This window comes from Bombina bombina, chromosome 7 (assembly GCF_027579735.1).
Source record: "Bombina bombina isolate aBomBom1 chromosome 7, aBomBom1.pri, whole genome shotgun sequence".
Lineage (NCBI taxonomy): Eukaryota > Metazoa > Chordata > Amphibia > Anura > Bombinatoridae > Bombina > Bombina bombina.
This window is the reverse complement of record NC_069505.1, coordinates 453,937,131-454,004,076: the sequence shown is the minus strand read 5'-3', so window position 1 is coordinate 454,004,076 and position 66,946 is coordinate 453,937,131. Positions and strand designations below refer to the sequence as shown.

Below are 66,946 nucleotides of genomic sequence, written 5' to 3'. Positions count from 1 at the left end.
ACATTATAGGCACCTGAAACACACACACAACTCATTCAGCGCTGACACAGGGACTGGTTCTGTCACTCACTTTATAGGCACCTGAAACACACACACAACTCATACAGCACTGACACAGGGACTGGTTCTGTCACACACTTTATAGGCACCTGAAACACACACACAACTCATTCAGTGCTGACACAGGGACTGGTTCTGTCACACACTTTATAGGCACCTGAAACACACACACAACTCATTCAGCGCTGATACAGGGACTGGTTCTGTCACACACATTATAGGCACCTGAAACACACACACAACTCATTCAGCGCTGACTCAGGGACTGGTTCTGTCACACACTTTATAGGTACCTGAAACACACACAACTCATTCAGCGCTGACACAGGGACTGGTTCTGTCACACACTTTATAGGCACCTGAAACACACCCACAACTCATTCAGCGCTGACACAGGGACTGGTTCTGTCACACACTTTATAGGCACCTGAAACACACACAGCTCATCCTGTGATGACACAGGGACTGGTTCCGTAACAAACTTTATAGGCACCTGAAACACACACACAACTCATTCAGCGCTGACACAGGGACTGGTTCTGTCACACACTTTATAGGCACCTGAAACACACACAACTCATTCAGCGCTGACACAGAGACTGGTTCTGTCACACACTTTATAGGCACCTGAAACACACACACACACACACACACAACTCATTCAGCGATGACACAGGGACTGGTTCTGTCACACACTTTATAGGCACCTGAATCACACAAACAAATCATTCAACGCAGGGACTGGTTCTGTAACACACTTTACAGGCATCTGAAACACACACACAACTCATTCAGCACTGACACAGGGACTGGTTCTGTCACACACTTTATAGGCACCTGAAACACACACACAACTCATTCAGCGCTGACACAGGGACTGGTTCTGTCACACACTTTATAGGCAACTGAAACACACACAACTCATTCAGCACTGACACAGGGACTGGTTCTGTCACACACATTATAGGCACCTGAAACACACACAGCTCATCCTGTGATGACACAGGGACTGGTTCCATAACAAACTTTATAGGCACCTGAAACACACACACAACTCATTCAGCGCTGACACAGGGACTGGTTCTGTCACACACTTTATAGGCACCTGAAACACACACAACTCATTCAGCGCTGACACAGAGACTGGTTCTGTCACACACTTTATAGGCACCTGAAACACACACACAACTCATTCAGCACTGACACAGGGACTGGTTCTGTCACACACTTTATAGGCACCTGAATCACACAAACAAATCATTCAACGCAGGGACTGGTTCTGTAACACACTTTACAGGCATCTGAAACACACACACAACTCATTCAGCACTGACACAGGGACTGGTTCTGTCACACACTTTATAGGCACCTGAATCACACAAACAAATCATTCAACGCAGGGACTGGTTCTGTAACACACTTTACAGGCATCTGAAACACACACACAACTCATTCAGCACTGACACAGGGACTGGTTCTGTCACACACTTTATAGGCACCTGAAACACACACACAACTCATTCAGCGCTGACACAGGGACTGGCTCTGTCACACACTTTATAGGCAACTGAAACACACACAACTCATTCAGCACTGACACAGGGACTGGTTCTGTCACACACATTATAGGCACCTGAAACACACACACAACTCATTAAGCGCTGACACAGGGACTGGTTCTGTCACACACATTATAGGCACTTGAAACACACACAACTCATTCAGCGCTGACACAGGGACTGGTTCTGTCACACACTTTATAGGCACCTGAAACACACACACACAACTCATTCAGCGCTGACACAGGGACTGGTTCTGTCACACACTTTATAGGCACCTGAAACACACACAACTCATTCAGCGCTGACACAGAGACTGGTTCTGTCACACACTTTATAGGCACCTGAAACACACACACACACACAACTCATTCAGCGATGACACAGGGACTGGTTCTGTCACACACTTTATAGGCACTTGAATCACACAAACAAATCATTCAACGCAGGGACTGGTTCTGTAACACACTTTACAGGCATCTGAAACACACACACAACTCATTCAGCACTGACACAGGGACTGGTTCTGTCACACACTTTATAGGCACCTGAAACACACACACAACTCATTCAGCGCTGACACAGGGACTGGTTCTGTCACACACTTTATAGGCAACTGAAACACACACACAACTCATTCAGCACTGACACAGGGACTGGTTCTGTCACACACATTATAGGCACCTGAAACACACACACAACTCATTAAGCGCTGACACAGGGACTGGTTCTGTCACACACATTATAGGCACTTGAAACACACACAACTCATTCAGCGCTGACACAGGGACTGGTTCTGTCACACACTTTATAGGCAACTGAAACACACACAACTTATTCAGCGCTGACACAGGGACTGGTTCTGTCACACACATTATAGGCACCTGAAACACACACAACTCATTCAGCGCTGACACAGAGACTGGTTCTGTCACACATTTTATAGGCACCTGAAACACACACACACACAACTCATTCAGCGATGACACAGGGACTGGTTCTGTCACACACTTTATAGGCACCTGAATCACACAAACAAATCATTCAACGCAGGGACTGGTTCTGTAACACACTTTACAGGCATCTGAAACACACACATAACTTATTCAGCACTGACACAGGGACTGGTTCTATCACACACTTTATAGGCACCTGAAACACACACACAACTCATTCAACGCTGACACAGGGACTGGTTCTGTCACACACTTTATAGGCACCTGAAACACACACACAACTCATTCAGCACTGACACAGGGACTGGTTCTGTCACACACTTTATAGGCAACTGAAACACACACACAACTCATTCAGCACTGACACAGGGACTGGTTCTGTCACACACATTATAGGCACCTGAAACACACACACAACTCACTAAGCGCTGACACAGGGACTGGTTCTGTCACACATATTATAGGCACTTGAAACACACACAACTCATTCAGCGCTGACACAGGGACTGGTTCTGTCACACACTTTATAGGCAAATGAAACACACACAACTCATTCAGCGCTAACACAGGGACTGGTTCTGTCACACACTTTATAGGCACCTGAAACACACACACAACTCATTCAGCGCTGACACAGGGACTGGTTCTGTTACACACTTTATAGGCACCTGAAACACACACAACTCATTCAGCGCTGACACAGGGACTGGTTCTGTCACACACATTATAGGCACCTGAAACACACAACTCATTCAGCGCTGACACAGGGTCTGGTTCTGCCACACACTTTATAGGCACCTGAAACACATACACAACTCATTCAGCGCTGACACAGGGACTGGTTCTGTCACACACTTTATAGGCACCTGAAACACACACACAACTCATTCAGCGCTGACACAGGGACTGGTTCTGTCACACACTTTATAGGCACCTGAAACACACAAACACAACTCATTCAGCGCTGACACAGGGACTGGTTCTGTCACACACATTATAGGCACCTGAAACACAAACACAACTCATTAAGCGCTGACACAGGGACTGGTTCTGTCACACACTTTATAGGCACCTGAAACACACACATAACTCATTCAGCGCTGACACAGGGACTGGTTCTGTCACATACATTATAGGCACCTGAAACACACAACTCATTCAGCGCTGACACAGGGACTGGTTCTGTCACACACTTTATAGGCACCTGAAACACACACAACTCATTCAGCGCTGACACAGGGAATGGTTCTGTCACACACTTTATAGGCACCTGAAACACAAACACACACAGCTCATTCAGCCCTGACACAGGGACTGGTTCTGTCACACACTTTATAGGCACCGGAAACACACACACAACTCATTCAGCACTGACACAGGGACTGGTTCTGTCACACACTTTATAGGCACCTGAAACACACACAACTCATTCAGCGCTGACACAGGGACTGGTTCTGTCACACACTTTATAGGCACCTGAAACACACACACAACTCATTCAGCACTGACACAGGGACTGGTTCTGTCACACACTTTATAGGCACCTGAAACACACACAACTCTTTCAGCGCTGACACAGGGACTGGTTCTGTCACACTAATTATAGGCACCTGAAACACACACACAACTTATTCAGCGCTGACACAGGAACTGTTTCTGTAACACACTTTAAAGGCACCTGAAACACACACACAACTCATTCAGCACTGACACAGGGACTGATTCTGTCACACACTTTATAGGCACCTGAAACACACACACAACTCATTCAGCACTGACACAGGGACTGGTTCTGTCACACACTTTATAGGCACCTGACACACACACAACTCATTCAGCGATGACACAGGGACTGGTTCTGTCACACACTTTATAGGCACCTGAAACACACACAACTCATTCAGCGCTGACACAGGGACTGGTTCTGTCACACACTTTATAGGCACCTGAAACACACACACAACTCATTCAGCGCTGACACAGGGACTGGTTCTGTCACACACTTTATAGGCACCTGAAACACACACACAACTCATTCAGCGCTGACACAGGGACTGGTTCTGTCACACACTTTATAGGCACCTGAAACAAACACAACTCATTCAGCGCTGACACAGGGACTGGTTCTGTCACACACATTATAGGCACCTGAAACACACACACACACACACACAACTCATTCAGCGCTGACACAGGGACTGGTTCTGTCACACACATTATAGGCACCTGAAACACACAACTCATTCAGCGCTGACACAGTGACTGGTTCTGCCACACACTTTATAGGCACCTGAAACACACACACAACTCCTTCAGCACTGACACATGGACTGGTTCTGTCACACACTTTATAGGCACCTGAAACACACACACAACTCATTCAGCGCTGACACAGAGACTGGTTCTGTCACACACTTTATAGGCACCTGGAACACACACACACACAATTCATTCAGCACTGACACAGGGACTGGTTCTGTCACACACTTTATAGGCACCTGAAACACACACACAACTCATTCAGTGATGACACAGGGACTGGTTCTGTCACACACTTTATAGGCACCTGAAACACACACACAACTCATTCAGCGCTGACACAGGGACTGGTTCTGTCACACACTTTATAGGCACCTGAAACACTCACAACTCATTCAGTACTGACACAGGGATTGTTTTTGTCACACACTTTATAGGCACATGAAACACACACACAACTCATTCAGCGCTGACACAGGGACTGGTTCTGTCACACACTTTATAGGCACCTGGAACACACACACAACTCATTCAGCGCTGACACAGGGACTGGTTCTGTCACACACTTTATAGGCACATGAAACACACACACAACTCATTCAGTGCTGACACAGGGACTGGTTCTGTCACACACTTTATAGGCACCTGAAACACACACACAACTCATTCAGCACTGACACAGGGACTGGTTCTGTCACACACATTATAGGCACCTGAAACACACACACACACAACTTTAAGCGCTGACACAGGGACTGGTTCTGTCACACACATTATAGGCACTTGAAACACACACAACTCATTCAGCGTTGACACAGGGACTGGTTCTGTCACACACTTTATAGGCAAATGAAACACACACAACTCATTCAGCGCTGACACAGGGACTGCTTCTGCCACACACTTTATAGGCACCTGAAACACACACACAACTCCTTCAGCACTGACACATGGACTGGTTCTGTCACACACTTTATAGGCACCTGAAACACACACACAACTCATTCAGCGCTGACACAGGGAATGGTTCTGTCACACACTTTATAGGCACCTGAAACACACACACACACACACACAACTCATTCAGCCCTGACACAGGGACTGGTTCTGTCACATACTTTATAGGCACCTGAAACACACACAACTCATTCAGCGCTGACACAGGGACTGGTTCTGTCACACACTTTATAGGCACCTGAAACACACACACAACTCATTCAGCACTGACACAGGGACTGGTTCTGTCACACACTTTATAGGCACCTGAAACACACACAACTCTTTCAGCGCTGACACAGGGACTGGTTCTGTCACACTAATTATAGGCACCTGAAACACACACACAACTTATTCAGCGCTGACACAGGAACTGTTTCTGTAACACACTTTAAAGGCACCTGAAACACACACACAACTCATTCAGCACTGACACAGGGACTGATTCTGTCACACACTTTATAGGCACCTGAAACACACACACAACTCCTTCAGCACTGACACAGGGACTGGTTCTGTCACACACTTTATAGGCACCTGAAACACACACACAACTCATTCAGTGATGACACAGGGACTGGTTCTGTCACACACTTTATAGGCACCTGAAACACACACAACTCATTCAGCGCTGACACAGGGACTGGTTCTGTCACACACTTTATAGGCACCTGAAACACTCACAACTCATTCAGTACTGACACAGGGATTGGTTCTGTCACACACTTTATAGGCACATGAAACACACACACAACTCATTCAGTGCTGACACAGGGACTGGTTCTGTCACACACTTTATAGGCACCTGGAACACACACACAACTCATTCAGTGCTGACACAGGGACTGGTTCTGTCACACACTTTATAGGCACATGAAACACACACACAACTCATTCAGTGCTGACACAGGGACTGGTTCTGTCACACACTTTATAGGCACCTGAAACACACACACAACTCATTCAGCACTGACACAGGGACTGGTTCTGTCACACACATTATAGGCACCTGAAACACACACACACAACTTTAAGCGCTGACACAGGGACTGGTTCTGTCACACACATTATAGGCACTTGAAACACACACAACTCATTCAGCGTTGACACAGGGACTGGTTCTGTCACACACTTTATAGGCAAATGAAACACACACAACTCATTCAGCGCTGACACAGGGACTGGTTCTGTCACACACTTTATAGGCACCTGAAACACACACACAACTCATTCAGCCCTGACACAGGGACTGGTTCTGTCACACACTTTATAGGCACCTGAAACACACACAACTCATTCAGCGCTGACACAGGGACTTGCTCTGTCACACACATTATAGGCACCTGAAACACACAACTCATTCAGCGCTGACACAGGGACTGGTTCTGCCACACAATTTATAGGCACCTGAATCATACACACAACTCATTAAGCTCTGACACAGGGACTGGTTCTGTCATACACCTTATAGGCACCTGAAACACACACAACTCATTCAGCGTTGACACAGGGACTGGTTCTGTCACACACATTATAGGCACCTGAAACACACACAACTCATTCAGCGCTGACACAGGGACTGGTTCTGTCACACACTTTATAGGCACCTGAAACATACACAACTCATTCAGCGCTGACACAGGGACTGGTTCTGTCACACACTTTATAGGCACCTGAAACACACACACAACTCATTCAGCGCTGACACAGAGACTGGTTCTTTCACACACTTTATAGGCACCTGAAACACACACACAACTCATTCAGCGCTGACACAGGGACTGGTTCTGTCACACACATTATAGGCACCTGAAACATACACAACTCATTCAGCGCTGACACAGAGACTGGTTCTGTCACACACTTTATAGGCACCTGGAACACACACACACACACACAATTCATTCAGCACTGACACAGGGACTGGTTCTGTCACACACATTATAGGCACCTGAAACACACACACACAACTCATTCAGCGCTGACACAGGGACTGGTTCTGTCACACACATTATAGGCACTTGAAACACACACAACTCATTCAGCGCTGACACAGGGACTGGTTCTGTCACACACTTTATAGGCAAATGAAACACACACACAACTCCTTCAGCACTGACACAGGGACTGGTTCTGTCACACACTTTATAGGCACCTGAAACACACACAACTCATTCAGCGCTGACACAGGGACTGGTTCTGTCACACACTTTATAGGCACCTGAAACACACACACAACTCATTCAGCGCTGACACAGGGACTGGCTCTGTCACACACTTTATAGGCACCTGAAACACACACACAACTCATTCAGCGCTGACACAGGGACTGGTTCTGTCACACACTTTATAGGCACCTGAAACACACACACAACTCCTTCAGCACTGACACAGGGACTGGTTCTGTCACACACTTTATAGGCACCTGAAACACACACACAACTCATTAAGCGATGACACAGGGACTGGTTCTGTCACACACTTTATAGGCACCTTAAACACACACAACTCATTCAGCGCTGACACAGGGACTGGTTCTGTCACACACTTTATAGGCACCTGAAACACACACACAACTCATTCAGCGCTGACACAGGGACTGGTTCTGTCACACACTTTATAGGCACCTGAAACACACACACAACTCATTCAGCGCTGACACAGGGACTGGTTCTGTCACACACTTTATAGGCACCTGAAACAAACACAACTCATTCAGCGCTGACACAGGGACTGGTTCTGTCACACACATTATAGGCACCTGAAACACACACACACAACTCATTCAGCGCTGACACAGGGACTGGTTCTGTCACACACATTATAGGCACCTGAAACACACAACTCATTCAGCGCTGACACAGGGACTGGTTCTGCCACACACTTTATAGGCACCTAAAACACACAACTCATTCAGCGCTGACACAGGGACTGGTTCTGTCACACACTTTATAGGCACCTGAAACACACACACAACTCATTCAGCGCTGACACAGGGAATGGTTCTGTCACACACTTTATAGGCACCTGAAACACACACACACAGCTCATTCAGCCCTGACACAGGGACTGGTTCTGTCACACACTTTATAGGCACCTGAAACACACACAACTCATTCAGCGCTGACACAGGGACTGGTTCTGTCACACACTTTATAGGCACCTGAAACACACACACAACTCATTCAGCACTGACACAGGGACTGGTTCTGTCACACACTTTATAGGCACCTGAAACACACACAACTCTTTCAGCGCTGACACAGGGACTGGTTCTGTCACACTAATTATAGGCACCTGAAACACACACACAACGTATTCAGCGCTGACACAGGAACTGTTTCTGTAACACACTTTAAAGGCACCTGAAACACACACAACTCATTCAGCACTGACACAGGGACTGATTCTGTCACACACTTTATAGGCACCTGAAACACACACACAACTCCTTCAGCACTGACACAGGGACTGGTTCTGTCACACACTTTATAGGCACCTGAAACACACACACAACTCATTCAGTGATGACACAGGGACTGGTTCTGTCACACACTTTATAGGCACCTGAAACACTCACAACTCATTCAGTACTGACACAGGGATTGGTTCTGTCACACACTTTATAGGCACATGAAACACACACACAACTCATTCAGCGCTGACACAGGGACTGGTTCTGTCACACACTTTATAGGCACCTGAAACACACACACAACTCATTCAGCGCTGACACAGGGACTGGTTCTGTTACACACTTTATAGGCACCTGAAACACACACAACTCATTCAGCGCTGACACAGGGACTGGTTCTGTCACACACATTATAGGCACCTGAAACACACAACTCATTCAGCGCTGACACAGGGTCTGGTTCTGCCACACACTTTATAGGCACCTGAAACACATACACAACTCATTCAGCGCTGACACAGGGACTGGTTCTGTCACACACTTTATAGGCACCTGAAACACACACACAACTCATTCAGCGCTGACACAGGGACTGGTTCTGTCACACACTTTATAGGCACCTGAAACACACAAACACAACTCATTCAGCGCTGACACAGGGACTGGTTCTGTCACACACATTATAGGCACCTGAAACACAAACACAACTCATTAAGCGCTGACACAGGGACTGGTTCTGTCACACACTTTATAGGCACCTGAAACACACACATAACTCATTCAGCGCTGACACAGGGACTGGTTCTGTCACATACATTATAGGCACCTGAAACACACAACTCATTCAGCGCTGACACAGGGACTGGTTCTGTCACACACTTTATAGGCACCTGAAACACACACAACTCATTCAGCGCTGACACAGGGAATGGTTCTGTCACACACTTTATAGGCACCTGAAACACAAACACACACAGCTCATTCAGCCCTGACACAGGGACTGGTTCTGTCACACACTTTATAGGCACCGGAAACACACACACAACTCATTCAGCACTGACACAGGGACTGGTTCTGTCACACACTTTATAGGCACCTGAAACACACACAACTCATTCAGCGCTGACACAGGGACTGGTTCTGTCACACACTTTATAGGCACCTGAAACACACACACAACTCATTCAGCACTGACACAGGGACTGGTTCTGTCACACACTTTATAGGCACCTGAAACACACACAACTCTTTCAGCGCTGACACAGGGACTGGTTCTGTCACACTAATTATAGGCACCTGAAACACACACACAACTTATTCAGCGCTGACACAGGAACTGTTTCTGTAACACACTTTAAAGGCACCTGAAACACACACACAACTCATTCAGCACTGACACAGGGACTGATTCTGTCACACACTTTATAGGCACCTGAAACACACACACAACTCCTTCAGCACTGACACAGGGACTGGTTCTGTCACACACTTTATAGGCACCTGACACACACACAACTCATTCAGCGATGACACAGGGACTGGTTCTGTCACACACTTTATAGGCACCTGAAACACACACAACTCATTCAGCGCTGACACAGGGACTGGTTCTGTCACACACTTTATAGGCACCTGAAACACACACACAACTCATTCAGCGCTGACACAGGGACTGGTTCTGTCACACACTTTATAGGCACCTGAAACACACACACAACTCATTCAGCGCTGACACAGGGACTGGTTCTGTCACACACTTTATAGGCACCTGAAACAAACACAACTCATTCAGCGCTGACACAGGGACTGGTTCTGTCACACACATTATAGGCACCTGAAACACACACACACACACACACAACTCATTCAGCGCTGACACAGGGACTGGTTCTGTCACACACATTATAGGCACCTGAAACACACAACTCATTCAGCGCTGACACAGTGACTGGTTCTGCCACACACTTTATAGGCACCTGAAACACACACACAACTCCTTCAGCACTGACACATGGACTGGTTCTGTCACACACTTTATAGGCACCTGAAACACACACACAACTCATTCAGCGCTGACACAGAGACTGGTTCTGTCACACACTTTATAGGCACCTGGAACACACACACACACAATTCATTCAGCACTGACACAGGGACTGGTTCTGTCACACACTTTATAGGCACCTGAAACACACACACAACTCATTCAGTGATGACACAGGGACTGGTTCTGTCACACACTTTATAGGCACCTGAAACACACACACAACTCATTCAGCGCTGACACAGGGACTGGTTCTGTCACACACTTTATAGGCACCTGAAACACTCACAACTCATTCAGTACTGACACAGGGATTGTTTTTGTCACACACTTTATAGGCACATGAAACACACACACAACTCATTCAGCGCTGACACAGGGACTGGTTCTGTCACACACTTTATAGGCACCTGGAACACACACACAACTCATTCAGCGCTGACACAGGGACTGGTTCTGTCACACACTTTATAGGCACATGAAACACACACACAACTCATTCAGTGCTGACACAGGGACTGGTTCTGTCACACACTTTATAGGCACCTGAAACACACACACAACTCATTCAGCACTGACACAGGGACTGGTTCTGTCACACACATTATAGGCACCTGAAACACACACACACACAACTTTAAGCGCTGACACAGGGACTGGTTCTGTCACACACATTATAGGCACTTGAAACACACACAACTCATTCAGCGTTGACACAGGGACTGGTTCTGTCACACACTTTATAGGCAAATGAAACACACACAACTCATTCAGCGCTGACACAGGGACTGCTTCTGCCACACACTTTATAGGCACCTGAAACACACACACAACTCCTTCAGCACTGACACATGGACTGGTTCTGTCACACACTTTATAGGCACCTGAAACACACACACAACTCATTCAGCGCTGACACAGGGAATGGTTCTGTCACACACTTTATAGGCACCTGAAACACACACACACACACACACAACTCATTCAGCCCTGACACAGGGACTGGTTCTGTCACATACTTTATAGGCACCTGAAACACACACAACTCATTCAGCGCTGACACAGGGACTGGTTCTGTCACACACTTTATAGGCACCTGAAACACACACACAACTCATTCAGCACTGACACAGGGACTGGTTCTGTCACACACTTTATAGGCACCTGAAACACACACAACTCTTTCAGCGCTGACACAGGGACTGGTTCTGTCACACTAATTATAGGCACCTGAAACACACACACAACTTATTCAGCGCTGACACAGGAACTGTTTCTGTAACACACTTTAAAGGCACCTGAAACACACACACAACTCATTCAGCACTGACACAGGGACTGATTCTGTCACACACTTTATAGGCACCTGAAACACACACACAACTCCTTCAGCACTGACACAGGGACTGGTTCTGTCACACACTTTATAGGCACCTGAAACACACACACAACTCATTCAGTGATGACACAGGGACTGGTTCTGTCACACACTTTATAGGCACCTGAAACACACACAACTCATTCAGCGCTGACACAGGGACTGGTTCTGTCACACACTTTATAGGCACCTGAAACACTCACAACTCATTCAGTACTGACACAGGGATTGGTTCTGTCACACACTTTATAGGCACATGAAACACACACACAACTCATTCAGTGCTGACACAGGGACTGGTTCTGTCACACACTTTATAGGCACCTGGAACACACACACAACTCATTCAGTGCTGACACAGGGACTGGTTCTGTCACACACTTTATAGGCACATGAAACACACACACAACTCATTCAGTGCTGACACAGGGACTGGTTCTGTCACACACTTTATAGGCACCTGAAACACACACACAACTCATTCAGCACTGACACAGGGACTGGTTCTGTCACACACATTATAGGCACCTGAAACACACACACACAACTTTAAGCGCTGACACAGGGACTGGTTCTGTCACACACATTATAGGCACTTGAAACACACACAACTCATTCAGCGTTGACACAGGGACTGGTTCTGTCACACACTTTATAGGCAAATGAAACACACACAACTCATTCAGCGCTGACACAGGGACTGCTTCTGTCACACACTTTATAGGCACCTGAAACACACACACAACTCATTCAGCCCTGACACAGGGACTGGTTCTGTCACACACTTTATAGGCACCTGAAACACACACAACTCATTCAGCGCTGACACAGGGACTTGCTCTGTCACACACATTATAGGCACCTGAAACACACAACTCATTCAGCGCTGACACAGGGACTGGTTCTGCCACACAATTTATAGGCACCTGAATCATACACACAACTCATTAAGCTCTGACACAGGGACTGGTTCTGTCATACACCTTATAGGCACCTGAAACACACACAACTCATTCAGCGTTGACACAGGGACTGGTTCTGTCACACACATTATAGGCACCTGAAACACACACAACTCATTCAGCGCTGACACAGGGACTGGTTCTGTCACACACTTTATAGGCACCTGAAACATACACAACTCATTCAGCGCTGACACAGGGACTGGTTCTGTCACACACTTTATAGGCACCTGAAACACACACACAACTCATTCAGCGCTGACACAGAGACTGGTTCTTTCACACACTTTATAGGCACCTGAAACACACACACAACTCATTCAGCGCTGACACAGGGACTGGTTCTGTCACACACATTATAGGCACCTGAAACATACACAACTCATTCAGCGCTGACACAGAGACTGGTTCTGTCACACACTTTATAGGCACCTGGAACACACACACACACACACAATTCATTCAGCACTGACACAGGGACTGGTTCTGTCACACACATTATAGGCACCTGAAACACACACACACAACTCATTCAGCGCTGACACAGGGACTGGTTCTGTCACACACATTATAGGCACTTGAAACACACACAACTCATTCAGCGCTGACACAGGGACTGGTTCTGTCACACACTTTATAGGCAAATGAAACACACACACAACTCCTTCAGCACTGACACAGGGACTGGTTCTGTCACACACTTTATAGGCACCTGAAACACACACAACTCATTCAGCGCTGACACAGGGACTGGTTCTGTCACACACTTTATAGGCACCTGAAACACACACACAACTCATTCAGCGCTGACACAGGGACTGGCTCTGTCACACACTTTATAGGCACCTGAAACACACACACAACTCATTCAGCGCTGACACAGGGACTGGTTCTGTCACACACTTTATAGGCACCTGAAACACACACACAACTCCTTCAGCACTGACACAGGGACTGGTTCTGTCACACACTTTATAGGCACCTGAAACACACACACAACTCATTAAGCGATGACACAGGGACTGGTTCTGTCACACACTTTATAGGCACCTTAAACACACACAACTCATTCAGCGCTGACACAGGGACTGGTTCTGTCACACACTTTATAGGCACCTGAAACACACACACAACTCATTCAGCGCTGACACAGGGACTGGTTCTGTCACACACTTTATAGGCACCTGAAACACACACACAACTCATTCAGCGCTGACACAGGGACTGGTTCTGTCACACACTTTATAGGCACCTGAAACAAACACAACTCATTCAGCGCTGACACAGGGACTGGTTCTGTCACACACATTATAGGCACCTGAAACACACACACACAACTCATTCAGCGCTGACACAGGGACTGGTTCTGTCACACACATTATAGGCACCTGAAACACACAACTCATTCAGCGCTGACACAGGGACTGGTTCTGCCACACACTTTATAGGCACCTAAAACACACAACTCATTCAGCGCTGACACAGGGACTGGTTCTGTCACACACTTTATAGGCACCTGAAACACACACACAACTCATTCAGCGCTGACACAGGGAATGGTTCTGTCACACACTTTATAGGCACCTGAAACACACACACACAGCTCATTCAGCCCTGACACAGGGACTGGTTCTGTCACACACTTTATAGGCACCTGAAACACACACAACTCATTCAGCGCTGACACAGGGACTGGTTCTGTCACACACTTTATAGGCACCTGAAACACACACACAACTCATTCAGCACTGACACAGGGACTGGTTCTGTCACACACTTTATAGGCACCTGAAACACACACAACTCTTTCAGCGCTGACACAGGGACTGGTTCTGTCACACTAATTATAGGCACCTGAAACACACACACAACGTATTCAGCGCTGACACAGGAACTGTTTCTGTAACACACTTTAAAGGCACCTGAAACACACACAACTCATTCAGCACTGACACAGGGACTGATTCTGTCACACACTTTATAGGCACCTGAAACACACACACAACTCCTTCAGCACTGACACAGGGACTGGTTCTGTCACACACTTTATAGGCACCTGAAACACACACACAACTCATTCAGTGATGACACAGGGACTGGTTCTGTCACACACTTTATAGGCACCTGAAACACTCACAACTCATTCAGTACTGACACAGGGATTGGTTCTGTCACACACTTTATAGGCACATGAAACACACACACAACTCATTCAGCGCTGACACAGGGACTGGTTCTGTCACACACTTTATAGGCACCTGGAACACACACACAACTCAATCAGTGCTGACACAGGGACTGGTTCTGTCACACACTTTATAGGCACATGAAACACACACACAACTCATTCAGTGCTGACACAGGGACTGGTTCTGTCACACACTTTATAGGCACCTGAAACACACACACAACTCATTCAGCACTGACACAGGGACTGGTTCTGTCACACACATTATAGGCACCTGAAACACACACACACAACTTTAAGCGCTGACACAGGGACTGGTTCTGTCACACACATTATAGGCACTTGAAACACACACAACTCATTCAGCGTTGACACAGGGACTGGTTCTGTCACACACTTTATAGGCAAATGAAACACACACAACTCATTCAGCGCTGACACAGGGACTGCTTCTGTCACACACTTTATAGGCACCTGAAACACACACACAACTCATTCAGCCCTGACACAGGGACTGGTTCTGTCACACACTTTATAGGCACCTGAAACACACACAACTCATTCAGCGCTGACACAGGGACTGGTTCTGTCACACACATTATAGGCACCTGAAACACACAACTCATTCAGCGCTGACACAGGGACTGGTTCTGCCACACAATTTATAGGCACCTGAAACATACACACAACTCATTCAGCTCTGACACAGGGACTGGTTCTGTCATACACCTTATAGGCACCTGAAACACACACAACTCATTCAGCGTTGACACAGGGACTGGTTCTGTCACACACTTTATAGGCACCTGAAACACACACAGCTCATTCAGCGCTGACACAGGGACTGGTTCTGTCACACACATTATAGGCACCTGAAACACACACAACTCATTCAGCACTGACACAGGGACTGGTTCTGTCACACACTTTATAGGCACCTGAAACATACACAACTCATTCAGCGCTGACACAGGGACTGGTTCTGTCACACACTTTATAGGCACCTGAAACACACACACAACTCATTCAGCGCTGACACAGAGACTGGTTCTGTCACACACTTTATAGGCACCTGAAACACACACACAACTCATTCAGCGCTGACACAGGGACTGGTTCTGTCACACACATTATAGGCACCTGTAACATACACAACTCATTCAGCGCTGACACAGAGACTGGTTCTGTCACACACTTTATAGGCACCTGGAACACACACACACACAATTCATTCAGCACTGACACAGGGACTGGTTCTGTCACACACATTATAGGCACCTGAAACACACACACACAACTCATTAAGCACTGACACAGGGACTGGTTCTGTCACACACATTATAGGCACTTGAAACACACACAACTCATTCAGCGCTGACACAGGGACTGGTTCTGTCACACACTTTATAGGCAAATGAAACACACACAACTCATTCAGCGCTGACACAGGGACTGGTTCTGTCACACACTTTATAAGCACCTGAAACACACACAACTCATTCAGCGCTGACACAGGGACTGGTTCTGTCACACACTTTATAGGCACCTGAAACACACACAACTCATTCAGCGCTGACACAGGGACTGGTTCTGTCACACACTTTAAAGGCACCTGAAACACACACACAACTCATTCAGCGCTGACACAGGGACTGGTTCTGTCACACACTTTATAGGCACCTGAAACACACACAACTCATTCAGCGCTGGCACAGGGACTGGTTCTGTCACACACTTTATAGGCACCTGGAACACACACACAACTCATTCAGTGCTGACACAGGGACTGGTTCTGTCACACACTTTATAGGCACATGAAACACACACACAACTCATTCAGCTTCTGACATAGGGACTGGTTCTGTCACACACTTTATAGGCACTTGGAACACACACACAACTCATTCAGTACTGACACAGGGACTGGTTCTGTCACACACTTTATAGGCACATGAAACACACACACAACTCATTCAGTGCTGACACAGGGACTGGTTCTGTCACACACTTTATTTGCACCTGAAACACACACACAACTCATTCAGCACTGACACAGGGACTGGTTCTGTCACACACATTATAGGCACCTGAAACACACAGACAACTATTAAGCGCTGACACAGGGACTGGTTCTGTCACACACATTATAGGCACCTGAAACACACAACTCATTCAGCGCTGACATAGGGACTGGTTCTGTCACACACTTTATAGGCACCTGAAACACACACACAACTCATTCAGCGCTGACACAGGGACTGGTTCTGTCACACACTTTATAGGCACCTGAAACACACACACAACTCATTCAGCGCTGACACAGGGACTGGTTCTGTCACACACATTATAGGCACCTGAAACACACACACAACTCATTCAGTGCTGACACAGGGACTGGTTCTGTCACACACATTATAGGCACCTGAAACACACAAGTCATTCAGCGCTGACACAGGGACTAGTTCTGTCACACACTTTATAGGCACCTGGAACACACACACAACTCATTCAGCACTGACACAGGGACTTGTTCTGTCACACACTTTATAGGCACCTGAAACACACACACACAGCTCATTCAGCACTGACACAGGGACTGGTTCTGTCACACACTTTAAAGGCACCTGAAACACACACACAACTCATTCAGCGCTGACACAGGGACTGGTTCTGTCACACACTTTATAGGCACCTGAAACACACACAACTCATTCAGCGCTGACACAGGGACTGGTTCTGTCACACACTTTATAGGCACCTGAAACACACACACAACTCATTCAGTGCTGACACAGGGACTGGTTCTGTCACACACTTTATAGGCACCTGAAACACACACACAACTCATTCAGCGCTGACACAGGGACTGGTTCTGTCACACACTTTATAGGCAACTCATTCAGTGCTGACACAGGGACTGGTTCTGTCACACACTTTATAGGCACCTGAAACACACACACAACTCACTCAGCAATGACACAGGGACTGGTTCTGTCACACACTTTATAGGCACCTGAAATACACACAACTCATTCAGTGCTGACATAGGGACTGGTTCTTATAGAAATAAAAACCTAGCAAATAGCAAAAAGAGCTCCCAATTAAATGTTTAATAAAATGGAAATTTATAAATTGAACTCCCTCACCCCCATAGGATTTAATAATAGTAATAATCATGCTTCTCCCAGTACACTGTATACACAAACGTTTTATTGCTTTTTTGCCCTTCAAGAAAAAAACAAACAAAAAACAAACAACATGACCTTTAATTTGATAAGGTAGTAAACCCTATATACAGAACAATCTATTATAATCTTTTTTAATGCATGTAAATAAACAAATAGAGCCGGTCACAGGGACATGCATTTGTTATTATGACATATTCCATCTCATCTCCCCTGTCAGCAGGTACATGATCTGCAGGGTGTGGGTCAGTATTCTCTCTGTCGTCATCTTGTCCCCGGTCATGTGACTCGCTGTCAGCGAGTTAGTCACACGCTGCAAGAGTGAGACATAAATACATCACTGACCCCTCTCACATCACGTGTGTATGTGCAGGTATTATCTATATATGACATATGTACATATTCTTATAGCCATTCTATACAATAGCACTTCCTCTTCTGCACTATGTGTTTATACCATATAAATACCAGTTTATCTTTATTAGCCTAAGCCTGACATCACTACATAAGCTGCCTATTGCTGTGTATGTGCGGTATTATCTATATATGACATATGTACATATGCTTATGGCCATTCTATACAATAGCACTTCCTCTTCTGCACTATGTGTTTATACCATATAAATACCAGTTTATCTTTATTAGCCTAAGCCTGACATCACTACATAAGCTGCCTATTGCTGTGTATGTGCGGTATTATCTATATATGACATATGTACATATGCTTATGGCCATTCTATACAATAACACTTCCTCTTCTGCACTATGTGTTTATACCATATAAATACCAGTTTACCTTTATTAGCCTAAGCCTGACATCACTACATAAGCTGCCTATTGCTGTGTATGTGCGGTATTATCTATATATGAGATATGTACATATGCTTATGGCCATTCTATACAATAGCACTTCCTCTTCTGCATTACGTGTTTATACCATATAAATACCAGTTTATCTTTATTAGCCTAAGCCTGACATCACTACATAAGCTGCCTATTGCTGTGTACGTGCAGGTATTATCTATATATGATATATGTACATATGCTTATGGCCATTCTATACAATAGCACTTCCTCTTCTGCACTATGTGTTTATACCATATAAATACCAGTTTATCTTTATTAGCCTAAGTCTGACATCACTACATAAGCTGCCTATTGCTGTGTATGTGCTGTATTATCTATATATGACATATGTACATATGCTTATGGCCATTCTATACAATAGCACTTCCTCTTCTGCACTATGTGTTTATACCATATAAATACCAGTTTATCTTTATTAGCCTAAGCCTGACATCACTACATAAGCTGCCTATTACTGTGTATGTGCAGGTATTATCTATATATGACATATGTACATATGCTTATGGCCATTCTATACAATAGCACTTCCTCTTCTGCACTATGTGTTTATACCATATAAATACCAGTTTATCTTTATTAGCCTAAGTCTGACATCACTACATAAACTGCCTATTGCTGTGTATGTGCGGTATTATCTATATATGACATATGTACATATGCTTATGGTCATTCTATACAATAGCACTTCCTCTTCTGCACTATGTGTTTATACCATATAAATACCAGTTTATCTTTATTAGCCTAAGTCTGACATCACTACATAAGCTGCCTATTGCTGTGTATGTGCAGGTATTATCTATATATAACATATGTACATATGCTTATGGCCATTCTATACAATAGCACTTCCTCTTCTGCACTATGTGTTTATACCATATAAATACCAGTTTATCTTTATTAGCCTAAGTCTGACATCACTACATAAGCTGCCTATTGCTGTGTATGTGCGGTATTATCTATATATGACATACGTACATATGCTTATGGCCATTCTATACAATAGCACTTCCTCTTCTGCACTATGTGTTTATACCATGTAAATACCAGTTTATCTTTATTAGCCTAAGCCTGACATCACTACATAAGCTGCCTATTGCTGTGTATGGGGATAATGGAACAAATCACTAAAGGCTGCTGGGAAATAACGGTCACCTCAGGTGAATTTCCCAGAACAACTCTACACTTTTGTATTTGCACAAACACCTTAAACACCGGCTCTTTCTTTACCTCTGAGCATCAATCACCTCTTGTTGCTAAGCAACTAATACACAGTCACTGCAGGCGGTTACCGTGGTGACGTTATGGTGCTTTCTCACCTCTCCCGTCAGCAGGTAGAGAATCTCCAGGATGTGATTCAGGATCCGCTCAGGCAGCTTCTTCTTCATCTTGTTCATGGTCAGTGAGACCTGCAGCAGTGGCACATACATGTCACACATTACATACATGTCACACATTACATACGTGCCACACACCACATACGTGTCACACACCACATACGTGTCACACACCACATACATGTCACACATTACATACATGTCACACATTACATACGTGCCACACACCACATACGTGCCACACACCACATACGTGCCACACACCACATACGTGTCACATATTTAGGGTGACCATATTGCCGCTTTAAAAAGGGACACATATGAAAAATATATATGTCAGGGTTCTTATATAAAACATTTCTTTAAACAGTCCTGAAAACAGCCCTGACATATGTATTTTTCATGTGTCCCTTTTTAAAGCGGCAATATGGTCACACTACACATTTTACATACATGTCAGAGATTACACATACATGTCAGACATTACACATACATGTTAGAGATTACATACACGTCAGAGATTACATATATGGGGATAATAGTCATACACACATAAATAAGTTAGGGCTGCAACTAACAATAATTTTCATAAACAATTAATTAGACGATTATTTTTTCAATAATTTGTTCCTGTATTTAAAATAAAATCCGCATACTGAGTGCTACAAAAATAAACTTCAGACTAAAACTTTAACACAACTGTTTGTCCAATGTTTAAACAGCAGAAGACATTTTTATAATTAAGCAAAACAAAACCACACACTATATGAAAAGAGTCAGAACTAGATAGAGGTAGAACTATCATTGTTTATAACATTCTGTTATTCATTCCTTCCAGAAACTTTGCATTAAAATGCAAAAATATCAACATGACCACGTGCTCCTGGCTGAGGCTGGTTCTCTTTTTGCAGCTATTTTGCCTGCAGCAGAGAAGAGGCGCTCAGATGGTGTAAAGGTGCCTGAGATGCATAAGTAGGGTTTTGCCAATATCACCAAGATCCACCAATGCAAAGTGTTTTCCTCCTTGGCAAGGGGCCTCTCAACAAAGTAAGCCTCAACTTCATTCTAACATAAAAATATCTTGAATATTTATATGAAATGGTAAATAACCAGCTTTAAGGTTAGGGAAAAAAGATCTCATCAGCTCTTAAAATAACAAATATATACTTATAGAGGTTAAATCTGGTAAGTCACAATTTCTTAAAAATAAAAAATAAACAATTAAAAAAAAGTCAAAAGCACTAAGGACTATATATCAATAACAGGACAAAGCCTTACACATTTATACATACAGTACATATAATCAGCAATAGCAAGCGATCTGCTAATAATTGTGCACACAGATAACAGTGACATCAATTCAAATAACAAATCTCATCTATCTAGGTCTAAATAACAAGCTGGGCACTATATCAAGCAAAGCATAGTCCAAAATCACCATAATATAAACAATCAAAATGATGACTGCTATTATTTCTGGGTATCACATAAGCCAGGAGTAGTAGTAAACCTATACTGTCCTGAAAAAGTGAGAAGTAAATGTCTGTAGACACCGTTTAGGCTAAGGGCATAACCATAAAACACAATACCATGTGCAGGAGCTCATTGGAGTGAAGCAGCTGGTGTCATGTACAGACCAAGAAAAATTCTACTGTTTGATCTTTTTCAAAATGGCATCCGTGTATAATAGTAAGGACATTAAACGAACTTTCCATCTTCAAAAATGGAGGACGGAACCTGTAATACTTCGCACATCACGCAATTACCATTGGCCAATAGGAGGATTCATTCATCGCATATAAACTACAGAGGAAAAGATGCACACTATCTCACTTCCTTGAAAAAGCTGTACACTTATGGCGAAACGTACGTCAGACCGCCACAGCCACGTCCCCACTGTCAGCCACCAGGACAGGTATTGTGTATCACTTACCCAGCGTTTTTTTGGCATAACATTTCAGCACGCCATCTGCCTCCATCCTGGAAAGGTGTGATTTTGCTCCCACTTAAAGGGACAGTATACACTCATTTTCATATAACTGCATGTAATAGACACTACTATAAAGAATAAGATGCACAGATACTGATATAAAAATCCAGTATAAAACTGTTTAAAAAAACTTAGTTAGAAGCTGCCAGTTTAGCTCTGTTGAAAAGGTAGCTGGAAAGCCCACTGCAAGTGGGAAATAAGACACTCCTCCCTCCCCCTTCTTTTGCATATGAAAAGACCCTTTACACAAACACAAGCAAGCTGGAGAAGGTAGCTGACGGTATTCACATAAAACTTTGGGGCTTGGTTAGGAGTCTGAAAATCAGAGCAATGTTATTTAAAAATAAGCAAAACTATAGATTTTTTTAAAAAACAACAACTTTATGGGCTATATAAATAGGTCATCTACAAAACATTTATGCAAAGAAAAAATGAGTGTATAATGTCCCTTTAAAGCAGAGCTTTCCAAACTTTTCATGTTGGTGACACACTTTTTAGCCCTACATCATTTCATGACACAGTAAATCAGTTGTACTAGCAAAAAGGAGGTTAAACTAACTTGTTTTAAGAGATACGGACACATACATAAATTATATAATAACAAAATGTATTTACAAGTAACAGTATGTAAGTATGTGCAAGAATTAAAAAATAACTACACCAATACCTACTTATTATTTTAATGGGATGTATGAGGTTGATGGGATGAACACAGTTTCTGAATATTTGGTGGAATATTAGATAAATACACTCGCATTTCATCATCAAGCATTTTTAAGCTTCTACTTCCTATCCATATATCAAGAGCAGGAACAGCAATACACTACTGGGAGCTAGCTGCAAAAAGCCCCCACTGACTTCTGCTCAGCGTTTAAGCTGCCGCCCTCGGTGAGTCTGATTGACTACTGCCCGCACTGCAAACACACTGCTGTTGCACTCACTGACTACACATGCAGTCATGAGCCAATTAAGGAGACTACAGTGCAGTCAGGAGCCAATGTGCCGCCAAAGCCGTCAATTGGAATAGTTTCAGTTCCCACTAAGCTGCCGCAATAGGATAAGATGATCTGTGACCCCCTAGGTATCAATCACGTGTCAACCATGTGATATGCGTAGCAAGCAGGCGGAAAGTCAGAACCCCCCCCCCCCCCCAAAAAATTTAATTTAAAAATATTTGTGCTGAAGCAGGGACACACCTACACACTGCTGCCGACACACTAGTGTGTCCAGACACACAGTTTGGAAAGCACTGCTTTAAAGGCTTATGTAGACAGATACCCGAGTGACTTTATGCAAAGGGGATTATTTGTGGCTTTTTATATAGATTTTTAAACTTTTAAAATGTTATCAATTCAAGCAGCGGCCTGCGTTTGGTGTTATACTGTGTACCAGTGACGTGCAGTGATGGGAGGCAGCGCCTCCCCTGTCAAATCATAAAAAAAGTTTTTAAAATGTAATTAAAAAAAAAAAAAAGTTTTCTGGTGTTGTGCATGAACTTAAGACCACGCCCCCCCAAAGGTGCCCCCCCTCCCTCCGATCCTGGCATGAATCCCATCATCCATGTTGCGCAACTAAGGAGACGGAGAGGCAGTGAGCCGTTCAGCTGCCCTCCGTTGATTGTGCAAGATGGATGCTTAATACTGGGATACTAACTCTATGAGGTAGCGCCACCCAGTGGTATCTTTTGCGGCCAATACTAAGCTCCATTTGAGGCGGCTCTTCAAAACGCCTCTATGCTGGAGCTAACAGACAGCCAATCAGCGCTGCCGGGAGTGCCTGACATCACAATCACGTGGTGACCGTATCTCTTGTCTGGGGAGGTGTGCCAAGCGTGGTGGAAGTGAGTCGGACTGGCGGGAACTTGGAAGTGAAGGAGGTAATTCCTAGTGCCGACTCATGTGTGACCAAATGGCCGGGCGGTGTTGCAGGAGAGAGGGTGCCAGACCAGTTGCAATGCGGGGCTGCCGGGTGCCCAGGATAGGACCAAGCTCACACAGCACACTCCCAGCGCCAGCTGTGATCATCACAATACAGCTCAGAGCATCAGCTGAGTGCTAACAAGCTTTGGAGCTAAATTGGTCAGCAATCCGTTATAACAGGGCTGGGGGTGGAGGTTTAACTATAGTTTAACCCATTATCTTCCTGTTTCCCTGTCTTGGATATAGATGGTACAACACATCCAGCTTATCGTGCTAAATAGAGCCACAATGCATCACATTCTCTTACAGACAAGGGGAATTGAGGCTTAGTAAATTAGGTAAAATACATGGAACTGATGGGGATAGTTAAACAAAGCGGGAAGGGGCATAAGAAGACATGCAGTCAAGAGGATGTGGAGTTCTGCTGAGAGAAAAATAAAAATGATGGGACTGGTTACAAATGGTGTGGAAAATGGTGAAATATAACATAAGCTTGCTGAGAGTTAGAGAGGATGCAAAAGAAGAAGTTCTGTGTATTTTACCTAATATACTATGCCTCAATTCCCCTTGTCTGTAAGAGAATGTGATGCATTGTGGCATCAGCCAAAGGATAACCTGGATGTGTTTTACCAACTATATCCAAGACAGGGAAACAGGAAGAGAATGGGTTAAACTATAGTTAAACCTCCACCTCCACCCCCAGCCCTGTTATAACGGATTGCTGACCAATTTAGCTCCAAATCTTGTTAGCACTCAGCTGATGCTCTGAGCTGTATTGTGATCACAGCTGGCACTGGGAGTGTGCTGTGTGAGATAGGTCCTGTCCTGGGCACCCGGCAGCCAAAGGATATGCTGGATGTGTTGTACCAACTCTCTATATAGTTTATCTTTCCCATTACTATATTCCTTACACTGTCCCCTGCACATTTACTAATATTCCTCACGTTTCTTCTGCAGAAGAAACTTTGCTCCCCTGTGTCTCATCCCCTTACTGTTATGCCCCCCATTTACACCACCACCATCTCCATACAACTTTACTTCAATATTCAGGACATTTATCTATTATTTAACTATTTATTTAATTTTACACTTTTCCCACAGTTCTCCAAATACATTGCATTTGTCACTTCACCCCATTGCTAACCATTGCTCTTTTGCACTTTCTTATTGCTTTTCCTTTTATCATGCATCTCTCTCTTGTGTCCTTTGTCACTTTCCTCCATTGCCCCTTCTCAATCTAATCTTCCCATCAGTGACGTGCAGTGCAATGAGGAGTAGACTAAGGTGAAGAAGAGGAGCTGCTGCTCAGCCTGAGCCTGCCAGTGCCCAGCCCCAGTGAGTGCCTATTGCCTAGTACAGTGCCAGCCAGACCACACAACCAGTGCGACTGCCGCACTGACTAACTGCCCTGGATGGCTGGAGGAGGACGCCTCACCTCACACCGGTAAGTTTACTGTCTGGAGCTCACAGCTCATTACATCAAGACAAGTCCTGCTTTAAATGTTAAGTTAAGGCTTAGGTCTTCTACTCAGTAACTCTAGTGATTAAAAATAGGAAGGTCAACTAAAAGGAAGTAATGTAAAATGGCAGTGGGGCTAGAGGGAGCTTTAGAAGCTATTGCTCACTCACTTAGTGTGCTGGTTTTGATAATGAGATCATGGATGATCAATATGATTTTTGCAATGTACTTCAATAATCAAATTTGCTTTAAATTCAAAGAATAAATCTTTGTTTGTTTTAACTGTATATATATTAAATGCCAATAAATACTGTACTCCTTTTGTCTAATGAAACCAATTCAATTACAAAATAGTTACATTTTCCAAAAGATGTTTTATTAGTTTTTCAAAATATTAAGAATAAATTCTTTTTTTATCCTTAATATTTTGAAAAACGAATAAAACATCTCTTTGGGAAAATTTACCTGTTTTGTAATTAAATTTGGTTTCATTAGACAAGAGTATTTATTTATTATGTGGTATTTATTCATATAAATATATTTATCTGGATTTAGAAAAGATAATTAGTTTATAAAAGCTGAATATTGTTAATGAAATCTTTTTCTAAGGTGGATATTTAAATAATTCAGTAATAGCATTTTTCATGGGATAAAAGAAACCATATTATGTGTTAGATATGAACAATGCCTGGGTGAGTACATAGGGTTTTGGTTTTTCATTTTATAGTGGGATTTTACTGGTCCATAGTGTAATCTCTGTAGAACAGGCACCATTAGTGTGCCACTGTACTAAATATTTGTTAAATTATCTTAATGAACATTATAATGCAAAAATGATGCCCTTTCATTCATACAGCACATGGTGTTTTGCATTATTCTTGTGTTTAATCCCTGTAAAGGTTTAGTATATAGTAAGGTCCAGCTTGTTAGCCACAATCATTGCAGCTAACGGCAGTACATGGCCTGCTAGCCAATCAGATGTGTCTGTGGTTAAACTCATAGGTACAGATTACAAACGGAGCATAAAAATATTGTCCACTAGCATCACTCAAGTTAAATGGTGTGTGGCTAAGGCTGATAGATGGGGTCTTATATATTGGGAGGTAGGTTAAACCACTGAGGCTATTAAATGGGAAAGGATACTTGTCAAGGACGGTGTAGCTATAAAGAAAGCATGGCAGATTAGGTGGAAGGGCTGGGCTGGTACATAAAATTCCTAGTGGTAGTTGGTGCACCAGATGCTTGTAGGTGGGGAAGATGAGACATGCCCAGAGACGCCTGTGGAATTTAGATTGAGAGGTGGAAAATCTAAAATAGGGAGGTAAGGCAGATACATTACCTGGGAAGCTGAGGCTGCAGCCTGCTAGGGTAGACATAGGTGTACCTGAAGCAGAGAGATGGGCAGGTTAGGAAGATACATGCCTAGAAGGATGTTTTGCATCTGGGGCGGATAAATGGGGTGTGTGACAGACAGATACATGCATTGGGGGATATGGGGTAGATTTGTGATAGTGAGGGCAGTTAAAGGGACAGTTTTTTTATATTCACACTTTTTGGGGAATAAGATGCTAAGTTCACAGGGTATACGTATACCTGTCTGTGATTGGCTGAGGTCTGTCACATGATACAGGGAGCTGGCAAATGGGAGAAAAAATAAAATTTGGCAGAAAAAAAATCTTTTTAATTATGTAATTCTACTGCATTGAGGCATTCAGTGGTCCTTTAAGCAAGATAGATAGGGAGCTGTGTACTTATTTATTTACGGCTAGATTTAGAGTTTTGTCGGTAACGACCCGTGTAGCTAACGCTGGCTTTTTTCTGGCCGCACCTTTAAAATAACTCTGGTATTGAGAGTCCACAGAATGGCTGCGTTAGGCTCCAAAAAAGGAGCGTAGAGCATATTTAACGCAACTTCAACTCTCGATACCAGAGTTGCTTACGGACGCGGCCAGCCTCAAAAACGTGCTCGTGCACGATTCCCCCATAGGAAACAATGGGGCTGTTTGAGCTGAAAAAAAACCTAACACCTGCAAAAAAGCCGCGTTCAGCTCCTAATAGAGCCCCATTGTTTGCTATGGGGAAACACTTCCTACGTCTGCACCTAACACCCTAACATGTACCCCGAGTCTAAACACCCCTAACCTTACACTTATTAACCCCTAATCTGCCGCCCCGGCTATCGCTGACCCCTGCATATTATTATTAACCCCTAATCTGCCGCTCCGTAAACCGCCGCTACTTACATTATCCCTATGTACTCCTAATCTGCTGCCCCTAACACCGCCGACCCCTATATTATATTTATTAACCCCTAATCTGCCCCCCACAACGTCGCCTCCACCTGCCTACACTTATTAACCCCTAATCTGCCGACCGGACCGCACCGCTATTATAATAAAGTTATTAACCCCTAATCCGCCTCACTAACCCTATAATAAATAGTATTAACCCCTAATCTGCCCTCCCTAACATCGCCGACACCTAACTTCAAACATTAACCCCTAATCTGCCGACTGGAGCTCACCGCTATTCTAATAAATGTATTAACCCCTAAAGCTAAGTCTAACCCTAACACTAACACCCTCCTAAATTAAATATAATTTAAATCTAATGAAATTAATTAACTCTTATTAAATAACTTATTCCTATTTAAAGCTAAATACTTACCTGTAAAATAAACCCTAATATAGCTACAATATAAATTATAATTACATTGTAGCTATTTTAGGATTAATATTTATTTTACAGGCAACTTTGTAATTATTTTAACCAGGTACAATAGCTATTAAATAGTTAAGAACTATTTAATAGTTACCTAGTTAAAATAATAACAAAATTACCTGTAAAATAAATCCTAACCTAAGTTACAATTAAACCTAACACTACACTATCATTAAATTAATTAAATAAAATACCTACAATTATCTACAATTAAACCTAACACTACACTATCAATAAATAAATTAAATACAATTCCTACAAATAAATACAATTAAATAAACTAACTAAAGTACAAAAAATAAAAAAGAACTAAGTTACAAAAAATAAAAAAATATTTACAAACATTAGAAAAAATTACAACAATTTTAAACTAATTACACCTACTCTAAGCCCCCTAATAAAATAACAAAGCCCCCCAAAATAAAAAAATGCCCTACCCTATTCTAAATTACAAAAGTTCAAAGCTCTTTTACCTTACCAGCCCTGAACAGGGCCCTTTGCGGGGCATGCCCCAAAGAATTCAGCTCTTTTGCCTGTAAAAAAAAACACATACAATACCCCCCCCAACATTACAACCCACCACCCACATACCCCTAATCTAACCCAAACCCCCCTTAAATAAACCTAACACTAAGCCCCTGAAGATCTTCCTACCTTATCTTCACCATACCAGGTTCACCAATCCGTCCAGAGTCTTGATCCAAGCCCAAGCGGGGGGCTGAAGAGTGATGTCCATCCTCGGGCTGAAGTCTGGATCCAAGCGGCGGCTGAAGAAATCCATCATCGGGCTGAAGTCGGAAGTCCATCATCGGGATGAAGTCTTCTATCAAGCCGCATCTTCAATCTTCTTTCTTCTGGAGCGGAGCGGAGCGGAGCCATCTTCTTCCAAGCCGACGCGGAACATCCTCTTCAACCGACGACTAGACGACGAATGACGGTTCCTTTAAGGGACGTCATCCAAGATGGCGTCCCTCGAATTCCGATTGGCTGATAGGATTCTATTAGCCAATCGGAATTAAGGTAGGAATATTCTGATTGGCTGATGGAATCAGCCAATCAGAATCAAGTTCAATCCGATTGGCTGATCCGATCAGCCAATCAGATTGAGCTCGCATTCTATTGGCTGATCGGAACAGCCAATAGAATGCGAGCTCAATCTGATTGGCTGATCGGATCAGCCAATCGGATTGAACTTGATTCTGATTGGCTGATTCCATCAGCCAATCAGAATATTCCTACCTTAATTCCGATTGGCTGATAGAATCCTATCAGCCAATTGGAATTCGAGGGACGCCATCTTGGATGACGTCCCTTAAAGGAACCGTCATTCGTCGTCTAGTCGTCGGTTGAAGAGGATGTTCCGCGTCGGCTTGGAAGAAGATGGCTCCGCTCCGCTCCAGAAGAAAGAAGATTGAAGATGCGGCTTGATAGAAGACTTCATCCCGATGATGGACTTCCGACTTCAGCCCGATGATGGATTTCTTCAGCCGCCGCTTGGATCCAGACTTCAGCCCGAGGATGGACATCACTCTTCAGCCCCCCGCTTGGGCTTGGATCAAGACTCTGGATGGATCGGTGAACCTGGTATGGTGAAGATAAGGTAGGAAGATCTTCAGGGGCTTAGTGTTAGGTTTATTTAAGGGGGGTTTGGGTTAGATTAGGGGTATGTGGGTGGTGGGTTGTAATGTTGGGGGGGGGGTATTGTATGTGGTTTTTTTACAGGCAAAAGAGCTGAATTCTTTGGGGCATGCCCCGCAAAGGGCCCTGTTCAGGGCTGGTAAGGTAAAAGAGCTTTGAACTTTTGTAATTTAGAATAGGGTAGGGCATTTTTTTATTTTGGGGGGCTTTGTTATTTTATTAGGGGGCTTAGAGTAGGTGTAATTAGTTTAAAATTGTTGTAAGATTTTTCTTATGTTTGTAAATATTTTTTTATTTTTTGTAACTTAGTTCTTTTTTATTTTTTGTACTTTAGTTAGTTTATTTAATTGTAGATAATTGTAGGTATTGTATTTAATTAATTTATTGATAGTGTAGTGTTAGGTTTAATTGTAGGTAATTGTAGGTATTTTATTTAATTAATTTATTGATAGTGTAGTGTTAGGTTTAATTGTAGGTAATTGTAGGTATTTTATTTAATTAATTTATTGATAGTGTAGTGTTAGGTTTAATTGTAACTTAGGTTAGGGTTTATTTTACAGGTAATTTTGTAATTATTTTAACTAGGTAACTATTAAATAGTTCTTAACTATTTAATAGCTATTGTACCTGGTTAAAATAATTACAAAGTTGCCTGTAAAATAAATATTAATCCTAAAATAGCTACAATGTAATTATAATTTATATTGTAGCTATATTAGGGTTTATTTTACAGGTAAGTATTTAGCTTTAAATAGGAATAAGTTATTTAATAAGAGTTAATTTATTTCGTTAGAATAAAATTATATTTAATTTAGGGGGGTGTTAGGGTTAAGGTTAGAATTAGCTTTAGGGGTTAAAAAAGTTATTAGAATAGCGGTGAGCTCCGGTCGGCAGATTAGGGATTAATTATTGTAGGTAGCTGGCGGCGACGTTGTGGGGGGCAGATTAAAGGTTAATAAATATAATATAGGGGTCGGCGGTGTTAGGGGCAGCAGATTAGGGGTACATAAGGATAACGTAGGTGGCGGTCGGCAGATTAGGGGTTAAAAATATTTAATCGAGTGGCGGCGATGTGGGGGGACCTCAGTTTAGGGGTACATAGGTAGTTTATGGGTGTTAGTGTACTTTAGAGCACAGTAGTTAAGAGCTTTATGAACCGGCGTTAGCCCAGAAAGCTCTTAACTACTGACTTTTTTCTGCGGCTGGAGTTTGGTCGTTAGATTTCTAACGCTCACTTCAGACACGACTCTAAATACCGGAGTTAGGAAGATCCCATTGAAAAGATAGGATACGCAATTGACGTAAGGGGATCTGCGGTATGGAAAAGTCGCGGCTGAAAAGTGAGCGTTAGACCCTTTAATCACTGACTCCAAATACTGGCGGTAGCCTAAAACCAGCGTTAGGAGCCTCTAACGCTGGTTTTCACGGCTACCGCCAAACTCCAAATCTAGGCCTTATTTTGCTTCCAGCCTCCCACCTGTCATTAAGTGCAAACTGTGCTGTGCAACTGCATATTGAAGAGTTTGAGTACCCAAGGAATATCTGACAAATACTTCACAGAAATTCTCAGCCTGAAAAAGCTTTACAGCTTTACAGCCTTTCCGATTGTCCAGCAATCTGCACAATTTGAGAACTTTGTCAGGCTGAGAATTTCTGTGAAGTATTTGTCAGATATTCCCTGGGTACTCAAACACTTCAATATGTAGTTGCACAGCACAGTTTGCACTTAATGACAGGTGGAAGGCTGGAAGCAAAATAAATAAATAAGTACTACTTTATCTCATGTTTTACTATAAAGCGCAGTTAGCTAAGCTTTTATTTCTAGCAAGTGGCATGCTAGATAGTATCTGACATATGCTTTTAATACTATCCATAACCAATAAACATATTGCAGATGAGCTGGTGCTTTAGTGCAATGTATCTTAACCGTGGTCCTCAAGTACCCCCAACAGGCAAGGTTTTTATTATAGCTGAACCAGTGCACAGTTGAAATAATCAGCTGATCAGTAACACTGTGGCTCTCACCCATCAGCTGATTATTTAATCTATGCACTGGTTCAGCTATAATTAAAACCTGCCCTGTTGTTGTGTTTTCTTTCATGTAATTAGCAAGAGTCCATGAGCTAGTGACGTATGGGATATACATTCCTACCAGGAGGGGCAAAGTTTCCCAAACCTTAAAATGCCTATAAATACACCCCTCACCACACCCACAATTCAGTTTTACAAACTTTGCCTCCCGTGGAGGTGGTGAAGTAAGTTTGTGCTAGATTCTACGTTGATATGCGCTTCGCAGCAGGCTGGAGCCCGGTTTTCCTCTCAGTGTGCAGTGAATGTCAGAGGGATGTGAAGAGAGTATTGCCTATTTGAATTCAATGGTCTCCTTCTACGGGATCTATTTCATAGGTTCTCTGTTATCGGTCGTAGAGATTTCTTCTCCTACCTCTCTTTTCAGATCGACGATATACTCTTATATACCATTACCTCTACTGATTCTCGTTTCAGTACTGGTTTGGCTGTCTACTATATGTAGATGAGTGTCTTGGGGTAAGTAAGTCTTATTTCTATTTATGACACTCAAAGCTATGGTTGGGCACTTTATATGTAAAGTTCTAAATATATGTTTTAAACTTATATTTGCCATGATTCAGGTTAATCAGTATTCCTTCTTTCAGACTGTCAGTTTCATTATTTTTGGGAAAATGCATATGAACTAATATTTTTTCTTACCTTCAAAAATTTTCAAATTGACTTTTTTCCTTGCGGGCTGTTAGGCTCGCGGGGGCAGAAAATGCTTCAATTTATTGCGTCATTCTTGGCGCAAACTTTTTTGGCGCAAAATTTCATTTTTAAACATGGTTGAGTCATTTTTTGACGCATGTGTGTTACAGACGTTTTTTTGCGCCAAAAAATGTGGGCGTCATTTTTGCCGCCAAACAATATGGGCGTCATACATGGCGCCAAATAATGTGGGCGTCATACTTGGCGCCAAAAAATGTGGGCGTCATTCTTGGCGCCAGTTTTTTTCACATTATTTCAGTCTCACTTTTTTGTTGCTTCTGGTTGCTAGAGGCTTGTTTGTTTTGCATTTTTTCCCATTCCTGAAACTGTCATTTAAGGAATTTGATAATTTTGCTTTATATGTTGTTTTTTTCTATTACATATTGCAAGATATTTCAAAAGCTGTTCCTGTATCAGAAAATACTGAGGGATTCCTGATGACTGATATCAGTCCTACCAAAGCTAAGTTCATTAATTTTAATGTTATGAATGTTTATATTTAGCTATGGTTTGTAATAAGTTTTTATGATAAACTTTTACATGCAGAGTCCATTAGTATTTATGCATTATCTATTGCTATTCTTTTTACATCTTATGTACAAGATATATTTAGGAATTTATAAGAATATTTTTCTGATTATTAAGGCTTTGTCTGCTATTCCGCCTTCTAATAAAATTTTTAAGTCTTTTTTTAAAATTCTCATTTAGTTGATGAAGTTTCAAATGACCAACAACATACTGAATTATCCTTCTCTGATGGTGTATTTTCTCATTCAGAATATTCTTCATCAGATATTGACACTAACAAATCTACTTTTTTATTTTTAAATAGAGTACATTCGTTTTTTGTTGAAAAGGTGTTGATTATTTTGGATATGTGTATTAGGTACTTGTGAAGGACGGCTGGTCACCCGTTGGGGCTCAAGGCGCTGTTCAGACCTGGAGTTTTCTGGGGTATTTATATCAGTTCCTTTTTAGGAACAGGATTTTGGGGTTTTATTCAAGACTATTCATTATTTCAAAGATAGAAAATCTTTTTGAATTGTCATATAAGTATACCATCTTTTAGAATGGAGTTTATATGGTCTATTCTGCCTTTTTGGTCAGTAATGGCATTATGTGTTTACAATAGATACAATAGATGCATATCTTCATTTTCTGTTTTCATTCAGATTATTTTCATTTTCTGAGATTCTCTTTTTTTGACAAGCATTACCAATTTGTTGCTTTTCCTTCTGGCCTAGCGACAGCTCTAAGAATCTTTTTAAGGTTCTCAGTGTTTCCTTATTGGACGGTCTCGTGGTACTGGCTCAGTCTTTTCGTTCTGCGGAATCTCATACGATTCAACTTTTGTTGTTTCTTCAAGACATGGTTAGAGGATCTTTTTATCAAAAGCTCTTTGATCCCTCAGACAAGGGTCACCTTTTTTAGGTTTCCAGATAGATTGTGTCAATGTCTTTGTCTCTAGCAGACAAGTGACAATTTTATTGGGTTCCGTTTGTCGGAACCTTCAGTCTCTATTATTTCCTTCACTTGCTATATGCATGGAAGTTTTAGGTACTATGGCTGCAGCATTGGATTCGATTCCCTTTGCTCAATTTCATAAGTAACCTTTCCAGTTTTTTATACTTAATTAATGGTGCAGGGATTCTAGGATATCACTTTTTATATCTTTGAATCCCAATGTTCAACTATCTTTGATTTGGTGGTTAGATCACTATCATATAGTTCTACGGGTCTCTTCGGTTCATTCAACCTGGACCATGATCACTACAGATGCGAGTCTTTTAGGTTGGGAGGCTGTCTGGGGATCTCTGTCAGCACAAGGGGTTTGGAAATCTCAGGAGGCGAGATTACCAATCGATATTTTGGAACTCCGTGCATTTTTTAGAGTTCTTCAGTTTTGGCTTCTTTTTGAAGAAAGAGACGTTATTGTTTTTCAGACAGATAATGTCACAACTGTGGCGTATGTCAACCATCAGGGTGGGACTCTCAGTCCTTAGGCTGTGAAAGAAGTATCTCGGATACTTGCTTGGGCTAAATCCAGCTCCTGTCTAATTTCTGCGGTCCTTTTCCCAGTTATAGACAATTGGGAAGCGGATTATCTCTGTCAATCAAGCTTTACATCCAGGAGAATGGTCTCTTTACTCAGATGTATTTTTTTCAAATTGTTCAGATGTGAGGGCTTCCAGAAATAGATTTGATGGCATCTCATCTAAACAAGGAACTTCGCAGGGGCCTATTCAGGTCCGGGGATCCTCTGGCGGAAGCAGTGTATGCATTGACACTTCCTTGGAGTTATCAATCTGCCTATATCTTTTCGCCTCTGGTTCTTCTTTTTAGAGTGATTTTCAAAATCATCAGGGAGCAATCTTTTGTGTTGCTGGTGGCTCCAGCATGGCCACACAGGTTTTGGTATATGGTTCTTGTTCGGATGTCCAGTTGCCAATCTTGGTCACTTCCATTAAGGCCAGACCTTATATCTTAACATTCATTTTATCCATCAGGAACTCAAATTATTAATTTGATGGTATGGAGATTTAACGCTTAGTACTTAGTCTTAGAAATTTCTCTGACTCAGTGATTAATACTATGTTGCAGGCTCATAAATCTGTGTCTAGTAAGATTTATTATCGAGTTTGAAAGATTTACATCTCTTGATGCTCTTCTCATAAATTCTCTTGGCATTCTTTAGAATTCCTAGGATTTTATAGTTTCTTCAGGATGGTTTAGATAAGGGTTTTTGTCTGCAAGTTCCTTGCAAGGAAAAAATCTCTGTTTTTTTCTGTGCTGTTTTCACAGAAAAATTTGCTAATCTTTCTGTTATTCATTGTTTTGTTCAGGCTTTGGTTCGTATCAAGTCTGTCATTTAAGCCAATTTCTCCTCCTTGGAGTCTTAATTTGGTTCTGAGGGCTTTACAGGCTCTTCTGTTTGAGCATGTGCTTTCTTTGGACATTTAAATTACTTTCATGGAAAGTATTGTTCCTTTTAGACATCTCTTCAGCTAGAACAGTTTTTGAATTATCTGCTCTTTCTTGTGAGTCTCCTTTTTCTGATTTTTCATCAGGATAAGGTGGTTTTGCTGTCTTCTTTTCAATTTTTACCTAAAGTTGTGAATTTTTAACAACATTAGTAGAGGAATTATTGTCCCTTCCTTGTGTCCTAATACTAAGAATTCTTTGGAGAGATTCTTACATTCTTTGGATGAGGTAACAGTTTTGAAATTATGTTGAAGCTACTAAGATTTCAGAAAGACTTCTAGTCTATTTGTTACTTTTTCTGGTTTTAGAAAAGGTCAGAAGGCTTCTGCCATTTTCTTTGGCATCTTGGTTTAAGCTTTTTGATTCATCTTGCTTATTTGGAGTTGGGTTAATCCCCGCCTCAGAGGATTACGGCTCATTCTACTAGGTCAGTTTCTACTTCCTGGACTTTTAAGAATGAAGCTTCAGGTGATCAGATTTGCAAAGCAACGACTTGGTCTTCTTTGCATACTTTTACTAAATTCTACCATTTTGATGTTTTCTCTTCTTCAGAAGTAGTTTTTGGTAGAATAGTATTTCAGGCAGCTGTTTCAGTTTGATTCTTCTGCCTATAATTTCAGTTTTTTTCATTATAAAAATTGAAACTTTTGATTTGGGTAGTGGATTAATTTTTCAGCGGAATTGGCTGTCTTTATTTTATCCCTCCCTCTCTAGTGACTCTTGCGTGGAAGTTCCACATCTTGTTTATCTGCTATCCCATACGTCACTAGCTCATGGACTCTTGCTAATTACATGAAAGAAAACATAATTTATGTAAGAACTTACCTGATAAATTCATTTCTTTCATATTAGCAAGAGTCCATGAGGCCCACCCTTTTTGTGGTGGTTATGATTTTTTTGTATAAAGCACAATTATTCCAATTCCTTGTTGATGCTTTCGCTCCTTTCTTATCACCCCACTTCTTGGCTATTCGTTAAACTGAATTGTGGGTGTGGTGAGGGGTGTATTTATAGGCATTTTAAGGTTTGGGAAACTTTGCCCCTCCTGGTAGGAATGTATATCCCATACATCACTAGCTCATGGACTCTTGCTAATATGAAAGAAATGAATTTATCAGGTAAATTCTTACATAAATTATGTTTTTCCGGCATTTTATATCTAGTGCCTCACCAGCCTCTGACCTCACCGCATGTCACTGCTGTGTACCTGGCAGTATACTCCCGGGTGTGGCCCTGAAAAGTGTGAGTAACCCCTTGGCGGGATCACTGTGCGAATTAACACTTGTTCAAACATACTTCACTATATGGTTTTTTGTTTTATTTGAGGCAAGAAACCACCTGAATCATTGGAAAATATCCTGTGTATTACACATATCCTTATATATTCAATTTTGTACTTATTTGTTTTTATATTGTATCATTACAGCAGCCTGTATACAGATACATGTATATAGCTGCCTGTATACAGAGTATATAGCTGCCTGTATATAGATACCTGTAATATAAAACGGTGTATATAGCTGCCTGTATATAGATACCTGTAATATAAAACGGTGTATATAGCTGCCTGTATATAGATACCTGTAATATAAAATTGTGTATATAGCTGCCTGTATATAGATACCTGTAATATAAAACCCTGTATATAGCTGCCTGTATATAGATACATGTAATATAAAACCCTGTATTATAGCTGCCTGTAATATAAAACCCTGTATATATCTGCCTGTATATAGATACATGTAATATAAAACTGTTTATATAGATACCCGTATATATTGAAGATACCTGTAATATAAAACCGTGTATATAGCTGCCTCTATATAGATACCTATAATATAAAACCCTGTATACAGATACCTGTTATGAATTAATAGGAGAGATGGAACTCAACTGCAGAAATTCAGTAAATTAGGTTTTGTTAGCCAGTAGTAGCACTGAGAAGCTAAGAGACTGAACTCAGAGCAACTGATACTTAGGCTATAATATAATATATACAAAGATCAACTTAACAAGAATGTAAAGGTTATAAAGTGAACAGAACTTGCAATTCTGATTTAGGTATATTAGGCTTTGCCCAGCTAGCTCCCAGTGACACAGAAATAACACAAATCTTGGGTGTAGGCAATATTCTGATAGGAATTCCCAAAGTTAGTTAATGTCCATGCTTCATAACTTGCTATTCTGATTTAGGTATATTAGGCTTAGCCCAGCTAGCTCCCAGTGACACAGAAATAGCTTAAATCTTGGGTGTAGGCAATATTCTGTTAAGCATTCCCAAAGTTAGTTAATGTCCATGCTTCATATAGGAAATAACATTAGGGAATGTTAGGAGAATGTCTTTTTAAGAAAAGATGTGTTGCGCTTGTTTAGAGAACAACTGGTATTCAGTGCAGTAATATATACAGTGAGAGGTTTCCTTAACAAGACTTAGAAAGTAAATCCTGGATGAAGGAAGTAATTCAGCAACTACTCACAGTAAGGATGACAGGAGCAGCATGGAGGTTAGGAGATTCACAGCACAGCAGACTGCAGACAAAGCAGATTGATCACACAGGGAACCACTCACTGTGAGTCAGGCAGTTACACACTGACCGGAGCTTTGCAGCACAGCTGAATCCTCACAATGAAATGTTTGTGGAAAGATATGATACACTTCAATAAAGGTTCTTCAGGGTTAAAGCTGAAATGAAATACTGTAGTAACAATTCCAGAGTTGGAAGAGACTGAAGATAAATGGCTTTAATTCAATCAGGACAATTCCAGGAGATGCAGCTTCTGGGATTACCAAATACAAAATACTAAAGCAGGGAAAAGTGGACGTGTCAAGTTTAAATAACCTTGCTCAGCAGGTGAAGTTGAATTAAAGGTACAGATGCTGAAACATGAGTTCTGAAAAGAAAGACATCCATTACATATCCCCCTCCTCAAGACAGCATCCCTGGAGCTGCAAATCTTGGACGATCCGGATGTCGCCTGTGAAAAAGTGATACCAGACGTGGTGCTTGAACCAATGTTGAGGGCTCCCAAGAATCCTCTTCCGAATCGTACCCTTTCCAATGGATCAGATATTGGAGTATTCCCTTATGAATCCTAGAATCAATAATAGAATCTACTTCATATTCCGTGTCTGGATCTACAAAAGTTTCAGTTTCAGGAAGCTTCCTAAGTTGCCAGAGTGTCCTGATAAGGTTTCAATAAAGACACATGAAATGTAGGATGTATATGAAATGATGGTGGTAGATCTAGGGTGACTGCATTTTCATTAATGATTCTTGTGATAGGGAAAGGTCTGATGAAGGTAACACTGAGTTTCTTGCTTGGAGTGCTAAGCTTAATGTGTTTTGTGGATAACCAAACCTTGTCACCAACTTTGTAAGTTGGTGGTTGACGTCTTCTCAGGTCATAATAATGCTTTTGGGTTGCTTGTGCATCAGTAATGTTATTCTTAAGTCCCTGAAAGAAATCAATTAAAGAGTTGGTGGTATCATCCACTTGTGGACAAGAGTTATCAGGTTGAGGATGTAACTGGAAAGTGGGATGATATCCATAATTTGCGTAAAAAGGAGATCTCTTGGTTGTGGAATTCTCTGAGTTATTATAGGCATATTCTGCCATAGGTAAATTTTGACTTCAATGGTGTTGTTGTGATGAACAATAAGATCGTAGGAATTGTTCTAACAACTGGTTGACTCTCTCGGTCTGCCCGTTAGTCTGTGGGTGGAAAAATGTACTGCATCAATGTTCTATTTGCATGTTTTTACAGAGCTGCTTCCAGAACCGAGATGTGAACTGTGTCCCCCTGTCAGTTATAATTTCTTTGGGTAAACCATGTAATTTTACTATATGGGTAAGAAACATATATAGTGGATGTAGGTAATTTCAGTGGATGTAGGTAATTTGTGGAACGGAATAAAGTGTGCCATTTTTGTTAGAAGGTCGACAACTACCAGAATAGTGTTATAGTTGTTCGATGTTGGAAGATCTACAATGAAATCCATTCCTATAGTGTTCCATGGTCTATCAGGAATATGTAATGGTGTAAGTAATCCGAATGGGGGTCTTCTGTCAATTTTAGTGGTAGTAAAAACTGGACAAGAGAGAACGTAATCCCTGACTAAAAGTTTCATGGACGGCCACCAGTAAGTTCTGGAGATTAATTCAGTTGTTTTATTAATTCCTGGATGCCCTGCCATAGGAGGGTCATGATGGTCCTGTATGACAGGGGTACGTAAAGAAGTTGGAACATATATCTTTCCTTGATAGTAGCGAAGTCCATCTGAATGTTTCTCAACATTGAATTTTGAAGGTACTTCTTCCTCATTTTGTATACTTTTCAATTGGTCTGTGAAACTTGGGGTGAGTCCTACGATATGCTCAGATGGAATGACTGTAGTGGGTTGACTTACAATGGAAGGTCTCCTCTCCATTCTAGATAGGGCATCTGCCTTTCCATTTTTAGAACCAGGTCTGTAAGTTATGTGGAGTTGGAATCTGGAAAAGACTCCAGCGGAGTTGACGAGAGGATAGTATCCTGTTGGTTTGCAAGTATTCAAGGTTTTTGTGGTCTGTGTATACCAGAATAGGGTATTTAGTTCCTTCAAGTAAGTGTCGTCAGACCTCCAAATAATTTTTTATCACTAATAACTCTTTCTCCCCGATGGGGCAATTCTGTTCTGCTGGTGACATTACCCTGGAGTAGTAAGCAACAGGATGAATGGGACTTTCAGGGTTTTCACGTTGAGATAGAACAGAACCCACGGCATAATCTGAAGCGTCAACTTCCAAAATGTATTGTTTATTTGCATCTGGGAACTGTAAAATGGGAGCTTCACAAAATCTCTCCTTTATGGAGTTGAAGATATCCTGTTTAGTTGAATCCCATGTTAAGGATGTTTTACTACTGGTGAGTGTTATTAAAGGCTTAGTGATTTTTGAATAATTTTTAATGAACTTCCTATAATAGTTCGCAAACCCTAGGAAGCGTTGTAAGTCCTTCTTGGTGGTGGGAGTTGGCCATTTTCGTATGGCCTCGACCTTAGCTTGATCCATCTCAATTCCGTTTGGACTAATGTGGTATCCAAGAAAGGTTATTTCTGTTGTATGAAACTGACATTTTTCTGGCTTTGCATAGAGATGGTGTTGCCGTAGGCGAGTAAGGACCCATCTAACGCGTTTTCTATGGTCGTCTAAATTGTCGGAATAGATGAGGATGTCATCCAAGTAAATCACAATGCATATGTCCAGTAGATCCCTGAATATATCATTGATAAAGTGCTGGAAGGTGGCTGGGGTGTTACAGAGCCCGAATGGCATCACAGTGTATTCAAAAAGGCCGTAACGGGTTCTGATCGCCGTGAGCCATTCGTCCCCTTCTCTTATTCTTATTAAATTATAAGCACCTCGTAGATCTAATTTCATATATATGCGGGCATGACCTAGACGTTCTATGAGTTCTGGTATCAGTAGTAACGGGTACCGGTTTTTAACTGTGATTTTGTTCAGTTGTCTGTAGTCAATTATAGGTCGGAGTGACTGGTCTTTGTTCTGTACAAAGAACATTCCCGCTGCAGCAGGTGAGGTGGAGGTACGAATGAATCCTTTTAGAAGATTTTCGGAGATGTAGGTTTTGAGATGTTCCAATTCAGGAGTAGACAACGGATAGATATGTCCATATGGAATAGTTGACCCTGGTATCAACTCTATTGGACAATCGTATTGACGATGAGGTGGTAAATTTTCAGCTTCAGATTTGCTGAATACATCATGAAAATCCTGGTATTCTGTCGGTAACGAATTATCTGCTAAATGGCAGATTGTGACCTGAGGGAAACAAGTATTTTTACAGTATTCAGATTGAAAAGTGATATCTAAACTACCTCAAGATATGGTGGGTTGATGAAGCTGTAACCACTGTAACCCCAATACTATGGGGAATAATGGTGAGGGTATTACATCAAATCTGATATACTCTACATGGTTTGAGTGAGAGGTTACTTTGAGAGGAATTGTGTGATAAGTGATGGGTCCTGTATTTATCAAAGAACCATCAATAACTCTGATTGAGACGGGTGTTGCTTTTAACATAACAGGAATTTTATTATGCTTAACAAGTGTTGCATCAATGTAACAGTTGTGAGCCCCTGAGTCAATGATTCCTTCACTTCTGAGATGTTGTTGATCCCACTGCAAAGAAAGGGTTAATGAGCAGTATACTATTTTTGAGGAGTTTGTAGTTAAACAAGAATTTTTTGTAAAAGACTTACATTTCTTCTGTCTCTGTAATATGGGACAATCTTTGACACTGTGTGAACTGGATGCACAATACATACATAAGTTGAGCAACCTGCGTCTATTCTTTTCCTCTGGCTGTAACGGCCCTTTAGTGAAACCTATCTCCATGGCATCAGTGGGTTGAGAATGGTTTATCCTTGGTGAGTATGTTGGTGCCTTATAGGATGATTCTGTAGTATGTCTCTCTGTCTTTCTCTCTCTAACACGTCTATCAATCTGAATGCTTAATGAGATTAAACCTTCCAAAGTTTTAATAAGTTCGGTGCGAGCAATTTCATCCTTAACCGTATGAGATAACCCTAAACGGTATTGGTTCCTAAGGGCTATGTTACTCCACTCTGTATCCTTAGAATACTGTTGGAACTCAGTAAGGTATTCCTCAACTGGTCTCTTTCCTTGTCGTAGTGATCTCATTTTAGTTTCTGCTGTGAGCTGCTTATTCGTATCCTCATAGAGAATACCCATTTGATGAAAAAAGTCCTCCAAGGAAGAGAGAATAGGGTGGTTTTGCTTGAAGAAAGAATCTGCCCATTTCCTGGGTTCGCCTCTTAGGTAGGATAAAACTGTAAGTACCTTTACTCGATCATTACAGTATGTTTTAGGCTTGAGGGTGAAAAGAAGAAGAAAGGCATTCTTGAACTGAAGAAATTGTGTTCTATCACCTGAAAATTTGTCAGGTAAACAAACCTGGGGTTCAGGTGCACTATTTTTCATGGCTGCTCAGAGACTTTCATTTTGAAGTTGTAACTCTCTGATTGCTTGTCCCATCTGATCAACCTTTTGGTTCAGGTTGTAAACCACCTGAGGAAGATCTGCTGGTTCCATGACAATGGCTTTAGTATTATGTTATGAATTAATAGGAGAGATGAACTCAACTGCAGAAATTCAGTAAATTAGGTTTTGTTAGCCAGTAGTAGCACTGAGAAGCTAAGAGACTGAACTCAGAGCAACTGATACTTAGGCTATAATATAATATATACAAAGATCACCTTAACAAGAATGTAAAGGTTATAAAGTGAACAGAACTTGCAATTCTGATTTAGGTATATAAGGCTTTGTCCAGCTAGCTCCCAGTGACACAGAAATAACAAAAATCTTGGGTGTAGGCAATATTCTGATAGGAATTCCCAAAGTTAGTTAATGCCCATGCTTCATAACTTGCAATTCTGATTTAGGTATATTAGGCTTAGCCCAGCTAGCTCCCAGTGACACATAAATAGCTCAAATCTTGGGTGTAGGCAATATTCTGTTAAGCATTCCCAAAGTTAGTTAATGTCCATGCTTCATATAGGAAATAACATTAGGGAATGTTAGGAGAATGTCTTTTTAAGAAAAGATGTGTTGCGCTTTGTTTAGATAACAACTGGTATTCAGTGCAGTAATATATACAGTGAGAGGTTTCCTTAAAAAGACTTAGGCCTAGATTTGGAGTTTGGCGGTAAAAGGGCTGTTAACGCTCCGCGGGTTTTTTTCTGGCCGCACCATAAAATTAACTCTGGTATTGAGAGTCCAAAAAAATGCTGCGTTAGGCTCCAAAAAAGGAGCGTAGAGCATTTTTACCGCAAATGCAACTCTCGATACCAGAGTTGCTTACGGACGCGGCCAGCCTCAAAAACGTGCTCGTGCACGATTCTCCCATAGGAAACAATGGGGCTGTTTGAGCTGAAAAAAAACCTAACACCTGCAAAAAAGCCGCGTTCAGCTCCTAACGCAGCCCCATTGTTTCCTATGGGAAAACACTTCCTACGTCTGCACCTAACACCCTAACATGTACCCCGAGTCTAAACACCCCTAACCTTACACTTATTAACCCCTATTCTGCCGCCCCCGCTATCGCTGACCCCTGCATTACACTTTTAACCCCTAATCTGCCGCTCCGTAAACCGCCGCAACCTACGTTATCCCTATGTACCCCTAATCTGCAGCCCTAACATCGCCGACCCCTATGTTATATTTATTAACCCCTAATCTGCCCCCCACAACGTCGCCGACACCTACCTACACTTATTAACCCCTAATCTGCCGAGCGGACCTGAGCGCTACTATAATAAAGTTATTAACCCCTAATCCGCCTCACTAACCCTATCATAAATAGTATTAACCCCTAATCTGCCCTCCCTAACATCGCCGACACCTACCTTCAATTATTAACCCCTAATCTTCCGATCGGAGCTCACCGCTATTCTAATAAATGTATTAACCCCTAAAGCTAAGTCTAACCCTAACCCTAACACCCCCCTAACTTAAATATAATTTACATCTAACGAAATAAATTAACTCTTATTAAATAAATTAATCCTATTTAAAGCTAAATACTTACCTGTAAAATAAACCCTAATATAGCTACAATATAAATTATAATTATATTATAGCTATTTTAGGATTAATATTTATTTTACAGGCAACTTGGTATTTATTTTAACTAGGTACAATAGCTATTAAATAGTTAAGAACTATTTAATAGTTACCTAGTTAAAATATTTACAAAATTACCTGTAAAATAAATCCTAACCTAAGATATAATTAAACCTAACACTACCCTATCAATAAAATAATTAAATAAACTACCTACAATTACCTACAATTAACCTAACACTACACTATCAATAAATTAAATAAACACAATTGCTACAAATAAATACAATTAAATAAACTAGCTAAAGTACAAAAAATAAAAAAGAACTAAGTTACAGAAAATAAAAAAATATTTACAAACATAAGAAAAATATTACAACAATTTTAAACTAATTACACCTACTCTAAGCCCCCTAATAAAATAACAAAGCCCCCCAAAATAAAAAATTCCCTACCCTATTCTAAATTAAAAAAGTTACAAGCTCTTTTACCTTACCAGCCCTGAACAGGGCCCTTTGCGGGGCATGCCCCAAGAAGTTCAGCTCTTTTGCCTGTAAAAAAAAACATACAATACCCCCCCCCCCAACATTACAACCCACCACCCACATACCCCTAATCTAACCCAAACCCCCCTTAAATAAACCTAACACTAATCCCCTGAAGATCTTCCTACCTTGTCTTCACCATCCAGGTATCACCGATCGGTCCTGGCTCCGATATCTTCATCCAACCCAAGCGGGGGCTAGACATCCACTGAAGAAGTCCAGAAGAGGGTCCAAAGTCTTCCTCCTATCCGGCAAGAAGAGGACATCCGGACCGGCAAACATCTTCTCCAAGCGGCATCTTCTATCTTCTTCCATCCGGAGCGAAGCGGCAGGATCCTGAAGACCTCCAGCGCGGAACATCCATCCGGCCCGACGACTGATCGACGAATGACTGTTCCTTTAAGGGACGTCATCCAAGATGGCGTCCCTCGAATTCCGATTGGCTGATAGGATTCTATCAGCCAATCGGAATTAAGGTATGAATTTTCTGATTGGCTGATGGAATCAGCCAATCAGAATCAAGTTCAATCCGATTGGCTGATCCAATCAGCCAATCAGATTGAGCTCGCATTCTATTGGCTGATCGGAACAGCCAATAGAATGCAAGCTCAATCTGATTGGCTGATTGGATCAGCCAATCGGATTGAACTTGATTCTGATTGGCTGATTCCATCAGCCAATCAGAAAATTCATACCTTAATTCCGATTGGCTGATAGAATCCTATCAGCCAATCGGAATTCGAGGGACGCCATCTTGGATGACGTCCCTTAAAGGAACAGTCATTCGTCGATCAGTCGTCGGGCCGGATGGATGTTCCGCGCTGGAGGTCTTCAGGATCCTGCCGCTTCGCTCCGGATGGAAAAAGATAGAAGATGCCGCTTGGAGAAGATGTTTGCCGGTCCGGATGTCCTCTTCTTGCCGGATAGGAGGAAGACTTTGGACCCTCTTCTGGACTTCTTCAGTGGATGTCTAGCCCCCGCTTGGGTTGGATGAAGATATCGGAGCCAGGACCGATCGGTGATACCTGGATGGTGAAGACAAGGTAGGAAGATCTTCAGGGGATTAGTGTTAGGTTTATTTAAGGGGGGTTTGGGTTAGATTAGGGGTATGTGGGTGGTGGGTTGTAATGTTGGGGGGGGGGGTATTGTATGTTTTTTTTTACAGGCAAAAGAGCTGAACTTCTTGGGGCATGCCCCGCAAAGGGCCCTGTTCAGGGCTGGTAAGGTAAAAGAGCTTGTAACTTTTTTAATTTAGAATAGGGTAGGGAATTTTTTATTTTGGGGGGCTTTGTTATTTTATTAGGGGGCTTAGAGTAGGTGTAATTAGTTTAAAATTGTTGTAATATTTTTCTTATGTTTGTAAATATTTTTTTATTTTCTGTAACTTAGTTCTTTTTTATTTTTTGTACTTTAGCTAGTTTATTTAATTGTATTTATTTGTAGCAATTGTGTTTATTTAATTTATTGATAGTGTAGTGTTAGGTTAATTGTAGGTAATTGTAGGTAGTTTATTTAATTATTTTATTGATAGGGTAGTGTTAGGTTTAATTATATCTTAGGTTAGGATTTATTTTACAGGTAATTTTGTAAATATTTTAACTAGGTAACTATTAAATAGTTCTTAACTATTTAATAGCTATTGTACCTAGTTAAAATAAATACCAAGTTGCCTGTAAAATAAATATTAATCCTAAAATAGCTATAATATAATTATAATTTATATTGTAGCTATATTAGGGTTTATTTTACAGGTAAGTATTTAGCTTTAAATAGGAATAATTTATTTAATAAGAGTTAATTTATTTCGTTAGATTAAAATTATATTTAAGTTAGGGGGGTGTTAGTGTTAGGGTTAGACTTAGCTTTAGGGGTTAATACATTTATTAGAATAGCGGTGAGCTCCGATCGGAAGATTAGGGGTTAATAATTGAAGTTAAGTGTCGGCGATGTTAGGGAGGGCAGATTAGGGGTTAATACTATTTATTATAGGGTTAGTGAGGCGGATTAGGGCTTAATAACTTTATTATAGTAGCGCTCAGGTCCGCTCGGCAGATTAGGGGTTAATAAGTGTAGGCAGGTGTCGGCGACGTTGAGGGGGGCAGATTAGGGGTTAATAAATGTAATATAGGGGTCGGCGGGGGTTAGGGGCAGCAGATTAGGGGTACATAGGGATAACGTAGGTGGCGGCGATTTGCGGTCGGAAGATTAGGGGTTAATTATTTTAAGTAGCTTGCGGCGACGTTGTGGGGGGCAAGTTAGGGGTTAAGAAATATAATATAGGGGTCGGCGGTGTTAGGGGCAGCAGATTAGGGGTACATAAGTATAACGTAGGTGGCGGTCGGCAGATTAGGGGTTAAAAATTTTAATCGAGTGGCGGCGATGTGGGGGGAGCTCGGTTTAGGGGTACATAGGTAGTTTATGGGTGTTAGTGTACTTTAGGGTACAGTAGTTAAGAGCTTTATAAACCGGCGTTAGCCAGAAAGCTCTTAACTACTGCTTTTTTTCTGCGGCTGGAATCTTGTCGTTAGAGCTCTAACGCTCACTGCAGAAACGACTCTAAATACCGGAGTTAGGAAGATCCCATTGAAAAGATAGGATACGCAAATGGCGTAGGGGGATCTGCGGTATGGAAAAGTCGCGGCTGAAAAGTGAGCGTTAGACCCTTACCTACACGACTCTAAATACCGGCGGTAGCCTAAAACCAGCGTTAGGAGCCTCTAACGCTGGTTTTCACGGCTACCGCCGAACTCCAAATCTAGGCCTTAGAAAGTAAATCCTGCATGAAGGAAGTAATTCAGCAACTACTCACAGTAAGGATGACAGGAGCAGCATGGAGGTTAGGAGATTCACAGCACAGCAGACTGCAGACAAAGCAGATTGATCACACAGGGAACCACTCACTGTGAGTCAGGCAGTTACACACTGACCGGAGCTTCGCAGCACAGCTGAATCCTCACAATGAAATGTTTGTGGAAAGATATGATACACTTCAATAAAGGTTCTTCAGGGTTAAAGCTATAATGAAATACTGTAGTAACAATTCCAGAGTTGGAAGAGACTGTAGATAAATGGCTTTAATCCAATCAGGACAATTCCAGGAGATGCAGCTTCTAGGATTACCAAATACAAAATACTAAAGCAGGGAAAAGTGGGCGTGTCAGGTTTAAATAACCTTGCTCACAAAGGTACAGTAGCTGAAACATGAGTTCTGAAAAGAAAGACACCCATTACAATACCTGTATATAGATACCTGTAATATAAAACCCTGTATATAGATACCTGTATATAGCTGCCTGTATATAGATACCTGTAATATAAAACCCTGTATATAGATACCTGTATATAGCTGCCTGTATATAGATACCTGTAATATAAAACCCTGTATATATAGATGCCTGTAATATAAAACCATGTATATAGATACCTGTTTATATAAACCTGTATATAGATACATGTATATAGCTGTCTGTCTGTATATAGCTGCCTGTAATATAGCTTTCTGTATATAGCTGCCTGTAATATAGCTGTCTGTATATAGCTGCCTGTAATATAAAACCCTGTATATAGCTGCCTGTATATAGATACCTGCAATATAAAACCCTGTATATATCTGCCTGTATATAGATACCTGTAATATAAAACCCTGTATATAGCTGCCTGTATATAGATACCTGTATATAGCTGCCTGTATATAGATACCTGTATATAGCTGCCTGTAATATAGATACCTGTAATATAAAACCCTGTATATAGATACCTGTAATATAAAACCCTGTATATAGATGCCTGTAATATAAAACCATGTATATAGATGCCTGTAATATAAAACCTTCTATATAGCTGCCTGTATATAGATACCTGTAATATAAAACAGTGTGTATAGCTGCCTGTATATAGATACCTGTAATATAAAACCCTGTATATAGCTGCCTGTATATAGATACCTGTAATATAAAACCCTGTATATAGCTGCCTGTATATAGATACCTGTAATATAAAACAGTGTGTATAGCTGCCTGTATATAGATACCTGTAATATAAAACCCTGTATATAGCTGCCTGTATATAGATACCTGTAATATAAAACCCTGTATATAGCTGCCTGTATATAGATACCTGTAATATAAAACAGTGTGTATAGCTGCCTGTATATAGATACCTGTAATATAAAACCCTGTATATAGCTGCCTGTATATACAGGGAGTGCAGAATTATTAGGCAAGTTGTATTTTTGAGGATTAATTTTATTATTGAACAACAACCATGTTCTCAATGAACCCAAAAAACTCATTAATATCAAAGCTGAATATTTTTGGAAGTAGTTTTTAGTTTGTTTTTAGTTTTAGCTATTTTAGGGGGATATCTGTGTGTGCAGGTGACTATTACTGTGCATAATTATTAGGAAACTTAACAAAAAACAAATATATACCCATTTCAATTATTTATTTTTACCAGTGAAACCAATATAACATCTCAACATTCACAAATATACATTTCTGACATTCAAAAACAAAACAAAAACAAATCAGTGACCAATATAGCCACCTTTCTTTGCAATGACACTCAAAAGCCTGCCATCCATGGATTCTGTCAGTGTTTTGATCTGTTCACCATCACCATTGCGTGCAGCAGCAACCACAGCCTCCCAGACACTGTTCAGAGAGGTGTACTGTTTTCCCTCCTTGTAAATCTCACATTTGATGATGGACCACAGGTTCTCAATGGGGTTCAGATCAGGTGAACAAGGAGGCCATGTCATTAGATTTTCTTCTTTTATACCCTTTCTTGCCAGCCACGCTGTGGAGTACTTGGACGCGTGTGATGGAGCATTGTCCTGCATGAAAATCATGTTTTTCTTGAAGGATGCAGACTTCTTCCTGTACCACTGCTTGAAGAAGGTGTCTTCCAGAAACTGGCAGTAGGACTGGGAGTTGAGCTTGACTCCATCCTCAACCCGAAAAGGCCCCACAAGCTCATATTTGATGATACCAGCCCAAACCAGTACTCCACCTCCACCTTGCTGGCGTCTGAGTCGGACTGGAGCTCTCTGCCCTTTACCAATCCAGCCACGGGCCCATCCATCTGGCCCATCAAGACTCACTCTCATTTCATCAGTCCATAAAACCTTAGAAAAATCAGTCTTGAGATATTTCTTGGCCCAGTCTTGACGTTTCAGCTTGTGTGTCTTGTTCAGTGGTGGTCGTCTTTCAGCCTTTCTTACCTTGGCCATGTCTCTGAGTATTGCACACCTTGTGCTTTTGGGCACTCCAGTGATGTTGCAGCTCTGAAATATGGCCAAACTGGTGGCAAGTGGCATCTTGGCAGCTGCACGCTTGACTTTTCTCAGTTCATGGGCAGTTATTTTGCGCCTTGGTTTTTCCACACGCTTCTTGCGACCCTGTTGACTATTTTGAATGAAACGCTTGATTGTTCGATGATCACGCTTCAGAAGCTTTGCAATTTTAAGAGTGCTGCATCCCTCTGCAAGATATCTCACTATTTTTGACTTTTCTGAGCCTGTCAAGTCCTTCTTTTGACCCATTTTGCCAAAGGAAAGGAAGTTGCCTAATAATTATGCACACCTGATATAGGGTGTTGATGTCATTAGACCACACCCCTTCTCATTACAGAGATGCACATCACCTAATATGCTTAATTGGTAGTAGGCTTTCGAGCCTATACAGCTTGGAGTAAGACAACATGCATAAAGAGGATGATGTGGTCAAAATACTCATTTGCCTAATAATTCTGCACTCCCTGTAGATACCTGTAATATAAAACCCTGTATATAGATACCTGTAATATAAAACCCTGTATATAGCTACCTGTAATATAAAACCCTGTATATAGATACCTGTAATATAAAACCATGTAATATAGATACCTGTAATATAAAACAGTGTGTATAGCTGCCTGTATATAGATACCTGTAATATAAAACCCTGTATATAGATACCTGTAATATAAAACCCTGTATATAGCTACCTGTAATATAACACCCTGTATATAGATACCTGTAATATAAAACCCTGTATATAGATACCTGTAATATAAAACCCTGTATATAGCTACCTGCAATATAAAACCATGTAATATAAAAAGAACCAAAATATGATGGGTTAAGAGCCCATCTTAGAATACACTATTAGCACTCTTTGTAGGCATGTAAAGTATAGGGTAACTGTGTTCAAAGTAAACTCCAAATGGTTAGAGAGGTCTCATTGAAATTAATAAAACATAACTTTTATTATATACACATAAAATCTGAGTTAAAATATCGGGATGTGCAAATTAAAAACAAAAAACTCTAGGTAGGGTGATGAGATAAGTAATTTCTGTCTCAATTGTGGAATTAAGTAGCAAATTATAGACGTATGCTAGGTATACCGATACCTGGGTATTCAATATTCAGTTTTCTGAATACATATAAGCACACGATCAAACAGATAATTCTAAGTTTCAACTGCTAGAGGTTAATTAATAGTTCACTAATAAAGGCAATAATATACCTATATGTGGTTACACTATTTTAGCAGTGTCTAATGACACATGGGTTTAGAGAATCAGCAATATGAATTGCGTATTGATTTGGTGCTAAATTGATAATTATTTATTAGACCCGGTACCAAAACTTACAAAATGCTATAGCAAATTTACCAGTCAGTGTGTTTGGTGCATACTTGGATATCTTGACATCAAATATTTATGAGTAATATCTCATAGGGTTAGTGACAGTTTGGAATTTGCATACTTAAATATCTTATCATCAGATATTATCTCATGAGGTTAATGACAGTTTGGAATATATATCTGATTTATCAACCAAATTAATTTGTAGTTTCCAAAATGTTTTGTATGTGTTATAGTTGAAATCACCTTTCACTCCACAGCAAGCACAGTGTTTTTGCAAGTCTGCTATTCAGCTATTATTGAGGAACTATTGTAACAACTCTTATAGGATTGGTCACTGAAGGGGAACAGAAGCTAAAAAACAATAGATATTTGGCTTTGATCTATAGTCTTGTGGTTAAGTTGTATTTCCAAATGAACTCGTGACTGAAAAAAGTTGTATAGTGACACCCTGTAAGGTCTGTCTGGAGTAGTACAGCTACAGTCAGTTGATTTGTTACACATTAACCACCAGTGGCTACATCGAGGTTCACCTCAAGCAACGTATGAGGGGCTACTTATGCCTTAATTATTCAAAGTATCCACATGTATTGTGACACCTAAGTTATTATAATTATATAGCCATCTTAATAAATAGGTACGATCATAAGCGTGGTATACCTATAGTGAGTCAGTGACACTAGGTAAAAACTAGTAACAAGTTATTATCAATTGTGGCGCCAAACGCTAGCACATTATTTGTACCGGTACTTAAATTCAAACTGCTCTGTAGGTAATACCTATTAGATTATAGTATCCAGTTGAATATGAGCAATTTAGGGTTTGTGTGCTAAAACATAGCTTGGACCAGGACAGTGTATTAATGTTACTAGTATGCTGGTAAGCTCTAGTATCTGACACTGACTCAGTGGCTAGCCGTTACCCCAACTGTCCGTGTAGTTGTACGTTACCACATTGCTGATAGTATTGAGACTGCTTATATTAATAAATAACCGCTTGCCTAATAGTTCCGGTTCTGAACCGAATTGTTTAAATATAAAGGTGAATATAACAACACCATGTCCTTACGAAGAGTTTAAGCCCTAACAAACACAGGAGCTCCCTGACTCCTCACCAATTCCCTAACATGTTTCGCCGTTCTCGCGGCTTTCTCAAAGGGGGGTGTGTGCGCGCGTCGCGCTAGCATTGGCAATTTATGTGCAGAGAAGGCTGATACTCCTCCCACATAAGTGACGTCACTCTGACATATGTAATGAACGAGTCAAATATAGGTGGAGACAATGCTCTCGTCCGATACCATAACTCCAAAAGAGGTGGATTAAATGAACATATTACGTTAACGTATGACTGCTGATTTATTCACATTATAGCTTTTACATGAACAACCTAATACTATTATGTTTGCTTGTATTGTGCACGAGATATAATTCACTGTGTGAAGTACTAGTGTATATGCTTGATTACATTGTGTCACCAAGTGAATTGTCAATGTGTGTTTTAGTGCATATTGACACCCTAAAAAAAGGTGAAATTGCTCGATAGACAGAATATGCATTTTTAGTATATAGAAATGATATATTACCTTTACGTGACCATAGTGATGAGATCCCACTCATTGTTATTTAGGTCAAAAGTGAATGTATATAAAATATAATAAAAATTCATAATATATTTTTCTTATGTGACAAGGGTGATGAAATCACCATCCTTATGATTTGTGTTATACCATTAATTACAAATAGTTGAATAACACAGCCAAGTATAATTTGACTTGGACGTGAATAATGCCCATGTTAATATTTCAACATATAAAAAGTGAAGACAATTGTGTCCAACTTAAATGCTGGAATCGAAGTGAAGATAGTGAATGTGATGTGAGAGTGATTAATTGAATTTACATTTGAAAAGTGCTAAGTATCCTAAAAAATTTTATTTATACAATAAGAACAAGTGATAAGTGAATCTTTCCTTATTTGAAAGATTGTTAGCTGTATGACAAGTAAAAATATTTTTTGTATCATGTAATCCTAACCTTGTTGCAACTGAGAATTGTATGTACATGATAGTCGTATAATTAGATATATGTATCTATCCTTACTTAATTCCACAGTAATATAGACTAATGGTGGATTCTCAGTTTGTAATGTAGGATTCACTTATATCTTATATAGTGGTTAGAGTTCAAAAATGTTGCTTTTATGCAGCCGTGGTGATTTAGAAGTATAAAATCACTTATTGCTTCATATATTGGGGTTAACATTTGTCTCTCTCGTCAGAGGTAGTGGGCGAAATTGTTTTTTCATTTAACCCATTAGGGTATAGTATCGCTTATTGCTCCACATATTGATGTTATCATTTGTCTCTTTTGTCAGAGATAGTGGGCAAAGTTGTTTTGTTCATTTAGCCCTTGAGGGTACACTGAATTTAAGAGAAAAATCCACCTTGTTTCAGCTTTTAAGAGTGATTTTTCTTGATTTCCACCTCTTATCCCCAGATCAATTTTCTGCAAACCAAAACACTGGAGATCAGATTGTTTGGATTTATGTGCTAGTAGAAAATGTCTGGCTACTGTTGTAATGGTTTTGCCTGCCTGATTGTCTTTGTGGGCATTTTTGATGTTTCTCAGGTGTTCCTGTAACCTTGTTCTTATCTTTCTAGTGGTCATCCCAACATGAAATAAATTGCATTTGCATTTTAGAGCGTAGATAACCCCTTCCGTGTGACAACTGATGTATGCGTTGATTTTATGAATCTTTAAAAAATCTATCTGTAACTGTGTTGGTTTTTTGCATATAGCTACAAGTACTGCAGACTCCACATTTAAAAGAACCATGATTTAATTTTGTTTTTGTTCTTTCTCCATGGAAATGGCTTGGGCTGATAAGGTCTTTAAGATTACGTGCTCTTTTATAGCCAACAGCTATCCTATCATCCAGTATGGTTCTTAAAACAGGGTCTGCTTTCAAGATATGCCAGTTGTCTTGCAGAATTTCTACCACTTTTTTTGTTTGTGGATTGTAGGTAGTGATAAACCTAATTTTGTCTGAAGATTTGGTATCTATTTTCTTTGTCAACAGTTTTTGTCGAGGGGTATGTCTCGCTGTGTATTCAGCCTTTTTGATAGATCTAGAGCTGCCTGTATATAGATACCTGTAATATAAAACCCTGTATATAGATACCTGTATATAGATACCTGTAATATAAAACCCTGTATATAGATACCTGTAATATAAAACCCTGTATATAGATACTTGTAATATAAAACCCTGTATATAGATACCTGTATACAGATACCTGTAATATAAAACCCTGTATATAGATACCTGTATACAGATACCTGTAATATAAAACCCTGTATATAGATACATGTAATATAAAACCCTGTATATAGATACCTGTAATATAAAACCCTGTATATAGATACCTGCAATATAAAACCCTGTATATAGCTGCCTGTATATAGATACCTGTAATATAAAACCCTGTATATAGCTGCCTGTATACAGATACCTGTAATATAAAACCCTGTATATAGATACCTGTAATATAAAACCCTGTATATAGATACCTGTAATATAAAACCCTGTATATATCTGCCTGAATATAGATACCTGTAATATAAAACCCTGTATATAGATACATGTAATATAAAACCCTGTATATAGATACCTGTAATATAAAACAGTGTGTATAGCTGCCTGTATATAGATATCTGTAATATAAAACCCTGTATATAGATACCTGTAATATAAAACAGTATGTATAGCTGCCTGTATATAGATACCTGTAATATAAAACCCTGTATATAGCTGCCTGCATATAGATACCTTTAATATAAAACCCTGTATATAGATACCTGTAATATAAAACCCTGTATATAGCTGCCTGTATATAGATACCTGTAATATAAAACAGTGTGTATAGCTGCCTGTATATAGATACCTGTAATATAAAACCCTGTATATAGCTGCCTGTATATAGATACCTGTAATATAAAACCCTGTATATAGCTGCCTGTATATAGATACCTGTAATATAAAACAGTGTGTATAGCTGCCTGTATATAGATACCTGTAATATAAAACCCTGTATATAGCTGCCTGTATATAGATACCTGTAATATAAAACCCTGTATATAGATACCTGTAATATAAAACCCTGTATATAGCTACCTGTAATATAAAACCCTGTATATAGATACCTGTAATATAAAACCATGTAATATAGATACCTGTAATATAAAACAGTGTGTATAGCTGCCTGTATATAGATACCTGTAATATAAAACCCTGTATATAGCTACCTGTAATATAACACCCTGTATATAGATACCTGTAATATAAAACCCTGTATATAGATACCTGTAATATAAAACAGTATGTATAGCTGCCTGTATATAGATACCTGTAATATAAAACCCTGTATATAGATACCTGTAATATAAAACCCTGTATATAGCTGCCTGTATATAGATACCTGTAATATAAAACCCTGTATACAGATACCTGTAATATAAAACAGTGTGTATAGCTGCCTGTATAAAGATACCTGTAATATAAAACCCTGTATATAGATACCTGTAATATAAAACCCTGTATATAGCTGCCTGTATATATATACCTGTAATATAAAACCCTGTATATAGATACCTGTAATATAAAACCCTGTATATAGCTGCCTGTATATAGATACCTGTAATATAAAACCCTGTATATAGATACCTGTAATATAAAACCCTGTATATAGATACCTGCAATATAAAACCCTGTATATAGATACCTGCAATATAAAACCCTGTATATAGCTGCCTGTATATAGATACCTGTAATATAAAACCCTGTATATACAGGGAGTGCAGAATTATTAGGCAAATGAGTATTTTGACCACATCATCCTCTTTATGCATGTTGTCTTACTCCAAGCTGTATAGGCTCGAAAGCCTACTACCAATTAAGCATATTAGGTGATGTGCATCTCTGTAATGAGAAGGGGTGTGGTCTAATGACATCAACACCCTATATCAGGTGTGCATAATTATTAGGCAACTTCCTTTCCTTTGGCAAAATGGGTCAAAAGAAGGACTTGACAGGCTCAGAAAAGTCAAAAATAGTGAGATATCTTGCAGAGGGATGCAGCACTCTTAAAATTGCAAAGCTTCTGAAGCGTGATCATCGAACAATCAAGCGTTTCATTCAAAATAGTCAACAGGGTCGCAAGAAGCGTGTGGAAAAACCAAGGCGCAAAATAACTGCCCATGAACTGAGAAAAGTCAAGCGTGCAGCTGCCAAGATGCCACTTGCCACCAGTTTGGCCATATTTCAGAGCTGCAACATCACTGGAGTGCCCAAAAGCACAAGGTGTGCAATACTCAGAGACATGGCCAAGGTAAGAAAGGCTGAAAGACGACCACCACTGAACAAGACACACAAGCTGAAACGTCAAGACTGGGCCAAGAAATATCTCAAGACTGATTTTTCTAAGGTTTTATGGACTGATGAAATGAGAGTGAGTCTTGATGGGCCAGATGGATGGGCCCGTGGCTGGATTGGTAAAGGGCAGAGAGCTCCAGTCCGACTCAGACGCCAGCAAGGTGGAGGTGGAGTACTGGTTTGGGCTGGTATCATCAAAGATGAGCTTGTGGGGCCTTTTCGGGTTGAGGATGGAGTCAAGCTCAACTCCCAGTCCTACTGCCAGTTTCTGGAAGACACCTTCTTCAAGCAGTGGTACAGGAAGAAGTCTGCATCCTTCAAGAAAAACATGATTTTCATGCAGGACAATGCTCCATCACACGCGTCCAAGTACTCCACAGCGTGGCTGGCAAGAAAGGGTATAAAAGAAGAAAATCTAATGACATGGCCTCCTTGTTCACCTGATCTGAACCCCATTGAGAACCTGTGGTCCATCATCAAATGTGAGATTTACAAGGAGGGAAAACAGTACACCTCTCTGAACAGTGTCTGGGAGGCTGTGGTTGCTGCTGCACGCAATGTTGATGGTGAACAGATCAAAACACTGACAGAATCCATGGATGGCAGGCTTTTGAGTGTCCTTGCAAAGAAAGGTGGCTATATTGGTCACTGATTTGTTTTTGTTTTGTTTTTGAATGTCAGAAATGTATATTTGTGAATGTTGAGATGTTATATTGGTTTCACTGGTAAAAATAAATAATTGAAATGGGTATATATTTGTTTTTTGTTAAGTTGCCTAATAATTATGCACAGTAATAGTCACCTGCACACACAGATATCCCCCTAAAATAGCTAAAACTAAAAACAAACTAAAAACTACTTCCAAAAATATTCAGCTTTGATATTAATGAGTTTTTTGGGTTCATTGAGAACATGGTTGTTGTTCAATAATAAAATTAATCCTCAAAAATACAACTTGCCTAATAATTCTGCACTCCCTGTAGATACCTGTAATATAAAACCCTGTATATAGATACCTGTAATATAACACCCTGTATATAGATACCTGTAATATAAAACCCTGTATATAGATACCTGTAATATAAAACCCTGTATATAGATACCTGTAATATAAAACCCTGTATATAGATACCTGTAATATAAAACCCTGTATATAGATACCTGTATACAGATACCTGTAATATAAAACCCTGTATATAGATACCTGTAATATAAAACCCTGTATATAGATACCTGTAATATAAAACCCTGTATATAGATACCTGCAATATAAAACCCTGTATATAGCTGCCTGTATATAGATACCTGTAATATAAAACCCTGTATATAGCTGCCTGTATACAGATACCTGTAATATAAAACCCTGTATATAGATACCTATATACAGATACCTGTAATATAAAACCCTGTATATAGATACCTGTAATATAAAACCCTGTATATAGATACCTGCAATATAAAACCCTGTATATAGCTGCCTGTATATAGATACCTGTAATATAAAACCCTGTATATAGATACCTGCAATATAAAACCCTGTATATAGCTGCCTGTATATAGATACCTGTAATATAAAACCTTGTATATAGATACCTGTAATATAAAACCCTGTATATAGATACCTGCAATATAAAACCCTGTATATAGCTGCCTGTATATAGATACCTGTAATATGAAACCCTGTATATATCTGCCTGTATATAGATACCTGTAATATAAAACCCTGTATATAGATACCTGTAATATAAAACACTGTATATAGATACCTGTAATATAAAACCCTGTATATATCTGCCTGTATATAGATACCTGTAATATAAAACCCTGTATATATATATATATACCTGTAATATAAAACCCCGTATATAGATACCAGTGTATATCTGTAATATAAAACCCTGTATATAGATACCTGTATTATAGCTGCCTGTATACTGTATAAATACCTGTAATATAAAACAGTGTATATAGCTGCAAATACTAACACTGATCTTTATGCTGCATTCTCATTGGACTCCATGGTCCTTTAATTAACCAATTACAGTTACTACAAACCTCTCCTCATGACACAGGTCAGTGTATCCTACATCCGGGTCCTCAGTAGCAGCTAGTTCCAGTGAAACAACAGAGGCCACGTGACTGCAGCGGTCCATTAGCCGGATAGGGTCTAGCTGCTACCAGGTGAGATACGTGAGTTTCAGCTATGGATGAGTGGTGCCTGTAGTCCGAGGGTGAGAAACGGTCTGTGTGTGTGTGTGAGAGTGAGAGAGCAGCTGAGATAGTGAGGAGGGGTGTTTGTATGTGAGAGATCAGAGGGTGAGTGTGAGGGATCAGAGGCTGAGTGTGAGGGATCAGAGGGTGAGTGTGAGGGATCAGAGGGTGAGTGTGAGGGATCAGAGGGTGAGTGTGAGGGATCAGAGGGTGAGTGTGAGAGATCAGAGGGTGAGAGAGATCAGAGGGTGAGAGAGATCAGAGGGTGAGAGTGAGAGATCAGAGGGTGAGTGTGAGGGGGATGTGTATGTGAGAGATCAGAGGGTGAGGGGGATGTGTGTGTGAGGGGGATGTGTGTGTGAGAGATCAGAGGGTGAGTGTGAGGGGGATGTGTGTGTGAGATCAGAGGGTGAGTGTGAGGGGGATGTGTGTGTGTGAGAGATCAGAGGGTGAGTGTGAGAGATCAGAGGGTGAGTGTGAGGGGGATGTGTGTGTGTGAGAGATCAGAGGGTGAGTGTGAGAGATCAGAGGGTGAGTGTGAGGGGTATGTGTGAGATCAGAGGGTGAGAGAGATCAGAGGGTGAGGGTGAGAGAGATCAGAGGGTGAGGGTGAGAGAGATCAGAGGGTGAGGGTGAGAGAGATCAGAGGGTGGGTGAGAGAGATCAGAGGGTGAGTGTGAGAGAGAGGGTGGGAGAGATCAGAGAGTGAGCGTGAGAGATCAGAAGGTGAGAAATCAGAGGGTGAGGGTGAGAGATCAGAGGGTGAGGGTGAGAGATCAGAGGGTGAGGGTGAGAGATCAGAGGGTGAGTGTGAGAGATCAGAGGGTGAGAGAGATCAGAGGGTGAGAGAGATCAGAGGGTGAGAGAGATCAGAGGGTGAGAGAGATCAGAGGGTGAGAGAGATCAGAGGGTGAGAGAGATCAGAGGGTGAGAGAGATCAGAGGGTGAGAGAGATCAGAGGGTGAGAGAGATCAGAGGGTGAGTGTGAGAGATCAGAGGGTGAGAGAGATCAGAGGGTGAGAGAGATCAGAGGGTGAGAGAGATCAGAGGGTGAGAGAGATCAGAGGGTGAGTGTGAGAGATCAGAGGGTGAGAGAGATCAGAGGGTGAGTGTGAGAGATCAGAGGGTGAGAGATCAGAGGGTGAGTGTGAGAGATCAGAGGGTGAGAGATCAGAGGGTGAGTGTGAGATCAGAGGGTGCGAGATCAGAGGGTGAGTGTGCGAGATCAGAGGGTGAGTGTGCGAGATCAGAGGGTGAGTGTGTGAGATCAGAGGGTGAGTGTGTGAGATCAGAGGGTGAGTGTGTGAGATCAGAGGGTGAGTGTGTGAGATCAGAGGGTGAGTGTGAGAGATCAGAGGGTGAGTGTGAGAGATCAGAGGGTGTGAGAGATCAGAGGGTGTGAGAGAGAGATCAGAGGGTGAGTGTGAGGGGGATGTGTATGTGAGAGATCAGAGTGTGAGGGGGATGTGTATGTGAGGGATCAGAGGGTGAGTGTGAGATATCAGAGGGTGAGAGAGATCAGAGGGTGAGAGAGATCAGAGTGTGAGAGAGATCAGAGGGTGAGAGTGAGAGATCAGAGGGTGAGTGTGAGGGGGATGTGTATGTGAGAGATCAGAGGGTGAGGGGGATGTGTGTGTGAGAGATCAGAGGGTGAGTGTGAGGGGGGTGTGTGTGTGAGATCAGAGGGTGAGTGTGAGGGGGATGTGTGTGAGAGATCAGAGGGTGAGTGTGAGGGGGATGTGTGTGTGAGATCAGAGGGTGAGTGTGAGGGGGATGTGTGTGAGAGATCAGAGGGTGAGTGTGAGGGGGATGTGTGTGAGAGATCAGAGGGTGAGTGTGAGGGGGGATGTGTGTGTGAGGGGGATGTGTGTGTGAGATGTGAGTGTGAGAGATCAGAGGGTGAGTGTGAGGGGGATGTGTGTGTGTGTGAGATCAGAGGGTGAGTGTGTGAGATCAGAGGGTGAGTGTGTGAGATCAGAGGGTGAGTGTGTGAGATCAGAGGGTGAGTGTGTGAGATCAGAGGGTGAGTGTGTGAGATCAGAGGGTGAGTGTGAGGGGGGATGTGTGTGTGAGGGGGATGTGTGTGTGAGATGTGAGTGTGAGAGATCAGAGGGTGAGTGTGAGGGGGGATGTGTGTGTGAGGGGGATGTGTGTGTGAGATGTGAGTGTGAGAGATCAGAGGGTGAGTGTGAGGGGGATGTGTGAGTGTGTGAGATCAGAGGGTGAGTGTGTGAGATCAGAGGGTGAGTGTGTGAGATCAGAGGGTGAGTGTGTGAGATCAGAGGGTGAGTGTGTGAGATCAGAGGGTGAGTGTGTGAGATCAGAGGGTGAGTGTGTGAGATCAGAGGGTGAGTGTGTGAGATCAGAGGGTGAGTGTGAGAGATCAGAGGGTGTGAGAGATCAGAGGGTGTGAGAGATCAGAGGGTGTGAGAGATCAGAGGGTGTGAGAGAGAGATCAGAGGGTGAGTGTGAGGGGGATGTGTATGTGAGAGATCAGAGTGTGAGGGGGATGTGTATGTGAGGGATCAGAGGGTGAGTGTGAGAGATCAGAGGGTGAGAGAGATCAGAGTGTGAGAGAGATCAGAGGGTGAGAGTGAGAGATCAGAGGGTGAGTGTGAGGGGGATGTGTATGTGAGAGATCAGAGGGTGAGGGGGATGTGTGTGTGAGAGATCAGAGGGTGAGTGTGAGGGGGGTGTGTGTGTGAGATCAGAGGGTGAGTGTGAGGGGGATGTGTGTGTGAGATCAGAGGGTGAGTGTGAGGGGGGATGTGTGTGTGAGGGGGATGTGTGTGAGAGATCAGAGGGTGAGGGTGAGAGAGAGGGTGGGAGAGATCAGAGGGTGAGAAATCAGAGGGTGAGGGTGAGAAATCAGAGGGTGAGGGTGAGAAATCAGAGGGTGAGTGTGAGAGATCAGAGGGTGAGTGTGAGAGATCAGAGGGTGAGTGTGAGAGATCAGAGGGTGAGAGAGATCAGAGGGTGAGAGAGATCAGAGGGTGAGAGAGATCAGAGGGTGAGAGAGATCAGAGGGTGAGAGAGATCAGAGGGTGAGTGTGAGATCAGAGGGTGAGTGTGTGAGATCAGAGGGTGAGTGTGTGAGATCAGAGGGTGAGTGTGTGAGATCAGAGGGTGAGTGTGTGAGATCAGAGGGCGAGAGAGATCAGAGGGCGAGAGAGAGGGGATGTGTATGTGAGAGATGTGAGGGTGAGGGGGATGTGTGTGTGAGAGATCAGAGGGTAAGTGTGAGGGGGATGTGTGTGAGAGAGATCAGAGGGTGAGTGTGAGGGGGATGTGTGTGAGAGAGATCAGAGGGTGAGTGTGAGGGGGATGTGTGTGAGAGAGATCAGAGGGTGAGTGTGAGGGGGATGTGTGTGAGAGAGATCAGAGGGGGATGTGTATGTGAGAGATCAGAGGGTGAGTGGGAGGGGGATGTGTGTGAGATCAGAGGGTGAGTGGGAGGGGGATGTGTATGTGAGAGATCAGAGGGTGAGTGGGAGGGGGATGTGTGTGTGTGTGAGATCAGAGGGTGAGTGGGAGGGGGATGTGTGTGTGAGATCAGAGGGTGAGTGTGAGGGGGATGTGTGTGTGAGATCAGAGGGTGAGTGTGAGGGGGATGTGTGTGTGAGATCAGAGGGTGAGTGTGAGGGGGATGTGTGTGTGAGATCAGAGGGTGAGTGTGAGGGGGATGTGTATGTGAGAGATCAGAGGGTGAGTGTGAGGGGGATGTGTGAGGGGGATGTGTATGTGAGAGATCAGAGGGTGAGTGTGAGGGGGATGTGTGTGTGAGATCAGAGGGTGAGTGTGAGGGGGATGTGTGTGTGAGATCAGAGGGTGAGTGTGAGGGGGATGTGTATGTGAGAGATCAGAGGGTGAGTGTGAGGGGGATGTGTATGTGAGAGATCAGAGGGTGAGTGTGAGGGGGATGTGTGAGGGGGATGTGTATGTGAGAGATCAGAGGGTGAGTGTGAGGGGGATGTGTGTGTGAGATCAGAGGGTGAGTGTGAGGGGGATGTGTGTGAGAGTTCAGAGGGTGAGTGTGAGGGGATGTGTGTGTGTGTGTGAGATCAAAGGGTGAGTGGGAGGGGGATGTGTGTGTGAGATCAGAGGGTGAGTGGGATGTGTGTTAGATCAGAGGGTGAGTGGGAGGGGGATGTGTATGTGAGAGATCAGAGGGTGAGTGTGAGGTAAGGTGACCATATTTTTAAAATGAAATCCGGGGACATTTTTTTTTTATTGGCAAATGGTAAAAAACTAATTTATTAGCACAGGATACTCCACAGTTGCATACAAATTGGGTGATAGTATGGGGGTGTAATAAAATTTGGGTTGGGAGAATTAGGAGATCAGGGAAACAATATTATAAAAAAAAAAATACAGCAATTATAAATATCTTCCTACTAATTAAGCAAATAGTGATAGAGGCTTGACAGTCAGGCTTGCAGTGTTTATCTCACTGGCTGCTTACTGTGACAGTCAGGCAATGAGGGCTTGCAGTGTTTATCTCACTGGCTGCTTACTGTGACAGTAAGGCAATCAGGGCTTTCGGTGTTTATCTCACTGGCTGCTTACTATGACAGTCAGGCAATGAGGACTTGCAGTGTTTATCTCACTGGCTGCTTACTGTGACAGTCAGGCAATCAGGGCTTGCAGTGTTTATCTCACTGGCTGCTTACTGTGACAGTCAGGCAATCAGGGCTTGCAGTGTTTATCTCACTTGCTGCTTACTGTGACAGTCAGGCAATGAGGACTTGCAGTGTTTATCTCACTTGCTGCTTACTGTGACAGTCACGCAATGAGGGCTTGCAGTGTTTATATCACTGGCTGCTTACTGTGACAGTCAGGCAATCAGGGCTTGCAGTGTTTATCTCACTGGCTGCTTACTGTGACAGTCAGGCAATCAGGGCTTGCAGTGTTTATCTCACTGGCTGTTTAATTTGACAGTCAGGCAATCAGGGCTTGCAGTGTTTATCTCATTGGCTGCTTACTGTGACAGTCAGGCAATGTTGACTTGCAGTGTTTATCTCACTTGCTGCTTACTGTGACAGTCAGGCAATGAGGGCTTGCAGTGTTTATCTCACTGGCTGCTTACTGTGACAGTCAGGCAATCAGGGCTTGCAGTGTTTATCTCACTGGCTGCTTACTGTGACAGTCAGGCAATCAGGGCTTGCAGTGTTTATCTCACTGGCTGCTTACTGTGACAGTCAGGCAATCAGGGCTTGCAGTGTGTATCTCACTTGCTGCTTACTGTGACAGTCAGGCAATGAGGGCTTGCAGTGTTTATCTCACTGGCTGCTTACTGTGACAGTCAGGCAATGAGGGCTTGCAGTGTTTATCTCACTGGCTGCTTACTGTGACAGTCAGGCAATGTTGACTTGCAGTGTGTATCTCACTTGCTGCTTACTGTGACAGTCAGGCAATCAGGGCTTTCGGTGTTTATCTCACTGGCTGCTTACTGTGACAGTCAGGCAATGAGGGCTTGCAGTGTTTATCTCACTGGCTGCTTACTGTGACAGTCAGGCAATCAGGGCTTGCAGTCTTTATCTCACTGGCTGCTTACTGTGACAGTCAGGCAATCAGGGCTTGCAGTCTTTATCTCAGAGGCTGCTTACTGTGACAGTCAGGCAATCAGGGCTTGCAGTGTTTATCTCACTGGCTGCTTAATTTGACAGTCAGGCAATCAGGGCTTGCAGTGTTTATCTCACTGGCTGTTTACTGTGACAGTCAGGCAATGTTGACTTGCAGTGTTTATCTCACTTGCTGCTTACTGTGACAGTCAGGCAATGAGGGCTTGCAGTGTTTACCTCACTGGCTGCTTACTGTGACAGTCAGGCAATCAGGGCTTGCAGTGTTTATCTCACTGGCTGCTTAGTGTGACAGTCAGGCAATCAGGGCTTGCAGTGTTTATCTCACTTGCTGCTTACTGTGACAGTCAGGCAATGAGGACTTGCAGCGTTTATCTCGCTGCTTACTGTGACAGTCAGGCAATGAGGGCTTGCAGTGTTTATCTCACTGGCTGCTTACTGTGACAGTCAGGCAATCAGGGCTTGCAGTCTTTATCTCACTGGCTGCTTACTGTGACAGTCAGGCAATCAGGGCTTGCAGTGTTTATCTCACAGGCTGCTTACTGTGACAGGCAATCAGGGTTTGCAGTGTTTATCTCACTGGCTGCTTACTGTGACAGTCAGGCAATCAGGGCTTGCAGTGTTTATCTCACTGGCTGCTTAATTTGACAGTCAGGCAATCAGGGCTTGTAGTGTTTATCTCACTTGCTGCTTAGTGTGACAGTCAGGCAATGAGGGCTTGCAGTGTTTATCTCACTTGCTGCTTAGTGTGACAGTCAGGCAATCAGGGCTTGCAGTGTATCTCACTGGCTGCTTACTGTGACAGTCAGGCAATCAGGGCTTGCAGTGTTTATCTCAATGGCTGCTTACTGTGACAGTCAGGCAATCAGGGCTTGCAGTGTTTATCTCACTGGCTGCTTACTGTGACAGTCAGGCAATCAGGGCTTGCAGTGTTTATCTCACTGGCTGCTTACTGTGACAGTCAGGCAATCAGGGCTTGCAGTGTTTATCTCACTGGCTGCTTACTGTGACAGTCAGGCAATCAGGGCTTGCAGTGTTTATCTCACTTGCTGCTTACTGTGACAGTCAGGCAATGAGGACTTGCAGTGTTTATCTCACTGGCTGCTTACTGTGACAGTCAGGCAATCAGGGCTTGCATTGTTTATCTCACTGGCTGCTTACTTTGACAGTCAGCCAATCAGGGCTTGCAGTGTTTATCTCACTGGCTGCT

The 66,946-nt window shown here is 41.9% G+C and overlaps 1 long non-coding RNA gene across 1 annotated transcript; it reads right to left on the bottom strand.

The window, feature by feature from the left end:
• Positions 1-19,005: 19,005 nt before the first annotated feature.
• Positions 19,006-60,053, bottom strand: LOC128635987 (uncharacterized). The gene is made up of 3 exons (XR_008398642.1): positions 60,002-60,053; positions 21,186-21,275; positions 19,006-19,315 (listed from the first exon to the last, which is right to left on the bottom strand). It is a non-coding gene; the product is annotated as an uncharacterized LOC128635987 (long non-coding RNA).
• Between the last annotated feature and the right edge of the window lie 6,893 nt (positions 60,054-66,946).